This window comes from Castor canadensis, chromosome 7 (assembly GCF_047511655.1).
Source record: "Castor canadensis chromosome 7, mCasCan1.hap1v2, whole genome shotgun sequence".
Classification (NCBI taxonomy): domain Eukaryota; kingdom Metazoa; phylum Chordata; class Mammalia; order Rodentia; family Castoridae; genus Castor; species Castor canadensis.
Window position 1 is genome coordinate 297,551 of NC_133392.1, and position 61,132 is coordinate 358,682.

General features: G+C 48.9%; 3 protein-coding genes across 5 annotated transcripts; 2 read left to right on the top strand and 1 right to left on the bottom strand.

Moving 5' to 3' along the window:
* Positions 1-10,219: 10,219 nt before the first annotated feature.
* Mtg1 (mitochondrial ribosome associated GTPase 1) lies at positions 10,220-58,330 on the bottom strand. Of its 3 annotated transcripts, none has more exons than XM_074077993.1 (11): positions 58,140-58,330; positions 57,447-57,513; positions 54,353-54,455; positions 52,169-52,249; positions 51,552-51,608; positions 51,203-51,293; positions 49,727-49,788; positions 49,230-49,326; positions 48,769-48,850; positions 44,004-44,116; positions 10,220-14,630 (listed from the first exon to the last, which is right to left on the bottom strand). In XM_074077993.1, exons 1-11 carry the CDS (start codon positions 58,246-58,248, stop codon positions 14,587-14,589), a joined length of 906 nt encoding a protein of 301 aa, XP_073934094.1. In that variant the 5' UTR covers positions 58,249-58,330; the 3' UTR covers positions 10,220-14,586. The 3 variants fall into 3 exon arrangements, with proteins under 3 accessions (XP_073934094.1, XP_073934093.1, XP_073934092.1); XM_074077992.1 differs by lacking the exon at positions 10,220-14,630 and adding an exon at positions 42,264-43,635; XM_074077991.1 differs by lacking the exon at positions 10,220-14,630 and adding an exon at positions 42,264-43,671.
* LOC141424722 (olfactory receptor 226-like) lies at positions 23,176-24,324 on the top strand. Its single transcript, XM_074077995.1, has one exon. It carries the CDS (start codon positions 23,293-23,295, stop codon positions 24,223-24,225), a length of 933 nt encoding a protein of 310 aa, XP_073934096.1. The 5' UTR covers positions 23,176-23,292; the 3' UTR covers positions 24,226-24,324.
* On the top strand, positions 39,007-42,893 carry Sprn (shadow of prion protein). The gene is made up of 2 exons (XM_074077996.1): positions 39,007-39,276; positions 40,051-42,893. Exon 2 carries the CDS (start codon positions 40,066-40,068, stop codon positions 40,498-40,500), a length of 435 nt encoding a protein of 144 aa, XP_073934097.1. The 5' UTR covers positions 39,007-39,276; positions 40,051-40,065; the 3' UTR covers positions 40,501-42,893.
* Positions 58,331-61,132: the final 2,802 nt, after the last annotated feature.

Consider the following 61,132-nt stretch of genomic DNA (forward strand, 5'->3'; position numbering starts at 1 on the left):
CTGGCTAGCCAGCCCAAAAAACTCTGCTTTGTTGATTGCATTCACGCCTGGCTCTCTGTCTCTCAGGGGAATAGGATTCCGGGTCCTAACATTTGGAGGTCCCACCGAGATTTCATTTTCTCGAGAGACAGAACCTGCCTGCGAGAAAGCAGGGGCGATCCCAAGTCCTAGGCGTTGGGAGGGGATCCCAGACCCTCATTTGGAGGAACTTGAGTGTTCCATTTGGGCCGCGGCGGGGATTCGGCCAATCCCCAGGGAGATTCATTCTGGGAATCTCACAAGGAGGACCACAGGGTCCTATTGGGAGAGGCTTTCCTCTCATTTGGGCTCGAGCATTTTAGGAACCCTGGCGCCAGGTGAAGAACTAATTGAGCTAGTCGACCGACCACCCGTCAAGTGGACGCCTTTCGGCCTGATATCCCAGTTGGACGGTGAGGAGGTTGAATGGGGTGCGCACCAGTGTGAGAGAAGGACCGGTCCGAGCGAGTGCTGGAGAGTGTTGTGTGTGTGTGGAATTATTGTTGCCTTTACCCTTTTTGTTCTATCTCTCTTGGTGTTTGAGTCTCCTTCCACAATGGGACAGGGACAAACAACCCCAAAGTCTCTGATCCTTTCTCACTTTTCAGAAGTTAAAGAAAGGGCCTTAAATGCGGGTCTGGTCATCAAGAAAGGTAAGTTCGACACCTTTTGTTCTGCAGAGTGGCCCACCTTTGGAGTGGGGTGGCCCATTCAAGGTTCCCTCTCCCTAGACCTGATCACTAAGGTTAAAGCAGTCATTTTTCAGCCAGACAATCGAGGCCATCCAGACCAAGTTCCTTACATTTTGGTTTGGGAGGATCTGGTGAGGAACCCTCCCCCTTGGTTAACAGTTTTTCTGACCCACCCCTCCAGTTCGCCCCCCGGAGCTAAAACCCCAGTCACGCCCACCTTGGTCATAAAGGAGGAGGAAAAACTTCCTCTTCCCACCTTGACCGGTCCTCAAATTAGGGCATCTCCTTCACCATCTCCGGTCTTACCAGAGAGTTCCCCCCTTTACCCATCCCTCGCAGGGGCAGAGGAAGATCGGCCGCCTCCATACGTGACTCCCCCTGGCCAAGCCAGTGCCCCGGAGGAGGAAATTTCCTCATCCTCCTCAACAGGACTGGCAGCAGGAGGAGGAATGGGTCAAAGACTTCGCCCCCGAGGGATCTGGGAAAGGGAGGGGGAAGACGGGCCCCCCTCATCAACACAGGGGGAGGAAACTGTCCCTACACTTCCAGTCCGGATGGTGGGCCAAGGGGGACCGGGAGGGGGGCAACAGTTTCAGTACTGGCCCTTCTCCTCCAGTGATCTATATAACTGGAGGACGCAGAACCCGCCCTTTTCTGAAGACCCCAAGTGTCTCATAGATCTCTTGGAGTCCATCATGCATACACACCGTCCCACTTGGGATGACTGTCATCAGCTGCTCAATACTCTTTTTACGACGGAGGAACGAGAGCGCATCCTCAACGAAGCGAGGAAGAATGTCTTGGGGGATAATGGGAAACCCACAACTCTCCAACCGGCCATAGACGAGGCTTTTCCCCTACGCCGCCCTGATTGGGATTTCGGGACCGCAGAAGGTAGGGAGCGTCTTCGGATCTACCACCAGACTCTTATGGCTGGTCTCCGAGCGGCCGCCAGAAGGCCCACCAATTTTGCAAAAGTGAAAGCAGTCGTTCAAAGGGAAAACGAAAGCCCAGCCGGTTTCTTAGAGCGCCTCTATGAGGCATACCGTCAGTACACCCCTATTGACCCTGAGGCGGACCTCCACCGGTCTGCTGTGGTACTCTCATTCATTAATCAGGCAGCTCCAGACATTAGGAGAAGACTCAATAAACAGGAAAACTTAGGGGAGATGACTATAAGGGAAATGCTGCAGGTAGCGGAAAAGGTCTTTACCGCTAGGGAAACTCCAGAAGAAAGGGAGGAAAGACAGAGAAAGGAAGACAGGGAGGCCCAGGAGAAATTGAGAAAGGAGGACCGGGAGTTCCAGGCTAAGGAAAACCGAAAGCAACAGAGAGAAATGGCTCGTATTTTCCTAGCGGGTGTCCGGGACCAACCCAGGGGAGGGGGCCACGCCAGGACCCCGGATAAGGAACACTGTTTTTACTGTAAGGAAACGGGGCATTGGAAGAGAGAATGTCCTAAGTTAAAGGGAAGAAGAGGGTTTGGAAGGAGACCGGGGGAAAACAGGGAAAGGGAACGAGCAGTAGAGCAGGCCAGAGTCCTCCTAGCCGGAGAAGAGGACTGAAGGAGACGGGGCTCAGACCCCCTCCCCGAGTCCTGGGTAACAATGCATGTGGAGGGGAAGCCGATGGGGTTCATGGTGGATACCGGCGCCCAATATTCGGTTTTAAACAAGGCACATGGACCTTTGAACAAGGCACGAACAAGTGTTGTTCAGGGGGCCACCGGTACGCAGTTATGTACATGGACTACCAAAAGAAAGGTGAACTTAGGAAAACACCAGGTCACACACTCCTTCTTGGTCGTCCCTGAGAGCCCCGCTCCCCTGCTCGGACGGGACCTACTCACCAAAATAGGGGCCCATATCCATTTTGAACCAGATGGAATAATTGTGACTGATCGAGAAGGGAGCCTGATTCATGTCTTGTCCCTATCATTAGCTGACGAGCATCGTCTGTTTGAGAGTCAACAGGAACCAGGAGGGGACATGACTCATTGGGTAAAAAGATTTCCCACGGCCTGGGCAGAGACTGCGGGAACCGGACTCGCCAAACACCTCCCGCCCGTAGTTATACAATTGAAGGCTTCTGCTCTCCCCATTCGGGTGAAACAGTATCCTATGCCTGAGGAGGCCCGAAGAGGCATAGCCCCTCATATCCACAGGCTAATAAAGGAAGGAGTACTGCGGCCTTGTCAGTCTGCCTGGAATACTCCTCTGCTCCCCGTCCGAAAGCCGGGAAGCGGGGACTATAGGCCTGTGCAAGACCTACGAAAGGTAAACGAGCGGACGGAGGACATTCATCCCACCGTTCCAAATCCCTATACCTTGCTCAGCCACCTACCCCCCTCACAAGTATGGTATACAACCCTTGATTTGAAAGATGCTTTCTTCAGCATTCCATTGTCAGAAATTAGTCAGCCGCTATTTGCTTTCGAATGGCAAGAAGATGGGGGCCAATCCGGACAGCTCACTTGGACCAGACTGCCGCAAGGATTTAAAAACTCTCCCACCCTGTTTAATGAGGCCCTGAGCCAGGACCTGGAACCTTTTCGTCGGAGCCACCCACGAGTCACTCTATTACAGTATGTTGATGACTTACTGTTAGCGGCAGAAACCCGAGAGGAGTGCATCAAGGCTACTGAACACCTGCTAACGGAATTAGGTGAGCTGGGGTATCGGGCAAGTGACAAGAAAACTCACATCTGTAAAAGGTCAGTGACATATTTGGGTTATCGGATTGCAGATGGGGCAAGATGGCTGACTGATGCCATGAAACAGACTATTCTGGCTATCCCATCCCCGACATCCACTAGGGGGGTGAGAGAATTCCTGGGCTCCGCGGGGTTCTGTAGACTCTGGATTCCAGGATTTGCAGAAATAGCCAGACCCCTATATGAGGCCACCAAAGAAGCTCCAGATTGGAGTTGGGGAGAGAGAGAACAACAGGCCTTTGATCAGCTAAAAGACGCTCTTTTGCAGGCCCCTGCCTTAGCCTTGCCAGATCCTACAAGACCATTCACTCTGTTTGTAGATGAGAAAAAGGGGGTAGCCAAAGGAGTCTTGACCCAACAGCTAGGTCCCTGGAAGAGACCAGTGGCATGCTTTTCCAAGAAATTAGACGCAGTAGTGGCAGGATGGCCCCCCTGCCTCCGCATCATAGCGGCCATTGCCGTGCTGGTGAGAGAAGCCGATAAACTAACCTTTGGACAGGCCCTCTGGGTAACGGCCCCTCACCCGGTGGAGGGAATCCTTAAACAACCCCCTGGGAAATGGATGACGAATGCCAGGCTCACCCACTACCAGGGGCTCTTGTTGGATTCCCCTCGGATCACATTCACAGATCCCGTAATCCTGAACCCTGCCACCTTGTTGCCTAACCCGGAACTGCAGACACCTGTCCATAACTGCAAAGAATTCCTCTCCGAAGTTACACAGGTACGGGCTGACCTAAAGGATACCCCCCTGTCCGGCTGCAAATTAAACTGGTACACGGATGGAAGCAGTTTTTTCCAAGATGGAGCCCGAAGAGCAGGGGCAGCTGTAGTCGACCAAGAAGGAAATACAGTATGGAGCAGCGCCCTCCCACCCGGAACATCAGCCCAAAAAGCGGAATTAATTGCCTTGGCAGAGGCCCTGGAGAGGGCAAAAGGAAAGCGAGTCAATATCTACACCGATAGCCGCTATGCTTTCGGTACCATCCATGTCCACGGGGCCATCTATCGCGAAAGAGGATTCCGCACAGCAGAAGGAAAACATCTAAAGAACCTAGCCGAAGTCCAGCATCTATTAATGGCAGTGGAAAAACCGAAGGCAGTGGCAGTGATGTATGTCCCAGGCCACCAGTCTGCCAAGACGCCGGAAGCTGTCGGTAACAACAGAGCAGATCAAGAAGCAAAGAGAGTAGCAATGGTGAGTCCTCCCATGGAGACAGGGCAACCTTCCACGGTTGCGGCGATAGACGTGCCGGTCCCAGAGCTCCCTCCGCTACCCCCCCGACCAGAATACTCCACAGAGGATTTCACTTGGATGAGAGCCCACTCCCCCTTTAGAGAAGGGAAGACGGATGGAAAAGCGACTTGGAAGGCAAGTTAATTCTGCCTGAAAAACTCGGACGATTCCTGTTGACTAACTTACATAAGTCCACCCATTTGGGGCGGAGAAAATTACTAGACTTGTTGACATCTGCGCAGCTCCGATTTCCGAACCAGACCATAGCAGTCCGCCAAATTGTGGAAGATTGTGCCAGCTGCACAATCATAAAACCAGGACGAAGGGAGGGGCACCATACAGGTACTCAGGAACGGGGGAGGGCTCTGGGAAGAAGTTGGGAAGTGGATTTTACTGAGGTAAAACCGGGAAAGTTTGGGTACAAATATTTGCTGGTATTCATAGATACCTTTTCAGGCTGGGTGGAGGCTTTTCCTACAAAGAAGGAGACGAGTCAGGTAGTGGCAAAGGCTTTGCTAGAGGAAATCATACCCAGATATGGGGTGCCCGAGGCAATTGGGTCAGATAACGGTCCGGCTTTTGTTAGTAAGGTCCTGCAGGGACTAGCCCAGACTATGGGGGCCAATTGGAAGCTACATTGTGAATATAACCCCCAGAGCTCAGGGCAAGTAGAAAGGATGAATAGGACACTAAAGGAGACTTTAGCCAAATTGGCCCTGGAGACTGGCGGTGATTGGGTGACGCTCCTTCCCTTGGCCATCTTCCGAGTCCGGAACTCCCCCTATGTCCATGGGCTAACTCCCTTTGAGATCCTGTATGGGGCTCCACCCCCCATCATTCAGAGGACCTTAAGCCCAGAACTAGGTGATCTGGCCCCAAATTACCTGACCATGTTGCAGGCTTTAGCTAAAGTGCAACAACGGATTTGGCCCTTAATTCAAGCATACCACGCTGTTAAGAGGGACCCGGCTCCGGAACATGGCATAGTCCCGGGTGACATGGTATGGGTTAAAAGGCATCAGTCCAAAACCCTAGAGCCTAGATGGAAAGGACCTTATGTTGTACTGTTTACTACCCCTACCGCCCTCAAGGTCGACGGGATTGCAGCATGGGTACACCATTCCCATGTAAGACGGGCTCACCCTCCGGAGAAAAAACAGGAAAATTGGTCCGCACGGAAGCATCCAACAAACCCACTCAAGCTCCGGCTGATACGGGATGCTCCGAAAAACGAGAACACTCCAGATGCTCCGCAGCCCTCCTAGAATGGGATTATCACCTGGGTCCACTACACCCACATCAGACCGGCAGATCCGGTAGCTATGAAGAAAGGCTTCCTGCCAACAAGAAGGGTGTCCCACCACAAGGAAAATTTTTTCAAACTCAAACTTCATACTGGACCTCGGTAACTTTATTCCTTTTTCTAACCCTGTCCACCACTTGCTGGGGGCATACAAATCCACATCAACCTTTTAACCTGACCTGGATGATTGTAGATGTATCCACAGGAGACATTCTTAACCAGACCTCCAAGGTGACCCCTCCCAGCACCTGGTTCCCAGAATTATACTTTGACTTAAGGGCCTTATTCACTGGCAGGGGACAATGGGATTTGTGCCAAAGTTACTTCTATGTCTGCCCCGCTCCCCAACCCAACCACAGAAAAAAATGTGGAGGAATCGCAGACTATTATTGTAAGTCATGGGGTTGTGAGAGCTCAGGGGATATATGGTGGCCACCCCCCAAACAGGGGGACCTTATTCAATTAAGTAGAGTCTCTCAATCTGGCATTACATACCACCAACCTAGACCTATAAATAAGGGATGCCCAACTCCCCCCAATTGTAATCCCATTATGATAAATTTCACTGATTTAGGAAAAAAGGCAACGAATTGGGAATTGGGTAAATCCTGGGGAGTCAGACTCTACAAAACAAATCATCCAGGAGCCCTTTTTACCTTGCGGCGTGTGTGGCAACCGGTCTCTACTCTAACAATAGGCCCTAATAAGGTACTTAGGCCACCCTATGTAAAGCCACCTCCCCGACCTTCCACAGCTCATCACCTTCCCTCAACCATAGCCCGGGCTAATGTTACAACTCCAAGACCATCAGAAACCAGCCCTCCCCTGGTGAGGCCCAGTCTCATGACCGCATCTAAAGACCCCCTCTGGGAGCTAGTGGGTGCTGCCTTCCTGACGTTAAACCACACCAACCCTAACATGACTAACTCCTGTTGGTTATGTTATGATGTGAGGCCCCCATTCTATGAGGCAATAGGGCTAAACACCACTCACGATACCTCATCTGAGGAAAACCCTACTCAATGTTCCTGGGGAGACCGTAAGAGAGGTCTGACCATACAGCAGGTAAGCAGCCAAGGAACCTGCTTAGGAAAAGTGCCAAAGAACAGACGGGACTTATGTACTGTTATTAACGCCAGTTCTACCTGGGAAAATGCTATTAAATGGGTAATTCCAAAGGACAATGGGTGGTGGCTATGCTCGCGGTCTGGACTCACCCCGTGCCTATCAACTAAGGTGTTTAACAGCTCTAAAGAATTCTGTGTTATAGTGACTGTGCTGCCCCGCATCCTCTATCATTCGGAAGAGAGTCTATATTCATACTGGAATACAAAAATGGTTGAAAAAAGGAAAAAGAGAGAACCTATTTCCACAGTAACTATTGCTACCCTACTCAGCCTAGGGTTAGCGGGAGCAGGAACCGGCATAGCTTCTTTGGCCACCCAGCAGAAAGGGATGTCTTCGCTGCGTGCAGCCATAGACGAAGATATAGAGAGAATAGAAACCTCCATTAGCCACCTAGAAAAATCCCTCACTTCCCTGTCTGAGGTAGTACTTCAAAACCGACGAGGTCTGGACTTGTTCCTCCAAAAGGGGGGACTATGCGTTGCTCTAGGGGAAGAATGTTGTTTTTACGCTGACCATACCGGAGTTGTTCGTGACTCCATGTCTAAACTTCGAAAGAGCCTGGAACAAAGAAAACGAGAAAAAGAGGCCGGGGAAAGCTGGTTCGAGTCTTGGTTTAACCAGTCCCCATGGTTGGCTACCCTTTTATCTGCATTGGCAGGGCCAATAATAATCATCCTATTACTTGTTACCATAGGACCCTGGATTCTAAACCGACTTATGACTTTTGTCAAAAGTCGAATTAATACTATCCAACTTCTGGTCCTCCGCCAACAATATCAGGCTCTTCATCCCCTTGAGAATGATTCCTCAATTTAGGCCGTAAGAAAAGGGGGGAATGAAAGGAATAGGAGGTCTCAGCGGGCCCCAACCCCCTTGTTGGAGAAACCAGTACCAAACACCCCATGTAGATAAGATAAGCAATGCGGCAGGGCTCAGTTAGGGCATATAGAACGTGGGGAATGTGAGCGGGGGGTACATGCAAGATGTGAAGTACGTGCAAGATGTGAGGTACGCGCAAGATGTGCTCTGCCTGCTTGCCCAATGTTGATAACGAAAATATACACGCCACCACAGTCTATATAAGATTTCCCCTAAAGAGGCTCAGGGTCGTGTTTTCCTAACCGGTCCTGCGTGTCCGTGTGGGAGCTCGACCCTGGCTTGCCAGCCCAATAAACTCTGCTTTGTTGATTGCATTCACGCCTGGCTCTCTGTCTCTCGGGGGAATAGGATTCCGGGTCCTAACAGTTTCAGTAAGGAAAGACTTCAGGGTTCAGGCTGGGTGGGATGTGCAAGGTGCTGGGTCTGGAGTGCAGGTGCACAAGAACTATAGCAGCTCCAGGTCTGGGTCGTGTGTGTGTGTGTGTGTGTGTCAGAGCTGGGGAGGATAAGCGAGAGTCGTGCTGGCTCTGGCTCCAGGGAACTGTCAGCTGGATTCAGTGCCAGTAAAGTCTTCGGTGGCAAAATGTACAGGGCCCTCCTCTTCTTTCCCCTGGAGGAATCATGGCTGAGGAGACCCTCTGGGTACCTACACTTTAACTCCTTTTTTGGTGTGAGAGAAATGCTAAAAATCCAATTTATGAGGTGAGTTTGTCTGTTTTCTCCTGCCATCCACTAAGGCTTTGCTTTATACTTTGAATGTCTACTGCTTTATACACATATGTAAGATGTTATGCTTTCTTTACCAATCGATTCTCTTAAAGACCTTTCTTTGTCTCTGACAACAACCTCACCGTGAGTCATTTTCTTACACTAATGGCTACATCCTCATACAATATTTTTACTTTTCACTAAGCTCAGTATTTCACTTAAAATGTTACTTCTAGGAACGACACACAATTGGGTCTTTAAAAAGTCCCACCTGACAGAAAATAACCAAAAAGACAAAAAAATAAAAATTTAAAATACAGATAAATAAAAAGTCCTTCCTGACACTCTCTGTTTTCTGAATTCACTCTGTTTACAATTATTTTAACTACTGGAAGGTTGGGTTCGGTTCCTCTTCCTTGTTGTTTGTTTTCTATTTATCTCAAATGTCCTTTGTTCTTTTGTTCTGCCTTTCCTCCTTATTTTTAATTAATTGAGTACTTTTGGTATTCCATTGTTCTCCTTATTTTGCCTTTCAATTATCTGTCTTTGCACTACTTTTACTGGTCACCAGAGATTGCAATAAACCCCCATGGCCTCTCTGAGTCTCGTGTCTGCATTCAGTATCATAGCATTTTACCCTGAGCACGATTTTTTCCTGTGCCACCTCTAGGTCAACTTCCCTCTCCTCCTAAGACACCTCCCCCAACCCCAGCTCTCCACACACATCAGCTTGCACAAGCGCCAGGAGCCAGCGGTATCTGTTAAGGTCTGAGGGTTCCCTTCTTTTGTTAGTTTGATGCTTGTGGTGTTCTCTTTCTCCTGGTTATATTGAAGCATGGGTTCTGTGGACACATGTGTGTAAAAGAGGACAGAGGGCAGAGACAAGCAGAGATACAAAGAGACAGACAGAAGTGTTTATCATATACGCACTAAAGAGTTGTGCATACACTAGCCCCCACCTTTAAGAATTACAAAACTAACTAGGATGGAATCGTGTACAGTTCTTTCTGTCTTTAGCCTCATATTACCCACTCAAAATGCTGTTTTTCAAAGTGCCAATTGGAAAACCATATGTGCCCCAGGGCTTCTCTGAACTCAAGCTGATTCATCTGTCTTCATTCTATCTTATTTGGTTTTATTTCTTTATTTATTTAATGTAAAATCCTGTGTGTGTAGCTTATGGTTTTTGGCAAATGCATGGCCTCTCATTTGCTGCCCATCCCACACAGGGGTCCCCATCACCCCAGACTTGCTCAAGCTGGACTTTGCAGCAACTCCCTCCCCTCCAGACCAATTGAAATCACTGGTCAGTTTTTGATCCTACTCTGCCTTTTCCAGATTCTCATAAAATTGGAATGAGGGTACATGTAGGTTTTGTATCTGCTTCATTCACTTAGCCAAATTCAGTGTGCAGTGTTCGGCTCTTCTCTAGCCAAGCCCTGGATCACTGGGTGCAGAGCCGCTGTCAGGCACTTATTGACTGCTACAAACCTTAGGTTCTGTGTGAACGTATTTTTATTTCTTTAGGGTAAATGCAAGGGAATGGCATTGCTGGGTCATATGACAGCTCTGTTTAATTTTTAAAGAAACTTCCAGACTGTCCCAAAGCAGCTGTGCCACTTCCATTACAGCACCAAGGCAGGAGGGCTCCAGCCCCTCTGATCCTCACCACAGTCCTGACAGGCATGCAACCCCACCCCCAAGAGGGGAACAAGAAACTAGGGGAAAGAAGGCACATGGGGTAGTGTTCCATCAAGAACCTGGGGCCTGGACTGGTGAATGTCCAGCCCTGAGTGAGTGCTCTTGTCTGTGATGGGGTTTCTCCAGCTGTCACATGCCCTCCACACACCAGCTGCAGAGCCTGGGGCATCTGGGAACTTGGGGAGTGTCCATGAGCACACAGGCCACCCCACAGCCTCCCAGAGGCTGTTCTTCACGCTGACTCCAGGCAGGGGCCTGAGCCTCCAACTCCACGATACTGCCAGGCAGGAACCAGGTCTCCTGAGACTAGGCCTCTGATGGCAGGTATAGGAACCCTCAGGGCCACTGTTGAGGACCATTCCCTAAGGATGCAGCCTGGGGCCACTAATTGCGCCTTTGGGGTGTTTTCTAAGGAGCTAAAGTGCAGCAAATCCCACGGCACCTGTGGTAGCTGCTCCTGAGAGGCTGTGCTAAGCCTGGGTTGGGGCCTCTGAAGGAGACAGTGCACCCATGCCAGGCCATGTGTCCTTCCTTATGACATAGAATCTGGCCTCTTCTTCCGAACGGAGGCCAGGCAAGGAGCCCACTCAGGCTGTCTGAGCCAGAGGCCAGCAAGTGCCTCTACAGACTGGTGAATACAGGGGGGTGGGGAGCACCCTGGAGGGATTTTGGGTCCCCACAATGACTCCCTCTCCTAAAATGAAGGGTATAATCCAGAGGGGATCTGGGCCCTTCTCTGAAAGTCTGAGGGTCTGCCGCGGAGATGCTAGCATCAGCCAGCCCCGCAGTACTGGTGTCCACAATTGATTTCACAGGTATTGCTGCTGTGTTTGATGGTGACTTGATTGCCCGTTACACCAGACATAGGGAGACAAAAGGGTCATTTTGGTCCAGGACAGAAACAGGTCTGGGTTCTCAGCAAAGCAAACAGACATCCCTCCTGGTGAACCTGCACTGCTGGATGCAGCACAGTGAGTTTCAGAGCACTGCCTGGCTGTGGGATGCCCTAGCCTCAGGGTGAACCTGTCTGTCTCTTGCCTCAGGGCAGCTGATATCCTTCATGGCCTCTTACCACCAGGATTCAGTCTTTAACAAAAGCTATTCAGCCAGCTAAATACAGCAATGAAACAGCAAGGACATGGATTTCAGCCTGAAACTGTTGTCCCCAAACCTGTGGCCACACTGGGAAGAACAGGGGCAGGCCACTGTGGTCGTGATGACTGGGGTGGGGTGTGGGTAGAGGTTGTACAGTTTGAAAAGCTGGACTCCTGCAACTTTTCCATCAGGCAGCCCTGTTGAGGTCTCCCTGCCAGGAGGCTGCTCTGCAGGTGGCCTTCCATTCAGCTCATCTCTGCCTCCTGCCTCCCTCTGCAGGTCACACTGCCGCCATGACACCAGCACTGCACTGGGAGATCCAACTCTCCAAGTGGCTTTCTGGCTTTTGCTGTTGGGGTCGGGGTGGGGTGAGCATAGAGGGCCTCTCAACAGTCATACCCAGGTCAGACTGCTTCCACAGGAAATGTCCGCACTTTGGGTGTCTGTCCGGAAAGGGAACCTACCTGTAGGACTAGAGTAGGAAAGGACTGGGAGAGGCACTGCTGAGAGTGGGAGGTTCAAAGCCTGGGAGAGGGGGAGCCTGGGGCATAAAGGAAAGGCTAGGAAGGGAGAAGGGTGGTATTGAGAGCCAGCATGACAAGAAAATGACCAGAGAACAGCCCTGAAATTGGCTGACCCAACACTCTCTGCCCAGAGCACAGTTAGGGGTGAGGGCAGAGGCCAGGAGTTCAGGTCAGGAGGAGGAGGAAAGTTGGAAGAACTGAGTGGGTAAAATGCTGCCCTGAGCAGGTCTAGAGGAGACTCTGAAACTCTGGACAGGTGGGGTGTGAAGTCCTGAGCTGACCAGGACCCAGGGAGCTCCTAGGTATGGAGGAAGGGAGCAGAGAGGGTGGATGACTTCAAGCTTAGGTGTCTGGTTTAGCGGTGCAGTTCATGGTGACCCTGAGGTAGTGGGTCCATTGAGAGTAGGTCCTTTACAACCTCAGCTGGAAGGGGATGCACCTCCATGGAATCATAAAATCCCAAATGGCCCACACCCTAGACTAACAATAGACATAAGGGCCAAACCCTGGACCAACAATTAAGATAATGACCCTAAAGCCTCCATATGGAGCACACGCCTAGTATCAAGGTTAAACATATGTCTTGAGGGCGTAATGACCATATATGACCTTCCACGGGCTGTGCTGAACCAGGAAGGGCCACAAGGATTAATCGTGCACATGCCTGCCCTCATTCTCCCAAAAGTGCAGGCATATGACTTGACACACTCAGGCAACCACTGCATAGTTGCCAAACTATTTGAGGAGGGCCACAAAGCAAGGACCCTGATTTTGTGCCATTTAGTTACCCCATCCTATTAGATAATAAAACCCCAAGTCCGACAACCTCGAGGCAGTCAGTACTTACCCAAACTGCCCACCTCACATTTCAAGGTGTACTTTCGCTTGACTAAAAAATCATTCTCTTCTGTTTTCCTACTCTTTGTGGGTCTTTTGCTGCATCTGGGGTAGGGTCCTAATCTTAGACATTGCACCCAAAGAACTGATGGACATCTGGAGGACCCCAAACACCAGTAACAGCATGACCCCAGCCCCTCAGGCCTGTTCTGACATTCTAACACACTGGAAGGAAGCTGAAGTTCCAACTGAAGATGCACATCCAATGCTGTACATCTGTCCATCAAGGTGCCCTTAGGGTTTTCAGGTCACCTGTCTACTGCCAGACCATTTCCTCCCTGGTCCCCAAAGAATGAGGAGCCGTGAGTGGCAGCCAGGGAATCAGCTGCCACTTTCATAGACAGAGCTGGATGTGACATCCAAGGTGAGCCCGGTGTCCATAGTGACCCCAGCATCACTCCTCTCCCATCCAATTCCAAATGCATGGGGACCAAGGCTTGGTGACATCCACACAGCAAGTTCCAGATGTATCTTCTCTGTGTGTCTCTGGCCATCCACTCACTTCAGCCTCCTGGGGTTTGAGGGTTGTGTCCACTGACCCAGGCAGGAACAACATGGGGTTTTATGTGCGGTGTTTGTACGCAGAGTCTATGCTGCAGATACATATCTGTAGGCAAACAGATTCAGCCAAGAGAGCTGAATGCAGAGGGGCCCATGGACTGCGTGAGGAGGAGGGATGTGACCCAGCACTGAGGAGAGCAATAGTTGGTCCTGAGCAGGAGCAGTGGAGCAGGAGACAGCAGATGGGCAGCAAGCCCCCCAAAGAGTGCTAGGGCACCAGGTGGTACCCAGCTCCTCAGCACTTCTCCTCGTGCTGGACAGGGTTAGGGTCTGTCTGATGGTTAGGGAGGACTGAATGAGCCAGTTCATGCTTGGAGAACGTGACCCATGGTCAGTGCTCAAAACTGTGCCCCCTGCTGTCCCACAGAGCCCACCCGCCTTCTCAACCCCTAGTGACACATGGGCTCCAACCACTAACTGCAGGGCCAGACCCAGCTGAGGAACTAGGTGGGCAGACCCTGTGCTCAGCACTGCAACCCTGGTTGAGTTCTTCCTCGTTCCAGCCTCAGCTCTCCTCTGTCCAACAACCTTTAGCTCCACGGGTTCCCAAGAGCTTTCATTTGTTTACACCAAGGACAGAGCATACAGAGGTGTGGCCTGGGATTTGGTCATCTGATAGACATCACTTCTGAGGAAATGATGTTCCTTGTCTGCCTAACTTTGAGGAAGGTGAAGGTTGCCATCCTCAACTGTGACCTCTTTCGCAGGGGAGTAAGCTGAGGCTGGGCCCTCATCTCGTCCCCTCCTCCAAGCTGAATGACCACTTGGAGTCCTCCCTGGGCCATGGCCATTCCCAGTGCTGGGACTTCTGGAGTCTTCCAGGGAGCTAAAATCCTTATGGGTTAATAACATCACTGAGAGACATCCCACAGCAGAGCTGCCTCTGGTGACATCCAAGCTGCCTCTGGTGACATCCAAGCTGCCTCTGGTGACATCCAAGCTGCTGGCAACAGCCAGAGTCATCCCAAGCACAGCCCACTTTGGTTGGATCCCCTGGTGAGCAGTGAAGGGATGTGCTGAGGGAAGCTGCTTGCTTCTTCCAAGTTGCACCAGAGCTGGTTCTCTGGACAGAGTTCAGGGATATCTGTGGTTCTGAATATTCCACAAGAAGCTTGAAGTTTGTCTGCATTTTAAAAAGGAAATGAAGAGCAGCTGGCAGTCCTGACTCTTGCAGCTAGTCAAGGCAAAATTAGTTAGAGACAAAGAGAATCACTATATCTTAGTAAAGGAAACAATCCATCAAGAAGATATAATAATTGCAAATCCATCTGTTAAAAATATTGGTGCACCCAATTTTATAAGACAAACACTACAGGACATAAAGGGAGAGATAAGTCCAGATACAAAATAGTGTGTGACTTCAACACCCAATTCTTTTTTTTTAATTCATATGTGCATACAATGCTTGGGTCATTTCTCCCCCCTGCCCCCTCCCTCTCCCCTCCACCCCCTTGATACCCAGCAGAAACTATTTTGCCCTTATCTCTAATTTTGTTGTAGAGAGAGTATAAGCCATAATAGGAAGGAACAAGGGTTTTTGCTGGTTGAGATAAGGATAGCTATACAGGGAGTTGACTCACATTAATTTCCTGTGCGTGTGTGTTACCTTCTAGGTTAATTCTTTTTGATCTCACCTTTTCTCTAGTTCCTGGTCCCCTTCTCCTACTGGCCTCAGTTGCTTTTAAGGTATCTGCTTTAGTTTCTCTGCATTAAGGGCAACAAATGCTAGCTAATTTTTTAGGTGTCTTACCTATCCTCACCCCTCCCTTGTGTGCTCTCGCTTTATCATGTGCTCAAAGTCCAATCCCCTTGTTGTGTTTGCCCTTGATCTAATGTCCACATATGAGGGAGAACATACGATTTTTGGTCTTTTGGGCCAGGCTAACCTCACTCAAAATGATGTTCTCCAATTCCATCCATTTACCTGCGAATGATAACATTTCGTTCTTCTTCATGGCTGCATAAAATTCCATTGTGTATAAATACCACATTTTCTTAATCCATTCGTCAGTGGTGGGGCATCTTGGTTGTTTCCATAACCTGGCTATTGTGAATAGTGCCGCAATAAACATGGGTGTGCAGGTGCCTCTGGAGTCACCTGTGTCACAGTCTTTTGGGTATATCCCCAAGAGTGGTATTGCTGGATCAAATGGTAGATCGATGTCAAGCTTTTTAAGTAGCCTCCAAATTTTTTTCCTGAGTGGTTGTACTAGTTTACATTCCCACCAGCAGTGTAAGAGGGTTCCTTTTTCCCTGCATCCTCACCAACACCTGTTGTTGGTGGTGTTGCTGATGATGGCTATTCTAACAGGGGTGAAGTGGAATCTTATCGTGGTTTTAATTTGCATTTCCTTTATTGCTCGGGATGGTGAGCATTTTTTCATGTGTTTTTTGGCCATTTGAATTTCTTCTTTTGAGAAAGTTCTGTTTGTTCACTTGCCCATTTCTTTATTGGTTCATTAGTTTTGGGAGAATTTAGTTTTTTAAGTTCCCTATATATTCTGGTTATCAGTCCTTTGTCTGATGTATAGTTGGCAAATATTTTCTCCCACTCTGTGAGTGGTCTCTTCAGTTTAGAGACCATTTCTTTTGATGAACAGAAGCTTTTTAGTTTTATGAGGTCCCATTTATCTATGCTATCTCTTAGTTGCTGTGCTCCTGGGGTTTCGTTGAGAAAGTTCTTACCTATACCTACTAACTCCAGAGTATTTCCTACTCTTTCTTGTACCAACTTTAGAGTTTGGGGTCTGATATTAAGATTCTTGATCCATTTTGGATCAACACGCCAACACCTGTTGTTGGTGGTGTTGTCAACACCCAATTCTTAAACAGTGAGATCATCCAGACAAAAATCACAAAGAAGCAAACTGCACCACAGAGCAAATGGACCTAACAGCCGTCTGCACAGTATTCCATCCAACACTGCAGAACACATATTTCTCTCAGCAGCCCACAGAACTTTCTCCAAAATATATCACATTTTAGAATACAAAGCAGATCTTAACGAGTCTAAGAACCTGAAATAATTTCTTGTATCTCATCAGAGTATAATGGCACAAAACATATGTTGGAGAAAAGACAGCCTCTTCAACAAATGGTTTTGGGAAAACTGGATATCCACATGTAGAAGACTAAAACTAGTTCCCTGTATCCTCACTCTGCACAAAAATCAACTCAAAATGGATCAAAGATCATAATGCAAGAACTAAAACTTTGAAGCAGGTTCTCTTTTTCAGTAATGAAAATGTCCTGAAGCTAGACAGAGATGGTGGTTGTATGACATTGTGAACATACTAGATAGCACAGAACTGTGCTCTCTCTGTCATTCATTTTAAGTTATATAAGATTCACCTCAAGAAAAAAAGAATGAAAAAAGAAGAGAAAGACAAGAAAGAAGGACTCCTTTAAGACATTTCCTTGAATATACAGACAAGTATTATTCTGACCTCAGTGTATCAAAGCATATCCTTGAAAACAACATGAAATCATAAAAGATTGAAAACTGTGCAAATGTTAAGATCTCTGACTCCTCACCACAGATACTCGGGTGGAAAATAAGGAAATGAAAATGTCCTTAACGCCATTTGCTACTATAGAATGGTCACTTGTGGACTTACATTCTATGCTTTGGGTTTCTTGCTCAAACTGTCCTACTAGCTTTGACCATTGGGAGCTCAGGGTTGTTTCCTGGGCCCCTTTGACATGTCCCTCATTGCTTTTGCTTGGTTTACGGGTTTTGTTTTTGATATTTGTGTTTTGCTGTTGTTTTGAGACAGGCCTTGAACACTCAATCATCATGCCTCAGTCTCCCCAGTGCTGGGATCACAGGCCTGTGACACCACGCCTGGTTTGCTTTTGGTTTGATCTTACTTTGTGAACACTGTCTAACATCCTGACACTACAAGACCTCCAGGTTCATCTTGTGTATTTCCTGCCTGGTTCAAGAGTCAGCCGTGTCTCCAAGAAGTGCTGGGGCTTCTGTAAAACAAGGAAGATCTGGCACTGCAGTGCTGTCATATCTGCATGCTCAGAGTAGAGGACACGTGTGTATAGACTGACCCACGTGTATATACACAGATGCAAATCTGTAAATACCTTTGTGTGTGACCACTCCACAAACACTGCTAAACTTGAGATCCACCATGTCTCCAGCTCCAGCCCACTGCCCCATGAATCACTCCAGCCTCCTCCCTCCCAACCAACAGTAAGAACCTGGCTCCCACCACCTACAGTGGTTTGCTTCATTGTTCAAGTCCAGGTACACGCAGAGTGGCTTCAGAATTGTTAAGCTGAACTTCAAGCAAAGTACCAGGAAGGAGTGGGGTTCTGGAAGCCTGTACAGTCTCTTGAGGCTTTGGCTGAGAGCTGCTATTACAGCAGAAAGAGTCACCACTCTAGACTGGCCCCACAGATCTTAAAAAGAAGCTTGTAAAGGATCAAAGTGTTCCAAATGAGCTAACTGCCTCCAAAACAAAGGACAAACACATCCAACATTCAATTACAGAACCCATAATGCACATGGAGGGGCAGAGGTGTATGACTTAGAAGTAGGAGGATAACCTATCAGAGATGCTGGAATTATCATCAAACATTTTCAAACTGCTATTACAATTATGATCATGGGCTAAAGAAACACAAGAATTTCTTCATGTGGGGAATCATATAAAAGAACCAGATATAGAAATGATTGATTGTCCTGCAAGGAGCTGACATTCACAGATCCCTGGAGACAGCAGGCCAGGTGCACCACAAGGACCACACGGAAAGGACAGGTAACTGTCAAGAGGCAAGAGGAGGAAAGGGGGAAGCAATGGCCAGAGTCTTGGTGGGTTATGGGAGGAATGAGTAGGTCAGGGGAGGCTGCCTGAGTTAGCTTAGCATTAGATGGTTGGAATCATTTCAGGGGCTCTGGTCATAGGGTTGGTCTGTAGCTGTGTGGTACCTGGTCCTGGGATGGTTTAGGGAAGGGGAATACTGGCTTGGTGTGTGAGTTTGAGAAAGGAGATGGTTGAGGTGAGGGCTCTGGACAGGTTGGTTTGTATATGAAAGGTGTACTCCCAGGGGCCCCTTTGCCATCTCCAGAAATTAGCCATCCATGGGAGGGGATGGAGGTCCCAAATGCTAGAACACAGACAACTAGACACAATGCATCAAGAACACAGACAGCACCACTACAGCTAAGCTGCATACCAGAGGCTGAGAAAGAATAGATCTGAGTAATAAGATTTCAAAAGCTACTCAAACTGCATCACAGAAAGCCAGGTGGTAGCTCATGCCTATAAATACCAGCTACTTGGAAGGCAGAGATCAGGAGGATCCCTGTTCAAGGCCAGCCCAGGGAAAAAGTTCATGAAACCTCATCTCAATCAACAGCTGGGAGTGGTAGCACACACCTGTCTTCCCAGCTCTGCATGGAAGTATAAATGGGAGGATGGCAGTTCATCCCAGCCTGGACATAAACTCTATACCAGAATAGCTAAAGCAAAAAGTGTTGGAACATGGCTCAGTGATAGAGCATCTGCCTAGCAAGTGCAAGGCCCTAAGTTTACCCTCAGTACAGAGATTGAGAGAGATAGAGAGTGGAGGAAGGAGGGAGGGGGAGAGAGAAAAACCTCAGAGATTCTTTTAAAGACTTAAGATACAAGCCAACTCTCACTGCTCTGTGGGCCAATGTCAAGCAGTCTAAAATATGTATAATTGGAGCCCCAGAAAAAGAGAAAGAACAAGGGAATTTTTTGAAGAAATGATTGAAGTTTTTCAAACTTGAAAACTATAGACCCTCAGGTCCAATAAATGCAATGAACTCCAAGGGGGAGCATGGTTTCCATCACACCAAAGTGCATCACAATCAATTTTATGGAAAACAGAAAGCTAACCAAATACTCCACTCAATAATGAGAGAATCCAGCTGGTCATGGTGGTACACAACAATAATCCCTGCACTTGGGGAGGGCAAAGCAAGAGAATCATGAGTTCAAGGCTAGCCTGAGCTACAGAGCAAGTCCCTGTCTCAAAAAAAAAAAAACTATTACAGAATCTACATTCTTTTCATGTGCAGTATTTAATATACTATATGTTGGGCCATGGGACAGGTCTCAGTAAATGTGGAAGGGTTGAAATAACAAAGTGTATTTTCTGACTAAATTAAAAACTAACGACAAATTTGACAAACCCCCAAAGTCAGAATATTTTAAAAGCATTTTAAATAACACATGTGTCAAAGAAAAGGTTTAAAAATTTTTTAAAGACCTCCACTTATAGTCAAGATGGGGTACCAGGATTTATTCCCCCTTCTCCAGAAAGGACACACAAGATAAACGAAAAGTTGGCTTTCAAGACACTGGACATCAGACAGTGAAGGATGGTGACTCTGAGAGATGGGAACAAAAAGGTGACCCCACAATTGTCCTGGCTTTTTGCCTTGAAAGAGTTTCCAGGCTCAGTATAGGTAGGGAACCCAAGCAGAACGAGCCAGAGCGCGAGTTGAGATGGGGCCAAAAGCCAAGGAGAACCAGAAAGCTCAATCCATTGAGACTGAACAAAGGAGAGAAGAGAGTTTCCCACAGAGAATCCCAGAGCCATGAGAGGGTCACCCTGGAGTCTCCATGGGGGCACTGGGCTGGGTGTATAAGACATGCTGAGCAGAAGAAGCCAGAGAGAGAAGAGAGGAGCTTCCAGTTTCCACTTGCATCACCTGCCAGAGCAAACAAAACTAAGCCATGAGGGAAGTGAAGGGCCAGGGGTTAACTGGGAAGGGCAGGCAGGACATCTCTGGGGTCAGTGAAGGCAGTCGTATCTTGATGAGTGTGCATTTTCAAAACCCATCAAGTCACTGTGTGCAAGTCACTGGATAAATTATATCTCAAAGAGGGATTTAGAAAATGGTATAAAAACTATAAAGTGTATAGGGCTAGTGGAATGGTTCAAACAGTAGAGCACCTGCCTAGCAAGAGTGAGGACTTGAGTTCAAACACCACCACCACTCAAAAAAAAAAAGAACTACAAAGTGATGTATAAAGGTTAAAGGACTGGGAGAAGAGAGCAAAAGACAACACATGCATCTCACAGAAGCAGAAACACAGGCGACACTACACACATCAAAAGGAGCCAGAAATCACAAATCACCACAAAGAGACACTCACTGGGCAAGGATTAAGAGTTTGACCACATCACCTGCTGGAACAGGTGGGGACCAGGGGTAGACGTGTGATCAGTATGGTCCCTTTGGGGAAAGATTTTGCTGTTTTCTTGTTAAGTTTCACACACAGTTCAACCTCACCCTTCCTTTCTTAGGTTTGGATCCGAGATCAATGTTCTGACAGACAGCAGAAGTTACACACAGGGATGTCACCATAGTGTCCTTAACAGCAGTGGGCTGGAAACAATCCAAGGGTGGCATAGAGCACCCAGGTCCAGAAGAGTGAGAATCTTAGTAAGGTCAAAGGCCACAGACCCTACCTGGAAGGCAACACAGAGCACGACTCCCTGTTATAAAGTCCAAATGGGAGCAAAACTAAACCATGTGCTGTGTGTTATTAAAACACTTTAAGCAGCTAGAGTCCCCGTGAGTTGTCCCTCGGGGGGAGGGGAGGAACTGAGGTCATTTATTAGACTTTGTTTAGTCTTGTGTAGAAGGTGGTTTGTAAGTGTTCTGGCCGTTTCATAAATTTGAACACATTGGTGACAAAATGAAATTAATATTCTGAAACTTAGTGGGTGGCATGCATCACCCCAGGGAACAGTCCTTCATCCTGGGACTTCCCCAGGATGGGCGACCAGCCAGGGCACTCTGAGAGCAGGGTGTTGGAAGAAGAGGGTTCCCAGCCCAGCGCCTCCCATGACGTAATTGCCACCACCTCCCCAGACCCGCAGGTGCCGCCACAAAATGCCCTGAGAGCCATTAAGAGTCACGTACACTGGGGAGCAGAAAGTGGATGGGGAGCGCAAGGCCTCTGAGGAGCGGGATAAAATCCACCTGGGGCCGGAGGCGGCAGGCCTGCGAGATGTGGAGTGCTTCGCGTAAACCCGCTGAGACGAGCAGAGCCCTGCGCCTTCTGCCAGGGGAGACCGGGCCTGCGGTGATTATAACCTTGAGACAGCGAGCCCAGGAAGGCCTTAAGGACAGTCTTCCTGGAGTCCCCCGACTCCCACGCTGCAGCACCCGGGGCCCCGGAGCATCCCGGCCCTGAAGTGGGGTGTCCACCCTGTCCCGGGCCCGACAGAGGTTAGCCCTGGGCTGGGGCTGGGTTGGGCATTCTCGGGAGCTGAGCCCTGCGCGCCCTCAGCCTACGAGTCTAAGCCGGCCCCGCAGACAGGGCCCCACCCTGGCCTCCGCAGCCCCGCGCATCACTGCCCCAGGTGCTGACAGGGACTGGGGACCGTCCTCGGCCTCCTCCCACAGGCCCGCGCCTCCCCAGCCCTGAGCTCGCTGGCCAGCGGCGCTTGGGTCCCCGCGTCCTCCAGCGTTCTGCACCGCGGGGCGCGCAGCTCGGAGCTCCGCGTCTCCCCGAAGCGCGGCCCAGGTGGCCCCTGAGCGGTGGCACCCACCCCGCACCCGCCGGGCATCACTTTCTCCAGTGCTGCAGCTCAGTCCGGCCAGCCCACAGCGCCCAGAATTGCACCCGCCGCAGGATCTTTCTCCACTTGTCCACGCGAGGGACTGGGAGAGAGGACCCGAGGGGCACCTCCACCAAGACCCGCCAAGGAAGCCGGGAAGAGCTACTGGGCGGGACCCTTCCCCTGCCTCGGTCCCAGGCCACCCTCTGCACTATCAGCCCGCCTGCCCTCAGACTTTTAGCTGCCAGCCCGACCTGGCACAAATCCCCAAACTGCATATACCATTTCAGACTTGGAGCGAACAACGTCCTTCCATTCTCCAGCGGCCACTTTGCTGCCCAGGAAACAGGAAAAAGACTTCAAGCTGGCTCTAGTCTGGGCCATGTCAGGACATCGAAGGTAGGGTGCGCTTCTGCCCCTCTGTAACCCCTCAAGCTTTGTTCACCCCTGTGGTAGCCCTGGGACTAGTAGAAGTGTCACCTCTCCTGCTGACCTTCCTAAGGCATGAAGGTCCCCTAGCTACAAAAGCAGCATGAACCAGTCAGGGACGACGGCAGGGAAGGGCCAGAGCACACCACCCCTGAGAAGCACACAAAGAAAAATGGGTCTTCCTGGAGGGGTGGGTGGGTGGGTGGGTGGGTGTGTGTGTGTGTGTGTGGGTGTGTGTGTGTGTGTGCCTGCAGTAAGTACGCACATTCCTGGAGTGTGTGTGCGTGCATGCACCTGGGGAGTGTGTACCTTGGTGTACGAGTCACCTGGACATGCACACACGCTTGGCGTCATGTCACCTGGACATGCACACACGCTTGGCGTCGTGTCACCTGGACATGCACACACGCTTGGCGTCGTGGCTATGTGTTGGGGCAGGAAAGGTTATGCACCTGAGAGCACCCAAGTGAATACGTAAGTACACGGTGTATATGCCCACACTGGTGTGTACAGACCCCAAAGCCCATTGGTCGGACGTTAGCTCTGGGTAAGTATGCAAATCAAACTAAGAGATGGGGACACCAGGCAAGTACTGCAGCAAGTCCTGAAGGTGCACAGTGGGAATGCCATCCTCTCTGTACCCATAAACCAATCAGCCCTGGGAGCCACCGGAAGGAGTTCCCTGGGTCCTGAGGCAGCCATACCTCTGAGACTTTGAGACCCCAGAAGGGGTGGCAGTGCCCCCAGCAGTTCTGACCAGTGCAGCAGTGGGCTTGGCCCCATCACAGACCACACCTGAATCTCTACTGTTGCAGGGTGCTCAGCAGTGACCTCCCAGGCCAGGAAAGGCCATGAACAACTCTAACAATACCTTGGTGACTGAGTTCATCTTGCTGGGCTTCCCAGAGCTGTGCCACCTTCAAGGACTGCTATTTGGGTCATTCCTCACCATCTATGTGATGACTGTCCTGGAGAACCTGGTCATCATAGGGACTATCAGAGCCAGCCTTCAGCTACACATACCCATGTACTTCTTCCTGGCCAATCTGTCAGTTCTGGAGACCTTCTACACTACAGTCACTGTCCCCAAGCTGCTGGCTGGCCTCCTAGCAGGGGCAAGGACCATCTCCTTCTCAGGGTGCCTCACACAGCTGTTCCTCTTCCTCTCACTCGGCTCCTCTGAGTGCTTCCTCCTAGCCACCATGGCCTGTGACCGGTACCTGGCCATCTGCCATCCACTGCACTACCCTGCTATCATGGATTCAAGGCTTTGCCTGCAACTGGCCCTTAGTGCCTGGCTTGGTGGCTTCCTGGCCTCCTTTGTGTCTACAGCTCTTATTTCTCGCCTCAGGTTCTGTGGCTCCAATGTCCTCAACCACTTCTTCTGTGACATCTCACCCCTGCTGCAGCTCTCCTGCTCAGACACCACCACTATAGAAACACTGGACTTTGTAGCGGCCCTGGCAGTGCTTGCGACCTCCCTGATGGTGACCACAGTGTCCTATGCCCACATCCTGGCCACTGTGCTGAGGATTCCAGGAGCTGGCCACCAGAAGGCCTTCTCCACCTGTGCCTCCCACCTGGTGGTGGTGGTCATCTTCTATACCACCACCATCTTCATGTATGCCCGGCCTCATGCCATCAGCTCCTTTGACCTCAACAAGCTGGTGTCTGTGGTCTACTCAGTGGTGACTCCACTGCTCAACCCTATCATCTACTGCCTGAGGAACCGTGATATCCGGGAGGCACTGGCCAAGCTCCTCCAGGGCCCTAGTCCCTGCTGAGCATTGGCTGCAGGCTCCCTGCTGGAACTGTAGTCCCTCTGTGCCGTTCTACTCACAGACACTGCCTGTCACACAGGTGGAGCCACGCTCTTCCCCACCCGTGCCAACAGCAAGTTCCTCTCCTGCCACAAGCTGAAGTGTCCAAGAACACAGAGGGGCACAGAGCAAGACCTAGAGACTAGACCTGGGCACTCTGCCAACAAGCTTAGCACTGACTGGGGACAGTTCTTCAGTTCCCATGGCTTCTGCAGCAAGTTCAGCACTGACCAGGGGACAGCTCCTTGGCTCCCATACCCTAGTCAGACAGATCAGCACTGGCCAGGGGACAGCTCCTCGGCTCTGCTGGCTTCTGCAGCACTGACCAGGGACAGCTCCTCTCCTTTGCAGCCAGATCTCTGGGCCTGAAAAGCTCAGGGTGGAGCTCACAGGAAGCGCCTCTCCAGTGTCATTCTCTTGACCACATGGGGACTGGACAGTTTCTGTGATGGTCTCCCTGCCCCCAGCCCTGCATGCTCCACCTTTTCCCCCTCTCACCACCCACCCCCCGGCTTGTATGGAGTAGGCCCTGAGACCCTCAGCTGGTCCAGAAAAGACTAAGTGTCTCCAAGCCAGGCAGAAGAGTTCCAGCAAATCTAGGCAGCACCATCAAGCACAGAGAGGCTGCTTTTCCTCAGAACTTACAGCTTGATAGGTCTAATGAACAAAGGCACTTCCCTTCCCAGGGCACTGTCAGCAAATTCTCCTCTCATTTGACTTCAAGGCTGTTCCACACTCAGGCCCATTTCCTGCATGACAGAGTGATGTGTTCAGCGTGGGTCCTCAGTCACTCAACAGATGTGTTGTTTGTGTGTGAGAGCTTTAACTCTATGTAAATGTTTCATGCTATAAATTCCTCTGTCTTATGATTTTTTTAGGGGGGTGGGACTGGGGTTTGAACTCAGGACTTCATGTTTGCAATATAAGTGCTCTGCCACTTGAGCCACACCTCCAGTCCATTTTTGCTCTGGTTATTTTGGAGATGGGGTCTCACAAACTATTTGCCTGGGGTTGTCTTTGAACTTCAATCTACCTGATCCCAGCCTCTCAAGTAGCTAGAATTACCGGTGTAAACCACTGGTGCCCAGCTTGTCTTACTATTTTGCTTTGTACTTTTTGAGGTTATATCACAGCACATATGAATTTAGAATTGTTTCTGCCTTCTCGGTAAATTTAACCTTTTGTCGTTAGGGAGCAGTGCTTCTTGTCTTAACACGTAAGGCTTAAGTGCTACTCTGACACAGCTACATCAGCTTCCTTTTAGTATCTGCCTGACACATGCTCTGTGCTATTATTCTACTTCTCAGCTCCTGACCGCCCTTCTGCAGGCAGCTCTGGAGTCCAGGCAGGGACTGGGCAGACCACACTTCTGCCATGCCAGCTGCTTCTCCCTCTATCCAGAGCTCAGCTTTCCGTCTCATTTTCACTCTTTGTGGCTAGCATTAAGAGGTTCTTGTGTTGGTTCCCAGCAGTCTTGCCTGGATGTATGATTCCCTTTGTGTTTGCTGCATCTGGATTGGTGATGTTTCCAGAACTCATGACCTGCACTTCCATCAGTGTTTGAAAAGTGTCTGCCATGATTTCCTTGAGCAGTACATTTATCTCATGCTTCCTCTCTTCCTCCTTTGTTCCAAAATTGTGTTTCACCTTCTCACAACATCCCTGCCTCCTCTCATCTTCATCTGTATGCTCCTTTTTCTGGATATTTTCTTCAAATCTTCCAGGTTACCAATTCTCTCTCTAGCCATGTCTAATGATTTGTATTTTTGTAATCCTAGAATTGCCATTTCATTTTTTAAATTTTTTTAAGTAGAAGAAACATAGTTTCTCCAGCTCACATCCAACAATCACCACAAAACACACCTCTATGACCAAATGTGGGGACAGGATCCCACACCAGCAGCCAACACCAGCTGGTGTCCATCAGTACAATGCAGACTTGACACTGCCTGCCTGTTGAGTGAAGTGTGAGTTCAGTTCTCACAGCTCTTGGGCTCAGTCCCCAGACAGCCCTGCCCACTTGAGATGCCAGTTCCAAGTTTCAGGTGTTTTACCTGTACACCTGACCAACTGGCTACAGACTGGGGCTCCCACAACCCCTCCTTGGGTTCAATTAATTTGCTAAAGGAGTTCCAGAACCTAGGAACTCTTGCACATTCCAGCTTATCAAGAGAATATCACAAAGGACTCAGCATAGGCTGTGTCACAAAGGACACAGCCAGTCCCTTGCTGAGGCTGGACTGTTTTCTCACCAGCACCTTCTGCAGTGCCTTAATATCTAACACAATGAGTCTTTCCTCTTTGTTCTTTCTGAAAATTAGCTTAGTTACTCTAAGCTTTTATTTTTCCACTCAGACTTTAGAGTATCTGTTCTTTGTCCGTTTGCTATCACCATAACAAGGTGCTAGAACCATGACTGAAACCACACTTGGCTTGTAGACACCACAGCTCCCCATGTCCTCATGTGGCTTTCCCTCAGTGTGTGTCTATGTCCCAATCTCCCCTTCTTAAGGACACTAGTCCAATAGGATCAGGGCTACTCTCACAATCCCATTTAACCGTAACTACATCCCTAAAGGTTCTGTCTCCAAATCCAGTCACATTCTGAGGAACTTAGAGTTAGAATTCAAAATATGAGGGGGGGGCAGGGCAGGGACAATACAGCCCTTAACAGGTTCCTTTAAAATTATGCTGGGAAAGGATTGCTAATTGCACAGTGGTGCTGACAGTTTAGCAATTAGAATTCTTAAACCTGTAGATGTTTTTCCCTAACATTTGAGTTAGTGGGATTAAGAAATAGGATGTAATGAGAACATGCAAGTCAAAAATAGATGTTCCTAAGTGAGAGTTGGCAAAAGATGGTGGACAAACAGCCACCCATCACTAGCCTCTCCAAGGTTATAGAGCAGAACAGAAGGAGAGCAGTGACCCTTGCCGGCAGGTGATGGCAGGAAGACACTGACGTTTCAGGAGTGTCTTATAAGAATAATGGAGAATTTGGAGCAGAAGGATCACGAGTTTGAGGCCAGCCTGGGCTACATAGCAAGATCTTATCTCAAAAAAGAAAAGGAAGAGGTAAAAGAGAAGAATAGGGAATTTGAAGAGTGGATCCAAGGAGAAAAAGGGCCACCTTTTCGCCTGCAGCTATGCAGGACAGGGAAAGAGGAAAAAGGAACAAAAACTAGAGACTCAGAAAACAAAATTAACACTGGTTTCATTACCAAGTGGAACTGCAGTCTAACCAGACAGCCTGCAAAGCACACAGGCGTTTGGTCAGTGCATGGCAGGAAGCCAACTGAGTGGGTCCTGTCTGAGTGTGTGGCTTGAAGAGTCAGAAGTCCCTGCATTGTCCTATCTCTAGGAACTCCCAGCAAGGGTCAGGCACTGGCTAACCAAGTGCCAGCCTGGAAATCTGGTCCAGCTACAGTCAAAGATGCAGAGAGCAGGGACACAGGAGGGAGTCACAGCAGGGCCTGGATGTCACTTTCCTCTCGGATTATCAATCAGGAAAGTTAACTATGAACGTTCTTGGAGGGAAGAACGAGGGTGGCATGTGAGTATGGCCAGCAGCTGTTAGGGAAAGTCAGAGCTCAGAGTGAACACTGCATCTCTTGAGGGCAATTCCCGTCCTACCACCTGACATACGAAAGCACAGGAGATGAGGAGCCGCTGGCCTGAGGCTTGTGATCAGTCCTACCTGGTCCTGAGGAGCAGGACAGCCCAGGGTAATCACAGCCAGCTCTGCCCAGAAACCACACCCTCTGGTTACTAGACAAGGAAGCCAAACAGCACCAGGCTGTGCCCAGTTCAGGTGGCGCCCAGCCCAGGTGGCCACAGGAACAGCAGCCTGCCTAGGTTGCCACACAACTGACCTCAGAGGACTAGAAATCTGTTCTCTTTTAAATCCTTTTATTCTATTTTCCTTCTATTTTTTATTTCCTTTTGGGGGGGATGTTCTATTTTTTGTTTGATTGTTTTTCTATACAGACTTCTTTGATCACACGGATCAGTTTAAATACTTAAATACAATTTTTTAATCTTTTTAAGTACATTTCCTTCTCTTTTCCTTGTCTTTTGCATTTCCTTCTCATTTCTTCTCCTTTTAATATCTAATGTCTGTTTCTTTGTCCCTGTTCTTTCACGCTGGTCTCTTGCCATGAGGGCCAGGCTGGCCACAGGTTGTGTCTCCTGTTTCACCCTCTCCAAGTGCTGGGATTGTAGGCCTGAGCTACCACACCTGCTTCAGCTCAATTCTTCCTCCCTCCCTTCCTCTTTCCCCATCTTTATTCTTTTCTATATATTCACTTGTTCCTTCTTTCTCACTTGTTCCCTTTAAAGTATTTATTCTCATTGGGTTTTGTTTGTTTCTTGGTTGGTTGGGGTTTTCATTTTTATTTTATCTGTAGCTAGTCTTCTCTATCTCTTCTTTGCTCATATTTGCCCCTTCTATTTACTTTGCCCTCTATTTTTCTTTTTTCTAGTGTTACTCTTTACCATTATTTTTTTTCATTCCTGTTCTATTAATTACCATCTTCTTAGTTCACACAATATTGTCTTTGCTCCCTTTTTCTACTACTGTTCCTGCAGTTTGGCTGGTAATTGTTTTAAATTATTATCCATTTTCATTGCTGATTTCTCTAATGGTTGCAGTTGCTACTAAAACTCATATCCTTTCCTTTGGATGGTGCTGGGGACCAGACATGGTGCCTTGGGCACAGTGAATGGGTGTTTAGCTACTGAACTACACCCCCAGTGCTCAGGCTACACCTGACCTGTGACCACCTGCCTCCACCTGAACCTTGGCAATTATGTCAACTGAAAGAATCCAGATGATTCAAACTTCTGGCCATTGACATGGCCCCAGAGATGCAAAGGCCAATGCAGAAACCCAGCAAACATGAAAAGTGAGACAAACAACTCCCCCTAAATTTAACAGTTCCACAGCAATGGACTCTAATGGTAGTGAAGGATGAAGTTCTGGACAAAAAATTCAGAAGAATGATCAACAAATTCAAAGAGGACATGAATAAATGCCCAAATGAATTCAAAGAGAATGCAAATAAACAACTGGATGAAATAAGGAGGCCAGAGGAGTCCAATAAACTGAAATTTTGGAAATTAAAACCTCAGTTGAAAATCTCACCAATAGACGGGATCAAGTTGAAGACAGAACATCAGGGCTTGAAGACAACATAGATGAATTAGAACTTCAAACAACAACAACAAAAAAGAAAATAGCCATCTGATTTTTGACGAAGGTGCCAAGAACATAAGTTGAAAAAATGACAGTTTCTTTAACAAGTGGAGGTTGGGAAGCTGACTGTCCACATGTGGAAGACTAAAATTTGACCCCATCTCTCTCTCACCCTGTACAAAAAATCAACTCAAAACCAATCAAAGACTTTAAGACCTGAGACTTTGAAACTACCAGAGGAAATCACAGGGGAGACATTTCAAGATATAAGAAAAGAAAATGAATTGCTGAATAAGACTCCACTAGCTCAGGAAATAGAGCAAGAATTTACAAATGGGATTGCATCAAATGAAAATACATCTTTACAGCAAAGAAAACAACGTGTGAAGAGGTAACCTACAAATGGGAGAAAATCTTCGCCAGCTATTCATTTGATAGGGGATTAATATCTAGAACAGACTTAAAAACTCAAAAAATTAAACACCAAAAGAATTAATAATTCAACCAGCAAATGAACTGGGCAAACACTTTTCAAATGAAGATATACAAATGGTCAATAAACACATGAAGAAATGTTTAACCATCCGGGAAATGCAAACAAACTACACTGAGATTCCAACTTACCCCAGTCAGAATGGCTATCATCAAGAAAACAAAAGACAAGTGTGAGGCCTTGAGTTCAGTCTCCAGTACTGGAAAGCAAGAAGGAGAAGAAAGAATAAAGAGGAGAAGAGTGGAGAGGAAGGCGGCGGAGGGAAGAGAAGGAGGAAGAAGGAAGAAGAAAGGGAAGGAGAAAAAGGAAAGGAGGAAGAGGAAGAAAAAAGAAAGAAGAAACAATTTAGTGAACACATGGGGGCAAAGGGAACCCTTATCCACTGTTGGTGAGAATGTAAATTAGTATAGCCACTACAGAAAACAGTACGGAGGTTTCTTAAAAAATTAAAACTAGACCTATGATCGAGCTATACCACCCTGGATATACACCCAAAGGAATCAAAGTCTGCATACAACAGAGACACCCGCACACCACATTTATTGTAGCACCACTTTCCACAACCAGGTGGTGTCATCAGACTACATACTATCAACAGCGGATGGATAAAGGGAAGGTGGTGAGTATACACAATGGAGTACCATTGTTCAGCCATAGAAGAACAAAATCGTGTCTTTTGCAAGAAAATTGATGTTAAGAAAAATAAGTCAGACTCAGAAAAAAGGGGGGCCATCAAAGTAGGGGAACCAGCAGGAGGGGGCACAGTGGATAAGTGAGAGAAGGGGGGTAATGGTCAAAGTACCTTATATACATGTATGAAAATGTCATAATGAAACCTACTGTTTGGTACACTTAATGTACACTAATTTAAAATGCAAACATTTAAAAATTATGCTGGGATTTTTCTTGGAATTTCTTTGAATTTATGGATTGACTGTTGGAGAATCATAATGTTGGTAATCTCAACTGTCCTGTCCTATACACACCTCCATTTACACAGGGCTTCTTTTGGGTTCATTTGCATTGTGGCAGGCTAATTACAATGTTAATTGACACTATGAGTGGCATTTTCAATTACATTTTCTACTTCTTTGTTTTTCTGGTAGAGAAACACCAGAACATTTACTCAAGTCTAAGATACACATTTTGCCACAGTCACAGAATATCCAGGTAGTAACTTAAACAAACAAGGCCAAGAGGCCAGGCATCAGCAGGTGCTCCGGAGGCTCAGATCCCCCACTTTCTATCCAGGTAGTTGCTGACCAAAAGCACCCTGTGGCCTTCAGAAGGCAGCAGTGACCCAGGCACCAAGTCCAACCCAAGCAAGAGGAAAGGGCATTTGAGTTGGCAATAGTGCCCTTCCTAGAGGGAACAGCTGGAGCACAGCATGTGCGGGTTCTATGGCCCCTTGGTGCCCTGTGTCTCCTGCCTCGGGGACAGGTGAGCGGTCAGTGTCCTGGGTAGCAGCAAGGGTCCTGTGCACATCTACAGAATCTCCATCACTCCCACATTGTCTTCTTGCCAGAAGTTCTGCCAATCCACGATAAACCAACTTTTCTTGTACGTGTTTTTAAAGGAGTACACTCAAAGGTGTTCCACAGGATGGAATATTTGCCATGGGCTTTTTAAACAAACCTTTATCAAGTCAAAAAATTCACTTCCAAGATTACTTTTCTTGGCATTTTTCCCCAAAAAAAATGAGTGTTGTTTGAAATCAAATGCTTTGTCTTCCTCTTTTGAGAAAATTAAGAGCATTTTCTCCCTAGGAGTAGAGCACATTGGCATATTTTATAATGGAAAACCACCTGAGCCTGACTCAGTCAAGGTAAGTTTTCTGAGGCATTGCTGAATACATTTTGTTAATTTTTTTCAAACAGTGTCTCTCCCTATGTACTCCACACTGGCCTTGAACTCAGGATCCTCCTGCCTCAGTCTCCAGTGTGCTAGAACACAGGCTTGTGCCACCATGCCCAGCTACATTTTGATAATATTTTATTAAGAATTTTCACATCTATACTCAAACATAAAGTAGCCTAAATGCTTTTCTTGCCTCCCTTACTGTAAGACATACCCAGTCATCTTCAGATAAAAGGTTTAGGGCCTCATAACTGAGTGGGAGACCCCTCCTTTGCATTTCCTATTGTGTTACTGTGTCCTTCCTCTCTGTTCCCACCCTTGGAAGAACTGTTAGAACCCAAAACTGACTCCCTGGGTCAATGCCCTTTCCTCTAGTTTCTTTTTTTGTCTTTTGCCAGAGAGAGTTCCTTAACTTTATGACTCAATCCCTCTGTTCTTGTTGCTTTCTTTTCTTTTTGGCAACAAGAACTTTTTAGATTCAAAAGTTCTTTTCTAGTCTCTTTTGGCCTCTTTCCACAGCATCCTGTACTTATTTCATTAACAGAGTATATGCCCCAGTCTTTCTGAGTCTATGAATTAGTCTTTGTAAACTTTTGTGTAGTGATGGGGTCTGAACTCAGGGCCTTGCACTTGCTAGGCAGGCATTCTACCCCTTGAGCCATGCCCCTACCCCTGAATTAGTCTTTTTAACATTAGCTGTTTGGTCTTCCTCTGATCCCTCAAATGTCTTGATCCATCTTGTTTGTTTACCTTATCTTGCTCTTCTTGAGTGTCTGACACATCGTGCTTGTCCTTCATACTTAAGCATGACTTTGTGGGAAGGCTGCAGAGTAGTTCTGTGCTTGAGGGGACCCAGGTGTAGCAAGCCAGTCAACCAGCTGCAGACCTTCCAACTGCAGGTTGGAAAACCCAAATCTAACTGGCTTCAATGGGAAGAGGAGCTCTGTTCACTAACCCCAACTGCTGAGTCCAGGAGACCAGCTGGTTCACCACACCACCTCCCTTCCTCTCAGTCCTGCCCCATCCAGGCAAGATCAATGCCAGATTCCCATCTAGCTCCTGGGGCTGTCTTGAAAAGCACAGCTGTCTGGAGCTCTGGAGCAGAGGTCACACACACCCTGCCAGGGCTATGGAGGACCCAGCAACAGCCAGACCTGAAAATAAGAAAGGGCTGGCTCCAGGTGGGGGATGGGGGTGGGGAGGGTAATTTCCAAAAGGGCCCCAAGTCAGCCCCCAGGGCGTCTAGGAAGGTCAAGACCCTCCCTGCTGTGAAGCAACTGCTTGGAGGGCCACCTAGCAGATTCTGAACAGTGGGCACTGCAAGGGACAGCAGAATCACCGTAAGAGGCCCAAAGCATGGTGGTGGTCCGAGGGGATGTATATCCTGGTCCCATGGAGCCCACATGGACCTGGGAAGGCAACCTGCTGTGTGGGATGCAGAATCACAAGGCCCTGTGCAGGCATCCCCTTCTCTCCAGAGCCTGGAGTTTAATGGTCCCTGTGGAAGGAGGAGGAAGCATGGGTAGAAGTGGGGCTGGATGAGAGGAATGGGAGAGGAGGTGAATGAATGAGACTGTTGGGGCCAGCTTGGCTATTTTCGTGGGATTTACTGTGTCTGGTATTCACCTTGGATTCCCCACTCTGAGTCTACAGGCAGCTTCCTACTAGCGCTGAAAAATTGGAAGCCTCCAGCTAGCTCTGTAACTGTGACCACATTCTGTAGGGAGTTGGGGGACAAACTCTGTAAGTATTTGACCCAGCTCCTGACACAGATTGGGGCTCAGGGCTTTGAGAAATTATCTCCCAAGCCCACTAGCATAATAAACTCCCTGCTTCCTGTAAAAATGGTCTCTGTGATTCTGTTTCCCTCGACAATTCCTGCAACATTTCTGGTATGTTGGCCAGGAACAAGAGAGACCAAAGTTGGCATATTTGCCTCCCTGGCTGTCAGGCTGTGGCCCAACTCCTGGGGATGCAACCCAGCCGAGGCGCCACTGGACACTTAGTCCAGATGGCCAGGGAAGCCTCCCACAGAGTCTGAGGCCTCAGGTCTGTACATGCTAACGGAACCTGGGTAGAGACCTCAGGAACCAGGAAAATTTGGAGCGGCGCCCATCTGGACCAGGTAGGACCTGAGTACTTCAGAATAGTCCCATCCATGAGAGGACAGAAGAGAAGCATGATCACCCCCTAAGTTCCCTGAATCTGGTTTTTTGGTTTTGTGATTATTCAGGGGGAAGCTAGAATACCTTCCAGACTAGGTTTGTTGGGTTGGATGAATGTGTGATGTGCAACTGAGAGCATGAAAGGAGTGTGACTTTAGTCACCACATGGTGTGCAGAGTCCGTTTCCAGAAGCCAGAGATGTTCTAATTTGGTCTAAGGTGGCCCCCCTTGGGGCACCGGTCTGGGGTTTACACATACTCACTACAGCTATGAGACATCTGAAATATCTCCGCAAGGAGAACAACTAGGGATGGGTGAAGCACAAGTTATCTGTCTTCCTTGTGTCAGAAACTGAGGACGCCGTACCTCATTTCCAAACTCCCTGATCCTCTTGGACCTTGTCTTAATATGTGTGGAAGCCAAAGTAAAAAGATTCCTTTACAATGTATGCTTGACAGATTCAAGAGAGTATACACAGGTGATTATCGTGTGGAGCTCACACCAGAAACTTCTGTGAAATAGATTGGGTGCCCTTTAAGGTTGGATGGGCTTCCAAGGGATCTCTAGATCGAGAAACCATTTGTAGGGTCTATCAGGTAGTGACAGGGACTCCAGGTCATCCTGACCAGTTCCCCTACATAGACATATGGTAGACATTGGCAGCTCATCCTCCTTCTTGGCTTAAGAAATGCTTTAAAGACAGTTGTAAGATTATGATGGCAAGGGCAACAAATATTGGGACGCTTAAAAAAAGAGAGAGAGAGAGAAAAGGCTCCTCCCCCAGTGCTCCAGATGCTCTCAGCATGGAGGAATGGAGGCAAGTCATCCAGGCAGCCCTACATTGGCTTGAGGCTCATGTCCCCAATGGGAAAAATGATGTATGAGCCTGTGCCCAGACAGCTCTTCCAGAAGCTGAACCTGCATGGGACCCAAATGAAGCAGAAAGCTGAAACAATTTACATAGATATAGAGAGGCTCTGATGTCAGGTCTAAGAGAAGGGGGAAGAAGACCATAAACATGAACAAGGTCTCAGAGATCTTACAGAAGTCTGAAGAGAGCCCAGCACAGCTCTATGAGAGACTATGTGAAGCATACTGTTTATATTCTCCCTTCAATGCTGAGACCCATGAAAATCAGCGAATGATCAATGTCATCTTCATGGGGCAAGCCCAGAGGAACATTAAAAGAAAGTTACAAAAATTAAAAGGATTTACAGGCATGAATGCATCCCAGCTCCTGGAAGTGGCAACTAAGGTGTTTGCCAACTGAGACTAGGAGACCCAAAAGGAGGCGGAAGGATAAATGAAGAAAAAGGTAGCTCACCTGGAAGCAGCATTGAACTGACAGGGAGGACACAGTTCCAGTCAGGGTGGAGGCCAAGGAAGAGGCAAAGGGGGGCCCCCAGGAAACTCCCCACAAGCACAGCCCCAGGGATTAGAGCCCCTAAAGAAGAATCAATGTGCCTCTGTCACCAAGAGGGACACTGGAGAAGTGAGTGCCCACAGCTCCAGTCCAGGCACAGAGAGATAAAAGAGAAAGAGGACTTTGTGGGGCTCTCAGGCATTGAATGGGCCGATGATTAGGACCAACTGGGTTCTTTCCTCCTCAGCCCCCAAGAGCACATGGTCCCTAAGTCAGTGGGGGCCAACCTGTAGATTTCATAGTGAACACTGACACTGAACACTCGGTGGTGACCCACACCAATCTCAAAAAGACACTAGACAATTGTGGGGGCTACAGGGACCCAGACCCACTTCCCATCTCTCCATCCCTGAAAATGTACTCTGAGAGACACCTCATGACCCATGAGATTCTCTATAAACAGAATGTCCACTGACACTGATGGTCCAAGACCTGCTAAGCAAGCTCCAAACCCAAATCAGTTTTGCTGTGAGATTTGGTCTTAGTTCTCATCACTCCCTGGAAGAAGTACATTCAGTAAAGACTGCCTTAAAGGGGCCAGAAATGCCTTTTGAGGTCCCAGGAATATGGGCGGAAGACAATCCTCCAGGGCTAGCTGTCAACATTCCTCCAGTAGTAATAGAGATAAAGCCAGGCGTCACCCCAGTAAGAATGAGACAATACCCAATCCCAATGAAGGCACGAGAAGGGATATCTCATCACCTCCAGAGACTCTTAAACTATGAAATCCTGAGATCTTGTCAATCTGCCTGGAATACTCCCTTACTGCCAGTCCATTGGTGCCAGGCACCAATGACTACTACCCAGTGCACGATCTCTGAGCCATCATTCAAGCAACAGTAGAACCCGGTGGTTCCAAACCTGTATACTTTGCTGGCCCTGATACCAGCAGAAGCAACCGGCTTCTCATGTTTGAACTTAAAAGATGCATTCTTCTGCATTTAGTTGGCACCTGTGAGCCAACCTATCTTTGCTTTTCAATGGGAGGACCCCCAGTCAGGAGGGCAACAGCAATTAACCTGGACCTGTTTCCCACAGGCTTTCAAAAATTCCCCATCTTTGGAACTGCCCTGGCATCAGATTTGCCAGCATCCCCAGCAGAGGAAGCTGGCTACACTCCCTTACAATATGGATGACCTCCTCCTCACAGCAGCTAGCCACCAAGACTGTCTTAAAGGGACAGAACTCTTACTCTGTCTCTTATGGGAAGCTGGATACAAAGTATCCCGAAAGAAGGCTCAGATCTGCCAAGACCAAGTCAAATATGTGGGGTTCCACAATCTCCCAAGACCATCAGAACCTTGGTGCAGAAAGAAAACAAGCTGTTCGCTCAATCCCGACTCCGACTACAAGACAGATCTGTGAGTTCTTGGGAGAGGCTGGGTTCTGCCAGATTTGGATACCTAATTTCTCATTGCTGGCAAAGTCTTTGTATGAAGCCATAAAGGAGGGCAAAAGGGAGCCCCTAATCTGGGAGTCTAAACAACAACAATCTTTTCGTGCCACCAAGGAGGCATTAATCAGTGCCCCTGCTCTGGGACTCCCAAATGTGAGAAAGCCTTTCTTTCTCTATGTGCATGAGAGAAGTTTCATGACAATTGGAGTACTGACCCAATACGTGGACTCATGCCATCGGCCAGTGGCTATCTCTCCAAGCAGTTGGATTCAGTGGCAATGGGATAGCCTCCCTGCCTGTGAGTTCTCACAGCCACAGCCTTGCTGGTATCAGAGGCAGAAAAACTAACACTGGGAGGGGAGATAACTGTCAGGGTCCCACATTCGGTTGTAACTCGGGCTTAAAAGCTCAGGCACTGGCTCCTGACACATCAGCACAAAAGATAGAGCTCATTACACAGACAGAAGCCCTCCAACTGGCAGCTGAGAAGACTGTTAACATACACACAGACTCTAAATATGCTTTTACCACTCTTCATGTACATGGAGAGATATGTATATGTGTGCATGTGTGTGTGTGTGTGTGTGTGTATGTATAAGAAACTAAAAATAACCTAAAACCTTCACACAGCATACTGACCTCAGAGTTCAGACAAGGTTGAGAAGATAAATCAAATACTAAAAACTCTGATGAGTAAACTCTGTCAGGAGACTCACCTAACTTGCAAACAGATCTTGCCATTAGCTTTACTTAGAATCAGGTGCAGCCCCACCAAACAAACTGGTTTCTCACCCTATGAGATTCTCTACAGAAGGCCGCCCCCACCAGTAAAAGACATTGAGGGAAATTTAAAAGAGATAGAAAACTTAACCTTGCTCCAACAGATGCGCGGTTTGGGAGAAGATCCTATACCGCCATGTTTGAGAAAAACTCCCTGTCAGCTTAACCACTGAGGTACATTCCTTTAAGTCAGGTGACCAGGTTTGGATAAAGAAGTGAATCTTCAGCCTCTCCAGTCTTGGTGGAAAGGGCTCTAGTCAGTGATCCTGACTACCCCCACAGCAATCAAGGTGACAGAGGTCACCCCGAGGATACATCACACTCAAGTAAAGAAAGCAGCTCTGGAGAGAAAGACAACTAGACTTAACAATCCGCTCAAACTAACTGAGGAGGGGACCTTCAGCCTTGCTCCAGTCACAAACCGGAAGCTGACTAGTCAACGCATGGCAGAAACAAGGAATCAACTAAACAGACAATTAATGGACTGTTGTTTCTCATAGCGTTCTGTGGTGATGCTTAAGTTCTGCCATCCCTTGCCTATGTCTATTCTTGGTATTGTAACCTTGCTTTGCTTTGGTCAATAGGAGTAACAGAAACTGCACCAATGAGATAAAGCCAACTCAAAAGGCTTTCTCTGACAGTTTTCTTTTTTTCTCCTGCTAACAGGATGTAGTATTGTTTTTGCTTGCTTCTATTCTGGGTTCCTTTTGCAAACCTGAACCCCTTGTCCTATGAGTTGTGCTTACTTACTACTCAGACTAAAAATGCCATTACATAAAAAAAAAGATTGCCATATCCCAGTTCAGACTTAAAAAGGGTAAAATCCTCATGATTTACTTGGAGAATGGTTCTCTACAATAGGAGGATTTAAAACAATGTTTGGGGTTGTATTAATTATGGTGTTGGCCTGTCTTATACTCCCATGTTTGTGCCACTGGTCATGTGGTCCGTATTGACTCTGATAGAAGCCATGGAAAATGGCCACACAAATACATCTATTACAAGGTTACCAAAGAGTAAATTCCATCCCGAGGATGAAAGAGATGATCCATTTTGACAAATAAAATGTCAAAGCATCAAAGGGGGTAATGTTGGGGCCAGCTTGGCTATTTTCCTGGGATTTACTGTGTCTGGCATTAACCTTGGTTTCCCCACTCTGAGTCTACAGGCAGCTTTTCTACTAGCTCTGCAAAGCTGCAAGCCCCCAGCTAGCTCTGCAGTGGTTCCTATAACTGTGACCACATTCTGTAGGGGTTGGGGGACAAACTGTAAGTATTTAACCCAGCTCCTGACACAGATCAGTCTGCTAGCGTAATGAACTCCCTGCTTCTGTAAAAATGGTCATGGTGACTTTGTTTCCCTCACCATTTCTCGCAACAAGATGGGAAGGCGCTGGGCATTGAGGAGGCGGAGTGAGGCAGGATAGGACTGATGCGAGAGGGAGGCGGTGGGAAGCAGGACCCAGGCGATGATGGGCGGGCTCCACGAGGGGCTGCGCCCTCCTGCGAGCCGGCCTTATTCTCCTCCCTTCGCGTCTCCAGGGGCTGAGCCTCGCCGCCGCCTGCCCCAATCCTCTCTCGGGCGGAGGCTGAAGCCACATCCAGCTGCGCGCTCGGCCTGGGCACAGGGTCCCCGCCACCGCGCGCCTTGCGCTCGGCCCGCCCCTGGAGCGACCTCCGACCGCGGCTCCGACCCACGCCCCTGGCGGTAAGGCCGGAGCTGGATCCCGGGGCTGACGGAAGGCTGGGAGGGGGAGGGGAGGGATGAGGATGGATGAGGAGGAGGATGGAGGCCACCCAGACCGCTGGTCCACAGCCGGCCCCAATCCGGGAAGGTTGAAGCGTGGGGCGGGGGCGGGAGGGACCTAAGCCCGGTCAGGGGCCCATGCGGTATCGCGCCACGCGGAGCCCGGAACCCAGGTTCAGGCCCCCCACGCCTGGTCCGCGCCGCCGAGGCCTTGGGCTCCCGGGGTCTGGGCTGCCAGACCGAATCACGCTGCTGTCCCTTCTCCAGAACCTGATCTGGGCGCGTGGGGGCCTCGGTCTTAAAACTGCGTCTCCAGACACAATACCATTCCAGCATGTCCAGCCCTTCCACAGCCCCAGTGCAGTCAAGGTTATGGAGTCCCTTCCCCCCAGGCCTAAGCCCCCCACCGCAGGCGCTCATCACCCCCATTTTGTGGCCAAGCCCCGCCCCACCAGGCGCAAACAGCTGCCAGCCCACCCCCTCTTCCCAACCACTGAACAGGACCCTAAATCCCTCCCCAGGGCTGTCCCAATAACTCCTCCCGAGCCCACCCCATCCCTGAGCTGACTGTCCTGCAAGATACTTGGCGCTCTGTCACCCTAACTGTAGAAGTCCCAGATCCCCACAAAGCTAAGGCTCAACCTACCCTAGGTGCTGAGCCCTGACCCCCAGACCCTGGGCCTCCCGTATCCTCTTTCCACAGCAACTCAGGTCCCATCCGATCTCTCCCCGCAGGTCGTGTCCAGGAAGATGAACTGGCCTGCTGCCACATGCTGGGCTCTGCTACTGGCTGCGGCCTTCCTCTGCGACAGCGGCGCGGCTAAGGGAGGACGTGGGGGCGCCCGGGGCAGCGCCCGTGGGGGGCTGCGTGGCGGCGCGCGCGGGGCACCCAGGGTGCGCGTGAGGCCCGCGCCCCGCTACGGCTCCTCGCTGCGTGGGGCGGCGGCGGGGGCGGCGGCTGGAGCGGCCGCGGGCCTGGCTGCAGGCTCAGGCTGGAGAAGGACCGCAGGGCCCGGGGACCGCGGTCTGGAGGAAGACGAGGACGCTGACCTAGGCGGCAACGGGACAGGACGAGGTGTCTACAGCTACTGGGCCTGGACTTCGGGCACGGGACCCACCCGAGACCGGTGCCTCTGCCTGCTGCTGGGCGGCGCCCTTGGTGCTTTGGGACTGCTTCAGCCCTAGCCCTGAGTGGAATGCCAAATTGGGTGGCCACTCCCCAGGCCCTTAGGGCCACCCACAGAGCTTCCCTCCCCTCCACTGCCCAGGGTCCTCCAGCCCAGAGTGCTACCTGGGCGATTCCAGACAGACCAGGCAGGAGCTGAGCCTCTCCTATGGTAGGCACTGTCCACGCTCCTGCCCAAGCCCATCCCATCCTCCCTGTTCTCCCACCCTACCAGGGAACCAGCAGCCCCCCAGCTCCAGGATGTCAGGTCCCCCAGCCAGAGAGGCAGGTTACCCTCCACTCTCCAGAGCTACCCAAGAGAGATGCCAAGACCAGGTATCCACTCCTGGTTCACCCTAAACACAAGAGTGAACAGTGCTGACCACCAGGCAGAGGCCACCCTCAGGTGGATCTCTCTAGTTCTGCACCAAGACTCTGATGACTGAGGGCCTCCCACAGAAGCAGCCAGAATGGACAGGACTTCAGGATTTGGAGAAAGGAGGAGGAACATTTGCTCAGGCAGCAGCATAGGGAATGTCTGGTGCTAACCATCTGCCCAGAGCAGTCCTGGGGTTTTTGAAGGCCAGAAGCACACAGAGCAAAAAAATCCAGCCCAGAGATCCTCTGCCAGGGAAGGGTTTTCCCATTGGAGCCACTTGGCCCTAAGGATCACTTAACCGGTCTTGGGTCTTGGGACCCACTGTGGGGATCCACATCCAAGAGCATCCATTTCCTTTTAACCTTAGTTTTACATATGGGGCTCTCAACTGCCAACCTTGCTAGAGAGCCCACAGCACACAGCCCAAGCTTCAGGGTTCCCACACTTCCAATGGGTAGCAGCTTCTTCCAATGGACAGCCCCTCTTGGGAGCAGACAGACCAGCTCTAGGCAGAGGAGCCTGGATCTCACATGGCACAGGTGGCAGCTGACAGCCTGCTTGACGAGGCCACAGCCACCTGCAGGTCCCTGGAGGAAGGCTAATGGAGCAGAGCCAGCCTCAGCAGTTACAGCTGGACATGAGACAAAGTCTGGGCTTCAAGACAGACGGCTCACTCCTTCCAGCATCACCAAGGGCCAACTGACCTCTCAAGCCATCCTGAGGCCTGCCTCATGCACAGGGAAGCTTCAAGGAGATGCAGGACAGTCTTTACAAGGATTTGCCTCTGGTCCAAAAACCTGGTATGTAGACTGGCCCTTTGCTTCTCCAGAGCCTACCAGCACAGTGCCTGTGAGCCCTGCTTGGGGGGCTCCTGGCTTTGCCAAATTCTCTAGCTCTGATCATCTAATCACCCTGAGGCTGGGCAGGTTCTCCCAGACCCTGGTGCCTCTCGGTGCTCTTGTGAGATCCTCATCCATAGCAATGCTGTCCCTAGAAACTGTCCTTGGCCCTTAGACCAACGGGCCTTGGGGCTCAGTCAGTGGACACAATGCTAGGACCAGCACCTTCTGGGCTGGCATATGGCACTTGCTATTGGCGAGACCTTGGCCAAGCATTCTCCTTGAGAAGCAAGTCAGAATGTAGACATCTATGGCCTTTCGTCCACAATGCCAGTAGGCAAAGCCAGACCCAATACTCCATCCCTTCCAGACCAAGCTTGATGCCATCAAAGACCAGCAAACCAAGGCTAAGCCCACCTGGGACCTCAAAAGCAGATGAGACCCCTCTACCATTAAGTCTCATACAGGGAAACCATCAGAGCCTCCTTGGCTTCTCAGAGACCCACTAGACAGGCTGCACAGGACCAGATCACAGTCCCATGTGTTGGAAAGCAGTGGAAGCCCCCCTTTTTGACTTTTTATTTCACACACCAATCTGACTTCTCTGGTGTTTGCCATTTGGCACCAGTCAGGTAGGCAGGAAGAAGACAGTGCTGATGGGGTAATTTCAGGGCAGCTAATCACACAAAGCAACCACAACAGGAGGCACCAGAGGAAGGCCAGTTCAATGATGGCAGCTGTCCACAGCAAGAGGGCTGCTCAGCACCAGACCCCTGAAGGACAATGGTCAGCTGTGGGAAGGCCAAGCCACCACCAAATGGATTCCAAGTAGAGCTACTGACCTGGTCCACCTCCACCAGCACTCCTGTCTACCCCATTCCTCCCCCACCCCTTCTTCCTAGAATGCAGCTGCTGGCACATCCCCTGGATGTCTCCAAGTCAACAAAGCTGGGACAGGCCCTCAGCACCTCCTCAGGGTCAGGCAGACCCACTGGCTAGGAGACACTGCCCATGCCAGGTCCCACTGGCCTGTGCAAAGCTGAGCCACAGACAGGCAGCCCCCCAAGGCACAGGCCCTGGGGCACTGAAGGAAGAGGTCAGAGCTTGGGTTCCACCATCAAACCTGCTATCCATATCTGTGTACACACTTAACAGTGAAGAGCTTATTGTGAAATAAACCCTCTGCTGGCAGCAAGGCTCCTCCTCATTGCAGGACTGGGGGATACTAGAGTCAGTCGGACACAGGGGGCCCAGTCCCCTGCCTTCACTGGTGCCAGGGGCTTTAATAAACAGGCATGAGGTACCACAGGTGTATAAAGGGCCATCAAGAGATGAGCCCAATTTTCTGTTTTTTTGGTAGTACTGGGGTTTGAACTCAGGGCCTCACACTCACTAGGCATGATTTCTGCAAGGATTACAGGCATGAGCCCCTGGCACCCAGCCAAGATTTTTTAAGGGGTTTGAACACAGGGCCTCACTAGGCAGGCACTCTACCTCTTGGGCCACACTGCTAGCCCAATGAGCCCAATTTCTTAAAAAATTACAGATAGAGAGCATTAACTCCTATGAGACATTAGTCTCTCCCTAAAACACTGAGTGGGAACCTCCTGACCAGGCCATGCATGCAGAACTGCTCAGCCCACAGCCCAATCCCTGTAACCACAATCCCTGTAACCAGGGCTGGCCAGGATCTAGCACGTCTCTGGAGCAGTGAGACCTAGTACCCCCTTGGAGCAGTGACCAGCATGGAGCTTCTGGAAGAGAGGAGGAGCAGTCCCAAGTCTCAAACACTCTGGCTGAAGGTCTGGGAGGTCACAAACTGCCCCGGCTGGTTCAGGGGTCTGTGTTGGCTGAGGGGTGGCCCTCCAGGATGTCATGGTCCAGCATCACTGGGCCCAGCAGCCCACTGCGGAAGGTCCGGAGGAAGTCGCAGGCTGCTGCAGAATAGTTAGGCTGAGTGACGTTCACATCACCTGGAGATGGGGTCTGGTGAGGAAGAAGCCTGCCAGCAGGCCAGCCTGGCCCTAACATACTCTAAGGTGCGCATCAGTGCACAATCACAAAGATCACAGAGGGCCATGTCCACCCAGCTCTGCCCAGGTCTAGAATACCTCTAAAGCCTGCACTCCAAGCTCGTTCCTCTCTAGGAACTTCTGTAGCTCCCTTTCCTCAAGCCCTGATCCCAGGACAGCTGCCCACAGGCTCCCCTCCATGTCTCTCCCTTCCCCTCCCTCCAGAAGGGGCCAGGGATCGCCCCAGGTGACAGCGTGAAGGGTCCAGGGCTGCATGGTGCAGCCTCACTCACCTGTACCCGTAAGCACCTTCACCTTCCGTGTCTTCCCCAGCTTCATGGCCACGCTCTTCAGCACATGCTCCACGTCATCACAGGCAGTGTCCAGGCCATAGTGCTGCACATACCTGCACAGTCCACAGCCCCAAGTCAGACTTCTGGGAGGCACCAAGCCAGAGAGCACTCACCTACACCCCAGAGCAGCTGGCTGCTGCTCCTGAGAGGACCAGACTGCTTCCAAGCAACTTAGTGTACCAGGACAAAGCTCAGGAATTTTTACAGGAGAGTAGAGTCTCATCACCCAAGAAAGTAAAATTCAAAATGTCTGGCACCCAGTCAAAAGCAACCAGGCCTGGAAAGCAGAGTAGACCCAAAATGAGAAGAAAAATCAAATCAACTGGAGCTGACCCTGAAATGCCAAGATGTTAGAATTAGCAGACCCAGCACCACCTCAGTTATTACAACGTCATCACACATGTTACAGGCTCAGACACAGCCCATATGAAAAAGTGTCTGAACCGAACATCTAAAAGTAAAAGTTCTGAGGAACAATGGGACATACAGACAGCAGGCCAGACACCACAAAGAAGACAAGTCACCGGAGACCATGACAGACACAGACGAGAAGAAAGACATCTCAAGGGATGAGCAAGGCCAAACAGCCCAGCTGGTGACTCAACACTGGGAGCAGAGAAAGGGCAGAAGAAGCACCAAAAAGGCAATACTCAGAATTAACCAAACAAGGGCTGGCTGTGGAGATACACACCTGTAATCAGGTGCTTAGGAGGCAGAGATCAGAAGGATAATGGTTTGAAGTCAACCCCTGCAAAATATTAACTATACCCTATCTTGTTCAGATACCTTACTATAATCCCAGCTAAGCCAGATGCAAAAAGTAGGCAGGCAGATCCCCATTCATGGATAGCCCCAGGCAAAAGAAACACTATCTGAAAAATAACTAAAATCAAAAACAGCTGATTTTTTATTTTTGAGGCATGGCTCACGTGGTAGAGCACTTGTCTACCAAGTGTGAGGCCCTGAGTTCAAATGCCAGTAATGTCAAAAAAAAAACCACAAAAAAAGCCACCGATCCAAGAAAGCACAACAAAGTAAAAGCATAAGAAACATGAAGGACTCCACCACAGGGCCCTAGTGACCAAAATGCTCAGAAGCAGTGTCCAAGTGAACATGCTCAGACGTGACCAGGATCATGAAGACAGGAACAAGGACAACTAGCATGGACTCCTCACCATAGGAGGGCCAGAGAGAGGCAGAGCTATGTCCCTTCAGAACTGGAAAGCCTGGCCTAGAACCCACACACAGAGAAGGCACCTTCAAACCAAGGCAAAAAGGGACAGTCAGACATCTGCAGCTGAAAGGACCTGTCACAGCTGCTTGCCCAACTGGGGAGGGGTCACAGCTGACCTGCACACAGCAAAGGTCAGAGGTCACAACCAACTCACACACAGCAAAGGCTAAAGGAAATCATTCATCTCAGGAAATGTAGGTAGACGCCTAGGTCTCCAGAGACAGGAGGCACCTTGAATGTAATATACTGATTGAATATGTATGGTTCTTGTCTTAGAGTTTCAATCTCCTTAAGATAGTGTCTGCACAAACAAGAGTTACAGCAGAGTATCTTGCATTCATAGAATATGCAGAGGCACAATGTACAGTAAGTGTCACACAGGTCACCGTGAGAGAAATGGAACCTGACTGCTGCAAGGAGACACTGATAACACACAAGCGGTCACAGGTACAAGCAAACAAAGGAGTTGAAGTAGAATCATAACTATCCAATCCTAAAAAGGCAAAAGAGGAAGAGGAGATGAAAGACAGGAAACCTAGAAAGCAAATAGCTCAACAAGTTTAGACCCATCAGTAATCACACTAAATGTAAAACGTCTAGGTAGCTAACATAGAAGACAGAGACCATGGACTGCATAAAAATCAAGACCCAACTATGTGCAAACTATAAGAAATACATTTTAAATATAGACATAAATGCACCAAAAGTAAAATCACAGAAAAGCTGTAAGACAAAGTTGACCTCAAGCAGAGATTGAGGAAGGCATTTCACAATGGGAAAAGCATCAAGTCATGGGGAAGACACAGCAATGTCCTAAATGCTCTGCATCTAGCAGCAGATTCAACATCCACAAAGCCAGAGCTACAAGAACTCCAAGGGGAAGAAGACACATCCAGCAATGGCTAGAGATTCCAATGCCCTTCTCAAGAAGAACACAGGGGGAAAGATCAGCAAATGGGAGGAAGAGGCAGAAGGATCACAAGTTCTAGGCCAGCCTAGGCAACAAAGTAGGACCCTGTCTCCAAAAAGCAAGGCCTGAGATAGTAGCTCAGTGGTACAGCACTTCCCCACCATGTGCAAGGCCCTGGACTTGATCCCCAGCAAAGTAAAAAACACAAAGGAAACTAGAGACATTGGCACAAGTGGCAGAGCACATGCCTAGCAAGTGCAAGGCCCTGAGCTTATTAAACCCCCATACCGCAGGGGAGCAAATACAGAAAGAAAAATATCAGTGAAACCAAAAGCTAATCCGTTGGGGAAATTAAATAAAATTACTAAGCCTCCAGCCAGACTGACCTCCTCACCCTGCAAAGGCATCTGTGAAACACCACAGTCGACATCATACCCAAGGGTAAGAGACTAGATGTTCCTGCCTAACAGAGGGACAAGACAAAGTGCCTGTTCTCTCCATCCATCCAACACTGACCAGAGGTCTGCCAAGGTAATAAGGCAAGAAAAAGAAAGCAGAGGCATCCAAAGTGGCAAGGTAAAAATAAGACTATTCTTATTTTTAAATGACATGATTGTCTAGGTTAAAAAAAAAAAATCAAGAGCTACTAGAACAAGTAGGTGAGTTTAGCAAGGTTGCAGGATTCAAGACCAATATACAAAAATTAACTATATTTCTACAAACTAGCAATAATCAAAAGTGAAATTAAAAACAATCCACTGGGCTGGCAGAGTGGCTGAACTGGTACAACACCTGCCTAGCAAGTGCAAGGCCTCTGAGTTCAACCTCTATTATCAAAAAAAATTTTTTCAACAATAGAATCAAAAGAAGGAGTTAAACATAAACTTTACAAAACATGTAAAAGACCTGTATGCTGAAAACTAAAATTGATCTAAACAGACAGAAACACTGTCTTCATGGGATACTTTACTCAATAATGTTAAAGTGTTATCAATTCTCCCCCAAACTGACCTATAAATCTAATGGAATCTCCACTTCCCCAAAAAAGCAGGAATTTTTTTATATGGCTGGGGAAGAGCCAGGACCTTGCACATGCCAAGCAAGTGCTTCACCACTAAGCTACACCCCACCCCTTAAATCAGGGCTTTCTGTAGAACCTGACACACTGTTCTAAGATCCACATGAAAATGGGAAGGACCTGAAATCGGCCAAAGTTATTTTAAAGAGTGGGGCCATGGTACATCAAAGGCACGGCCACCAAGACAGAGCAACAGGACAGAAAGGCCCTCAGAAAGACCCACACATACAACGACACAGATTTCCAACAAAAGTACAAGGACAACAGAAGTCTCCAACAAATGTTTCTGGACAACTGGTTATCCATGTGCAAAAGAAAACTCCATAGTTTATGCCATATGCAGAAAGTGTATACAAATATATATCAAAAGAGGATGGTAGTCCTAAACATGAAACCTAAAGTATCAATCTTCAAGAAGAAAACAAAAGAGAATCCTTGTGACCTGGGCTTAGGCAGACTTCAGGTATGACAACAGCACCATCTATAAAGTATCTAGTTACTTCATGAAAGCTAAGAACATCAGCTCCTCAAAAGACAGTGTTGAGAGGAAGAAAAAACAAGGCCAGATTCAGAGAAGACATTTACAAACCTTCTCTCTGATTAAGGACTTGCATCCAGAATATACAAAGAATTCCTACACCTTCAAAATAAGGGGAAAAAAGCTGTAGCTCAGTGGTGGAGCACATGCTCCACACACAGACAGCCAACACAAACATGAAAGGATAGGAACACGCATCAAATGCTCTGCAAACGACAACTTTAGCAGACCGCTAAAGTTAAAACTGTTGGCACCAAACATGAAAAGGGTGCAGAGAAATCAGAACTCATCCTTGCTGGGAGGCATGTGACACAGTACAATTAGTTTGGAAACTAGCTTAACAGTTTCTTAACAAGTTAAAACACACATCATCTCCTATGTGGCCTGGCCATTCCTCTGCTAGGTTTCACCCAAGAGAAACAAAAACTCCCATCACATAAAAGACTTACACATGAATGTTTCCAGCAGCTTTATCTGTAACAGCCAAGAACTGCCAACACCCCTGTGCCCACCCAGGGATAAGTGATGAATCAAGTGCACAATGAATAATGAGCTTAGTTGCCAAAAGAAGGAACCATCAACATTCATTCAACATGGATGAATCTCAGAACAATGGTGCCCAGTGAGGGAAGCTGGACAGGAACACACATTCTGTATAACTCCAACCATATGAAATCCTAGAAAATGCAAGCTAACCAGTGACACACATCAGGTGACTGCCTGGGCTCAGGGAGGGCAGGAAGGGCAGGCACAGAGGAACCCAGGAAGAGGTGATGGAATGCCCATCTTCTTGTGTGGCCATCTCAGATGCATTCTTGTCAAAACTTGTCAAATCACACACTTTTAATAATGTGTACCTGTAACACCTTAACACTGTATTTATGAAACCACATCTAGCTAGGATAAGCAAGCAGGGATTGCAGCCCCACACCTGCTGCCACTCACCCCAACAGCCTATGCTGGTTGAGGGTGTAGAGGAGGTAGTCGGCCATGGTCTCCTCCCCGACCAGGTGGTCCAACACTGTTCCTGGAAAATAGACAGTCAAGGCAAGTATGTCCAGAAGCCAGCATCTATGTCCCACAGAGCCTGCACCCCTCCCAATCTCAGCCAAAGACCCATGCTGTTAAGAAGCCTCCCTCCAGAACAGTACATGTCATCACCCAGCCTTCCTCTTATGTGGCATGTGCCCTGGCTGTGAGGCCTTACCTCTCTGCCCACATCTGTCAAAGAACAGAACAGTGGCCAGCACACATGTGCTGTGAGCCACCCTCAGTCTCACCCTAAGCTTTGAGAAGTGTCCGGCAGCAGCCAGGGCACATGTAGCAGTAACACCCTGCCTAGAGGCAGGCCAAGGTTGGAGGGAGAACCTCAAAGGTGGGACAGAGGGGCACCCTCCAGAACTCACCACACAGGGCCAGCTTCAGGCCCGTCTCCACACTTTCAATCTGAGGAGCCAGTACCCCAGGAGTGTCCAGCAGGAATATCGGTGGCCGCTCACACACCTGTGCAGGCAGAGAGCAGTTCAGAACAGCAGCCTCTGCCCGGCCAAGCCTAGACTCTTGAAGCACCCTGGGACAAACCCAGCCCCACAGGTTGCCCTAGGGCCTCCACAGGGTTTAATTCTCATTTAATTTGGAGAATAAATAAGTGACGGGCTCCATGGGAATGCACAGAACACGGGTTCCATTCAGCTCTGCCCTGACCACCACATGACCCGGGCAGGTGGGGTAACAAGGCTGCCTTCCCCAAGGTTTATAGAAGGACAGTGGCTGGAGGTGACAATGCAAGTGGAAGAAGGGGACGATCAGAGGGGGGCTGGCATGTGTGCTCAGCAGTGCCAGACTCAGCAGTGCCTGAGCAGCTCTGGGAAGAGTTTTAGGCCTCCACTGCTGAGGACCCCACCTGAATTCTGGATGTCACAGCTCTGGTGATTCCAGGCTCACCGCCCACCCGGGCAGCTTTTCCTGCAGGACAGAAAGAGGAGGCTGCAGAGCAAGCGATGAAACACAGGTGTATAACAACCACAGCTGGCAAGCAGTATGCAAGCCCCAAAGAACAAAGGGCTTCCCAAGGCTCTAATTCATTTCATGATTGGTCCCAAACAGCTCAGTGGGGGACTCAAAATGCAGGCACAGGAGCTGAGAGGCTCAACAATGCCCAGAGCTCACTCCCCAGGGCTAGAAAGGTATGCTGTACTGCAAAGATCAGGCCAGAGCTGCTCCTTCACCCAGGCCTCTCCTGGGCTCCATGCATGGCCCATAGCAGGCCTGACCAGTGCTGGCCTGGACTCCAAATGCTGTAGCTACTCAGCATGGACTGAGCTCAGGGCACACTTCAGGGAAACTGCTTACCCACTGCCAAACCAACTCAGGAATAAAGGGATACAAACAAGTGTTCATCACAGATGAACCGATACTTTATGATGCAGACTCACAATGGAGTGTGACTCAGACCTGAGGAGGAAAGAAACCCTGACACACTGCACCATGGATGGACCCGAAGACATTTCCTGAGACAAGCTAGTCACAAAAGGAGAAAAATGATACAATTCTACTTACTGACAGTTGGAGTGGTCAAACTTCCACAGAAAGCAGAATGGGGGTTAGCAGGGGGCTGGGGCTGGGACAGTTTGCTATGTTTCGAATTCTAGTTGAGGATAGATGGGGTGGCTGTGTAACCTGTACATATACTTAATGCCACTGCACCAAAACACACTTAAGGGAAATAAAAAATAGATGACTGTAACAACTCTGCAATTAATACCAAAAATAGTGCCTAAAATAATGGCTCAACATGGCTTAAAGTTGACTTTAAATCAACTTACTAAATACTGTATAGCTAATGTAAATAATGAAGCCAATAGAGATGCAGCCTTAAACTTTAAAATGCATAAAAGGGCAGGTGGCGTGGCTAAAGCGGTAGAGCCCCTGCCTTCCAAGTGCAAAGCCCTGAGTTCAAACCCCAGTACTGTGTCGAGGACACAGTGAGTGTGGATGTGAGCCTGAGTGCAGTGGGCAATGTTTTGAGAATAAGCACAACAGTGCACTCAGGCTCACAAAGTGATTTCCTGTCATCACACCTGGGATGGCAATACCCAGCTGCCCAGGTCACCTGGAGGGAAGGGGCTGAGGGGCGATCACTCACTACGAAGCCACCTTCCTTTCTGGCAAACCCAGCTATCCTACAGCATGTTGGATTCTCTGCACCAAAGGGATTTAAAGAAAAGAAAAAACAAAACCACCAAGTTTAGAAAAGCCATCTTCCCATCAAGGATTTTAGAGGAAAAAACAAATCGAGTGTCCACCACACAACATTCTATCAATGGGATATGAAACAATGACTCAGTTCCTCAGCAGGCCCCTCTGGCTATAAGCATACCTATCCTGAGATGCTGCCTCCTCAGGGAGTTGATGAGGGAGGACTTGCCCACGTTGGGGACCCCAATCACCATGATGCAGTACTCCAGATTCTGTGAACACAAAAGAGGAGCCTTGACCCACCCTGAGCAGTGCACCCGCAGTCCAGGAAGAGGAGAGGTTGGCACAGGGGCCTGCCACCCAATGGGGTCGCCCAGCCCCTCCCACAGCAGAAGAGAGCAAGGGCAAAGCTGGCCTCCTTGCTGGGGCCCAGCACTTCCCTCTGCCCTGTGGAAGCCCCAGAGGGTCAGGCAGGAGGAGCTAGATGACCCCCACATGACCACCACAAGCTCTGCATCCCTCCAACCAACCTCTGCTCGGTGGTAGCGGTAGCTGCTCCCAATCAGTTCTGTGACCTTCGGAATGATCTGCAACAAACAGCCACACCTTCCAGCCTGATGTCCCTCACCAACCCACTTCCTGATACCCCTGCCTCCCTCTACATTCATGAGATAAGAGAACAAAGACCTCACATATGGCACTCAGCAGTGATGTGGGAACCTGGGCATCCAGATTGCAGACTCCAACCAAGTTGTGCTGGCCAGGACTTACTCACTGCCTCCCCTCCCCTCCCATCCTGTCCCCCACCTTTATAAAGGAGCAGGGTGGCTACCCCAGGAGGGCTTCTGTGACAACTGTGACTATAACCATCTACTAGTGAACATGCACATCAACCCCAATGACCCATCAAATACAACTAGGAGAAGTAAGTTACTGGACTCTCCAAGAGGCTCTTACTACTTCTCTCTACAGGATGACCCTGCACTCCCTTAGCACTCACCTTGGGCTAGAAGCATCAGCACAGAAGGCAGGGCAGCCCAGGAGACCTCACATCCCTGGTCAGCAAAAGCCAAGACCAGGATCTTCTCCAAAACTGCTTACCAATGTACAGAAGCAAACACCAGCATATAAGCAGAAAAAGGCCTACCTGCTTGACATTTTCATCCTTTACACAGCTGGTAAAAATGACATTTTTTAGACCTTCTCCTTCTAAGTGCTGCATAATTTTCTGAAAGAGACATTTTCATTTTGAACACCAAATGGAAATGTGAACAATACGATATAATAAAATCAAAGATCTGAGCACAGAGGGACACTGCAGAGGCATTTTTCTGCTCAGATCCAGATCACCACCAGGAGCCAGGCCACAAGGGGCAAGGCACCAGCACAGATGACAGGAACTGAGGAACTTCAAAGGAGGGTGGCCCAGCCCAGCTCAGCTCACTGCTAGCCCCAGGGAAGGCAGGAGGGAAACACTTAGGGCAGCATAGCTTGGCTGTCCTATCTGTGCACCCCAGGCTCTGCTGGGGTGAGGACCAGGGGTCACATCCTGCACTGTGAGTAAAATGAGGCTGAGCAGGTCATTCTGAAGCCACTTCTAACACGGAATTCACAGATCCTGGGCTTTGCTGAGAACTCCCACTGCTCTGGTGAATCCTGACCATCCTTCAAACACGACTTCCTTTGAAACTGAGGTGGTATTGAACCCAATCTGATTACAAAGAATATCTAATGCTAAAAGCCCAGAAGTATACTAAGGTAGCCATAAATTCACTAGCCTTAACATTCAATGAAATCAGTGTCTAGCTGTATCATATTTCATTTCATTAATATACATATGTATGAACCATACATATTTAAATCAGTATCATATTGTTTGATTGTTACTGGCCTCAAAATATGGGCTGATGCTTAAATGAACAAAAGTTACTCATTAATTCAGTTGGCTTTAATTATTTCTTCCAGCTACCCATTGCAAACGACAAGCCATGACAAAGACATACTGAAGCCACAGTCCCAATCACTCAGATGTCCCTCGAGAAGGAGGGCAGTGGCCCCCAGGACCCTTCTAGAAGCATCTAGCACTCCTCTCAACTTCCAACCAGTCAAGACCCTGCTGTGCCCACCAACTATAGAGGGTCTGCAAAGGCTAGCACTTGAAGGGCAGAAGCAACTACTGATAAGTTCAAGTCTCAACTAATAAAAGCAACAGAAGTACTTGTCCAGGAAAATACCAAAGTTGCAAATGAAGCAAAACACTACAGGCCTGCTTGGGGGCGGGGGAATCATGATCAGCTTTGTAGGCTGATGGCAAGGTAAACTACCAAAAGGAAACGCCCAGGAAAATACCAAAGTTGCAAATGAAGCAAAACACTACAGGCCTGCTTGGGGGCGGGGGAATCATGATCAGCTTTGTAGGCTGATGGCAAGGTAAACTACCAAAAGGAAACACCTTGGCCATTCCTAGACACTGTCCTAGGAACCTGTGGTGGAGTCTTGTGCTTGGGTTTGGGTAATTGGAATATGCCAGTTACCTAAGAAACCTGGGCATTGTTGCTTCAATAAAGGGAAAATTTCTGCACTGTTAACAACTTTTTAAAAGCTGCCTTGAGTTCAAAACCCTTACACATCTCACTCTGCAAAGGGTTTGACAACAGAGCCAGAAAAACAGAGAAGGTACTTCAGGTAACATTTCCAGTCCTTACATTTCTTTTACCTCTGGGCCACATGTAAAATACCCTGCCCAATTCTGCCTGGCTTTGAAGAAAGCTTTAGCTACTTTGGCCCTCTCCCATTCCCAGCCCTTCTAGCTTCTGGATCAAACACTGCGCAGAAAGCAGCCAGCAGCAGAAAACCTGATAAGTCTGGGTGTGTGAACACATGGGTACACTGCAGCCATCACAGGAGACCTCCAGACCAGACCAGTGCTGTCCAGGGCTGCAGGTAAAAGCCTCATGCAGTTTCTCAAATTAAAGCTAAGCAAAATGTGAATGTCAGTTCCTCGGCTGTAATAGTCACATGTGGCCAGAGGCCACCACATGGGGTAGAGTGGAAAGAGAGTCCATCAACTTGAAAAGGCCAACTGGACAGTATGGCTGTGGCAGTCACTGGGGCTCCAGAAGCACAGTGACCACTTCCCATAGAAAGTGTGCCAATCTTGAGCATCTTGGCTATAAATTAACTTTCAAGAGGAGTAGCCAGGCTGGAAGCCTCCTGCAAAGCCAAGAGCTGTTCCCAAAGCAGTCCTGTATGGGGTCATCCACACAGAGCTCAATCTGAGTCTGCACCAACTCCTGTCACACTGCTGCTAGCATCTGCAGAAGGCACTCACTTGCTGCTCTGTGAGATCTGCCAAGTCCATCTTGTTGAGGACAAGCAGGTGAGGCTTCAGCCCAAGGGTCTCCTGAAACAGGGGGTTGCGACCTGAAAGTGGGATGTGCCAACATTAAGGCAAAATTCCTTCAAAGCTTTGCCAGCTGGTCATTCACCTTGTCTGCCTTGGTCAGGAGTTAAAGCCAGAGCACAGCAGGCCAAGCAGTCCAACCACACTCCAACAACTACAAAACCAACCCTCACCTGCCCTCCTGGCTTGTGAAGGGTGCACATTCTGCTACTGCCAAGGAAGGCGGTCAGGCAAGGTGGTAACTGCCACATGGCTTCCCAAACAGGAATGACGGTGGCAAGAACAAAATCACAAATTAGCTGGGCATGGTGATACAGGCCTGTAATCTCAGCACTTAGGAGGCCAGCCCGTTCCAAAGCCAGCCTGGGATACATGGTGAGACTGTCTCAAAATAAATTTTTTTCAAATCAAAACTCAGAGAAAGGCCACTATATATTTTAGCTGTCAGAGTAGGAAAGCATAAGTGATCTAATCACTCAAGAAAAAGTGACTCTGAAGCCAGGTGCCAGTGGCTCATGTCTGTAATCCCAGCCACTCAGACAGACATCAGGAAGATTGAAATCTGAAGCCAACCCTGGCAAATAGTTTGCGAGACCCTATCTCAAAAAAACCCTACATAAAAAAGGGCTGGTGAAGTGGCTCAAGGTGTAGGCCTGGGTTCAAACCCCAGTTCCACCAAAAAAGAAAAGAAAAACAACTCTACCCTGTGCCTTTCTCCAGCCCCTCCAGGACTCACAGCTGCCCACCACTGGGGACCCAGCAGCTCTACCTATAGGTAGACAGGTCCCTTTCCTTATTGAGACCCTCACTGGAGAAGCTACCTCCTTACTGCCATGGTCAGCCAGGAATCCCAGAACTGATGTAGGGCCCACCTCCTGTAACACTAATGTGGGGGAGGGGGCTTCGTAACTTCATTTCCTATACCTCAGCCCCCCTGGTGCTGCATGTCTCCCAGGGGTTTAGTTGCAAGAGTTCCCCAGCCCCTACCTGCCCCACCTAGGCAACCAATTAAGCAGCTGTCTTCCCTGAGACCAAACGCCTTCCCTGAGAGCTGATCAATTGTATATGCTCTTTCAGAAGCCCACAGCCTCCAGGCTCCCCTCCCAGGATGTTACAAAGGCAGGCTTCCTGCCACATTCTAGATAAGGAATCAGAGGAGAAAAGTCCTCTCATCACACAGAAAAGTAACACAGGTTTTATTTAATAATCAGACATGTAATTGCCAGTAAACATTATCTGACAGCATGAGATGTTGGATGATTCCATTCATATTTATAACCTGTAACAAAGAAAGCAAATGTTTCATTACTAAAGCTCCAACAAGTCTTTGAACTCTGAAAATGGCCCCTCAACCTCAACTATTTCCAGAGATTCCTGCCAGTGGCAGTGCAGCCGCACACTGGGAACTGGCTGTCCCTGGGCTTAGCCAGGGGACATGCTCTTCTGGGGCTGACCAGGCAGGTAGCAAACCAGCACCTTCATCGCAGAAGAACCTCATCACAGCTCAAATGTAACAAAATAGTCTGAGAGGCATGTGTCCATGAACAGGATTGCCCTGTCTTGCCAATTCGTCCCTCAAGTACAGAAGGCATTTTTTTTTTTTTTTGTCTGTACTGGGGTTTGAACTTACACCTCGTGCTTGGTAGGCAGGTACTCTACTGCTTGAGTCACTCCACCAACCCTCAAATACAGGTGGAAAGTCCTGTAATTTCAGGTTTCGTGCCCTACCTAGAGAATCCTACTGCAGGACCACACTGGAAAGCCCAGGAGAACCCGGCAAAGGTCAAGACAAATGATCAGCAATAGGAAGCTTCATAAAAACATGTGGCCTAGACCCAACACAGCAGACTCTAGTCTAAAATGGGGCCTCACAGATGCTGTATTTAAAAGCCTCCCCAGGGAAAAAGGAGCCCTCTTACACTGTTGGTGGGAATGTAGACTAGTACAACCACTCTGGAAAAAAATTTGGAGGCTACTTAAAAAGCTGGACATCGATCTACCATTTGATCCAGCAATACCACTCTTGGGGATATACCCAAAAGACTGTTACTCCAGAGGCACCTGCACACCCATGTTTATTGCGGCACTATTCACAATAGCCAAGTTATGGAAACAGCCAAGATGCCCCAGCACTGACGAATGGATTAAGAAAATGTGGTATCTATACACAATGGAATTTTATGCAGCCATGAAGAAGAACGAAATGTTATCATTCGCTGGTAAATGGATGGAATTGGAGAACATCATTCTGAGTGAGGTTAGCCTGGCTCAAAAGACCAAAAATCGTATGTTCTCCCTCATATGTGGACATTAGATCAAGGGCAAACACAACAAGGGGATTGGACTATGAGCACATGATAAAAGCGAGAGCACACAAGGGAGGGGTGAGGATAGGTAAGACACCTAAAAAACTAGCTAGCATTTGTTGCCCTTAATGCAGAGAAACTAAAGCAGATACCTTAAAGCAACTGAGGCCAATAGGAAAAGGAGACCAGGAACTAGAGAAAAGGTTAGATTAAAAAGAATTAACCTAGAAGGTAACACCCACGCACAGGAAATCAATGTGAGTCAATGCCCTGTATAGCTATCCTTATCTCAACCAGCAAAACCCCTTGTTCCTTCCTATTATTGCTTATACTCTCTCTACAACAAAATTAGAGATAAGGGCAAAATAGTTTCTGCTGGGTATTGAGGGGGGGAGCGGGAGGGGGTGGAGTGGGTGGTAAGGGAGGGGGTGGGGGCAGGGGGGAGAAATAAACCAAGCCTTGTATGCACATATGAATAATAAAAGAAAAATGAAAAAAATAAAAATAAAAATAAAAATAAAAAAATAAAAGCCTCCCCAGTAATTCTAAAGTGCAATGAAAGTTAAGAGTCACTGCTTTAAATGCCAGTAACAAGTAAGGTTGCTGGCCACAGTAGGCAGCTGACTGGACCAGGGCCTAGGAGACAGAGGAGATAGACCACGACCAGAAATGCCTCCTGCTGCTCTGCAGTCCTGACTCCTACACCATGAAAGGATATCCGGGCATCATGAACCTCGATGACACAGTCCACTACCTTCAGGCTGCTCTGCATCTTCTTCAGCCCTACAAAACAGAAAGGTGCTAAGGGACAGGTCAATGACTTTTCATCAGAGAGGCGGATTTAAGCTGACTGTTTAAGAATAATACACCATACCAAGTGTGGCGGCGATGCCTGTAATCCCAGCTACTGGGGAGGCAGACACAGGAGGACCATAAGTTTGAGGCAAAGTTAGAAACCCTACCTCAATAACTTAAAAAAAAAAAAAAAACGCCTGGGGAATAGCTCAAGTGGTGCAGCCTAAAAGAATATACGAATCCATCTGCCAGAGCGCGGTCCTGACACGTCCTGGGTGACTCTGGGCGGAACTGTTAACTTTTATGGGTCTTGGGTCTTAGCCTGGACCACAGGGCAGATCAGGTGGACGTGAGTGGCGTCCTCCTTGTCCGCCAGGCGGGGCGGCAGCAACCGGACACGAGGTCTGTCTTTTGGGGCTGAACTGCGGTGCATAAGCTAAGAAATCCCCGACGACGCTGAGGCAGGAGAAAACCACTGGAGGGACCTAAGGGCTGAGACCCTACGGCCAGCGAAGGGCACTGCGCCTCCTCGCCGCGCGCCGCCCGGGGCCGCCCAGAGCGCGGGGGACGGGACGGGACGGGACCGACGACGCCTCCCGCCGGCCGGGCCTCACCCTTGGCCATGTGGCCCGGGAACCAGCGCGCCACGTCGCGGCCACGCACGGAGAAGGACTCCCGCCATGCGGCGCGGGAAGCGAGCAGCGCGCGCAGCGACGGCCTCATGGCGCCGCGTCCAGGAAGCGTTCGCCGGCGCTCGTCCTCCGCGCTGCACGACTCCCGTCCCTGGGTTCCGGCGCTCTGGGGTTCCCGGCGGCCGCGCGTGCGCACGACGCAGCCTCGGCGTTGGGCGGGGCTAAGGTGGGCGGGTCCGGCCGTGTGCTGGGGGCGGGGTCACAAGCAAAGCTGCAGCTGCGCGGTTCTCAGGGTTTCTGAGTCTTGCAGGGTTTAAGTAGTTCGGGGATTTATTGCCATTCGTTCAATTTAAGAAGTCCCAAGACTGAGGATGTTGTTCAGTGGTAGAACGCTTGCCTAGCATACCCAGGTCCCTGGATTTGATCTCCAGTATCGCAAAAGTAAATAAAAACGAGAAAATAAAAAGTCCCACTGCTCCCTTAAGCATTTCCTGAGTACAAATGCAACGGAATTTAGCAGCTCCTTCGGTTAAAAACAAATTCCATTACTTTAAATTTACTTTGTAAATGCAATAGCTTCATCTTCTTTCCAAGTACCCCAGGTTTTAATTTAACAAATGTACCCTCCAAATACTGAAATTCTGCTAAATTAAACCATTAATGCCTATCATTATACCAGGACAAGATGTCAGTATAACCGGATGTGGTGGTCACAGCTGTAATCCCAGCTACTCTCCCAGCAGAGAGATCACAACTTCCAATTGCAAGTTCGAGGCCACCTGGGCAATTTACGAAGACGTTCTGGGGTCGGGGGAGGTGGGAATGTAGCTCAGTGGGTAGAGTGCATGTGGGAAGCTCAGAGTATGCTCCCCAGCGCTGAAAAACAAAATTCAGACTTTACATTTAAATTCCAGGTTTGTAAGACCGAGTTCAAAAGCCCCGTAATACCCAAAAAAAAAAAAAAAAAAAAAATCCCCAGGCTTGTTGGGCTAGGAGTGTAGCACAATGGAACGTATGTGCCGAACAAGACTACAGCACCACAAAGGGAAAAGCAAAAAAAAAAAAGCTGTAAATCCATAGAATAAGCAAATACTTGACTGCAATTTGGGTTAGTTTTACTTTAGTGGAACTATTAGCATAGGCAGATAGGTGGAAGTGAGCAAGGAGGAGAGGAAACGCCCTGGGGCTACAAGATGCTCCTTGCCCTGAAGGAGGAGGGATCGTAAAACCCCAGCTTCTCCACTCCCTGGGCCAGCGTTAACATAATGGTCCTATATACTCCTTATGGGGCACTCCCCCTATCAAGGGTATAGTGACTGCTATATAACCTTACACTGGTTGCTGAGTAGGGCAAAGATCAAACCTACCCCCACACTCTCAAAAGCACAGGCTGAGGCTTCCCACACCCTGGCAGACACTGCTCAGTCACCAAAGTGAGGAGGGGCAAGGAGAGAGCCTCAGTTTCCTGTCACCTATTTCATCCCACCCTATTAGATGAGAAAACCCGAGGCCCCAACAACTTCAGGGTGGTTATCCCTAACCAAACAGTTCACCTCACCCCACCTCTCCATACCCTACTCCCTGCTTTCTGGTCCACATTGATGCTGTTGGATTGATGCTGTCTGGCTTTTTCTAGTGAACCACCTGCCCCACATGCCTCTCCAGGGTTATTGTTACTTCCAGTGAAAGCCTCTTTTCACAATAAAACTATCTTTACTGTACTTTGCCTGTTTATTCTCCCTTTTACCCACAGCTGGAAAGGTGCTCTAATTTCAGACTATACCCAAAGAACCAAAGAACATTTAGAACACCCCACCCACCAGTAACAGAATCTTTGAAACAACTTAAGACACCACACTTGCTCAGATTACTGTGGTTCTGATGCCTTAACCACTAATATTCAGTTATAAACACTCCTAGTGTAGCAGGGAGGAGGATAACAGGAAAACAGACTAGGCCTGAGTCCTGAGAAAGTAGAAGGGAGTAGGGATGGCATAGCAGAGAGATAAAACCTGAGAAATATGAACATGAGGAAGGTCATGTAGCACCAGGGAGGGGAAAGTCACATAGCACTAGGGTAAAGTAGCCAATAAAATTAAATATAACCATAGATGGATTAGACCTTGCTTTCTGCTTCTATAATCTGCTTGTAAGGGTCTATAAGGTGAGACCCCTTTGTTCTCGGGGCTCAGCCTTTGGACATGAGTCCACTGAGTCTGTGCTGCCACAATAAAACGCTGCTTCCTGCTAATTGCCTCGAGTCCCATATCTCAGCTAGCAAACTCCCACAACACTAGGTTTGAGAGATATGTCCTCACTATAGAAGACAGAGCCTACCCACTCCTTCTCGCTGAGCTTGTTTCTCCCATACACAGCCTGCATTTGTCTCTGGAAACTGAAATGTCTCCCAAAGACAGGTGGCTGATAAACCTGTAATTGTCAACAATAAAGAGCTTTTCATCCTTGTAATCCTACTTCAGAGGCAGAGATCAGGAGGATCATGGATCGGAAGCCATTCCAGGCAAATAGTTTGCAAGACCCTATCTCAAAAATATCCAACACAAAGCAAGCCTGGTGGAGTGGCTCAAGTGGTAGAGTGCCTGCCTAGCAAGTATGAGGCCAAGTTCAAGCCCCAGACCACCAAAAAGATACCATCTTCCCTTGAAGGAAGCTGAATTCTTTCACAGTCCAAATGTCAGGGGAGACAGGGCAAGTCCTTGGTCTCACCTAAGAAAGAATTCAGGAGCAGACACACAGAGGAGACTTTAAAAGATTTATTTAAGCAAAAGGTAGATTTTATTAAGGCAGAACTGATCATAAAGTGATAGTCCACTCCCAAAGGAAACTGAGGGCGGTTGGCTTAACCAAGCAGTTGAGGGTTAAGTTGAGGGCCCGAGCCCCACTCTTAGGCACTTTTATGGATAGGATTTCATGATTGTGCCCATGATTATGCAAAGGATGTGAACATATATTGT

Excerpts from the sequence above, each read along its gene's own strand:
- LOC141424722 (XM_074077995.1), top strand. The coding sequence starts at position 23,293 with ATGAACAACTCTAACAATACCTTGGTGACTGAGTTCATCTTGCTGGGC.
- Sprn (XM_074077996.1), top strand. The coding sequence starts at position 40,066 with ATGAACTGGCCTGCTGCCACATGCTGGGCTCTGCTACTGGCTGCGGCC.
- Mtg1 (XM_074077991.1), bottom strand. The coding sequence starts at position 58,248 with ATGAGGCCGTCGCTGCGCGCGCTGCTCGCTTCCCGCGCCGCATGGCGG. Across the intron at positions 54,456-57,446 it reads GAGGTTCATGATGCCCGGAT|CCCACTTTCAGGTCGCAACC; the intron begins ATCCTTTCATGG and ends ATGTTGGCACAT. Across the intron at positions 52,250-54,352 it reads CAGATCTCACAGAGCAGCAA|AAAATTATGCAGCACTTAGA; the intron begins GTGAGTGCCTTC and ends TGTCTCTTTCAG.